Source organism: the organism of the source record quoted next, unplaced genomic scaffold (assembly GCF_019419815.1).
Source record: "Pyrus x bretschneideri cultivar Hongxiangsu unplaced genomic scaffold, Pyrus_bretschneideri_v1 Contig123, whole genome shotgun sequence".
Taxonomy (NCBI): Eukaryota; Viridiplantae; Streptophyta; class Magnoliopsida; order Rosales; family Rosaceae; genus Pyrus; species Pyrus x bretschneideri.
In genome coordinates, this window is record NW_025999417.1 from 72,702 (window position 1) to 144,790 (window position 72,089).

Sequence of the window (72,089 nt, forward strand, 5' to 3'; positions counted from 1 at the left end):
ATTAAGATTGATATAATTCTAATTATCTAACTTAAATTTATATTGCACTTGAATTGGAATTGAAAGATTGATGATTTGAGAAAGAACTTTGAAATTGTAAATGTCAATAAAAATCAAATGAGCTTAAATAAGTGACGAGAACAACAAACAAATCAAATTATAAATCAATTGCAAAGACATTAGGACATCCGATTCACCATAACAAATCCAACTCAATTCCAACAGTTAATTATTAACGAATAAACGTCCAACTTGACGGTCTAATTCCTCTAATTCATGTAGCATCTATGACATCTAGATTACTACGTATACTCATATGTGCTAATAATCTATGGCATCTAGATTACTAAACACATACAAATTCATTAATGATTTGGGAACTAATTACGGGACCGCATAAAACCTAGTGTATGGCATCTACATCAAGAAATTCATAGTACCATTTGCAGGACAATAAAACCGAATTAACATGGCATTTGCATTCATTCGCATCACATACACTCAATTCAAACCAAAGTGGTGGCCAATCACCAAGATTAAAATCAAACTCATAAGCACAGCAAAATGACCCTCAAAGTGAATGAAAATTCATAAATAATTAAATTGAGAAATTAAGAATTCATAGTTAGGCTACATCGTAACCATAGCGAAACGAAATTAGTTCCGGAACATAATCGGAAATATTACTGAATTTATAAAATTAAAAGAGAACTAAGTTTAGAAAAATCAGAAAATTCCTTGCTTTGCCGTGCCTTTTTTTTCCTTCCTTCTTGAATGATGATTAGTTTGCCTCCCTTTAATTCCTCTTCTTTTATTTCCTCAAAATGAACAAGCCATTATTGATAAATCAATGCCTAGCTGCTCATTTTTTGTTCTTTGTCTTCCCTCATCTGCTTCATCTTCAATCCCTAACCGACAAAGGTTTTAAAACATTTTTAATGGCAACATTAATAAAAGAGAGATCAATTGAATTCTTTGGAGGCCACTATGTATGATTAAACACCTTCATTGATTTCTCCATTTAAAAATGCCTTTTCTAACTCTCCACTTGATTAGAGTCAACAACTTCTCAACCATGCCCAAAATCATGCTTTCACTGAAGATCCATGATAGAATTTTTACCACCTATAAAAGTAGGGATAAAAATACTTAAAAATAGTTGGAAGAGAACAAGAAAGTTGTAGTATAAACAGCTAAAGTAAGGTCATTTCCACAGGAATTATTTAAAAGAATTTATGCAAAACCAAAATCTTAGTTAATTATTTAAAAACAAAGATTGGAAAGGGTTGTTTTTGAATTTAAATATAATAAAAATGTATTTAATAAAAGTAATCTAGGAAAAACAACTAGTAACCAATTAAGAAGAAATCAGATAAAAATGAAAAGGTTTTGAGAAATAAATTTGGAAAAACACTTGGGTTTCACCGTCCCCTTAACAATCTTATGTAGATTTACTCATTACTTATGAATTACCCATGCAACTTTGAAGGATAGGTTTTCCTAATGTATATTCTACTTGTGGCATTCAAGCTAGAACGTATATCAAACATGCAATCCGTCTGTGGCATTCAAATCAAATATGAACATGCATGACTCACTATGATTTGTGAAAACCCTTTGAAAATCCACGCAACCCTTAAGACATGGCATTCACCATAAGTGAAATTACAACTATCAATCACAAGAAGCAATACTCAATCCTCTGGTGGCATTCCAACCGAATTTCATCTGATTACTTATCTAAATATCCTAATGGTAGCTAAGCATTTAGATATAAACACATTGATTAATAATTCAAAGTATGCATGCATAATATCATAAACAATTAAATAGAAACTACATATTTATGCTAAGGCTCAAGGCACTGCCCCGGAAATTAGTTACGAACAACCATAAAACTAAAAATGATTAAGAACACGGCTAGAAAACACCTTGAAATACAAATTGTCAAAGCCTGGGTAAGTTCTCCAAATTGATGCGTACGTGCTCTCCCTAATGGCTAAAAACCTTATTTATACTACTACAAAATAAAATCCTACCTAGAAAATGTCTTCTAAAAACTAGGAAACATAATAGAATAAGATAACTAGGAAATAAAAGGTTTTCTATTTGAATTGAAATTCAGACTTCTCATAGAATTAGACTTTTGACCAACGAAATCAATACGGATTGGGTCCCAAAAGGTCTTTTTTTTGAAAGCTAAAGACATCCCCTACAAATCCTCATAAGGCATCTTCCTCAAAATATGCCATCTTGACCTCAAAAATACCCAAAACATCCAGAAACGTCAATTCGGGAAAGCTGCGTGCTTGGCCTTCTTTTATCGCCACAGTCAAACGGTTTGGTAAAAAAAATCTGAAACTTTGACACAATCATCTTGAAAGACTCACAAACATCTCCAATTGGAATCACTGCAAAATTCATCCGTTTGATCACTTTTTGCTCTAGAGGAAGTCGAATGTCCTTTATTGGAAATATAATAAAAACTATCAAAATCTCACAAAATAGCCAATAAATTAATACTAAGATTAGGGTAAAATATATGCTATAATATAGACTCATCAAATATCCCCAGACTTAGCTTTTTGCTTGCCCTCAAGCAAAACAAAACTCAAAAATAAAAACAAAAACTAACAAACTTAAAAACTTTATTAAAACACAACCAAGGCAAAATTTTCATCTTCAAGTTGCAATTAGTAGAAAATGTTAAAAATCAAAACATCTTCAAAAAGTTCCAACTAATCCCACCACAGAGTCTAAGCCATTTATAATCAATTAGAAAAGAATTCATGAACTTCCTTTGGTGTAAAGTGAATCAACATAGTTAAGGAGACTCGTCTAAAACCCCTGCCCTTTGTCGTCTTTATTTAATACTTCGTACATACAAACTTCACACACACACACACACACATATATATATATATATATTGTCCTTTTTCTTTTTTCTTTTTTCAATTTCTTTTTTCTTGTCATATGTTTTTTTTTTTTTTTTGTAATAGTAGTGGTCATGCAATGCCAGTTTACTTAAGCTTTCGATCCAATCCATGTAACGAGCTTTAGGTCAATGACTCCCAAACCACAAAGGCTTTAGGGCATTAGGCATAGAACACCCCTAAGGACTTATTAACTCGCGCTGAAAAGGTTAACCAACTAATCACCTTGCCCCTTGCCAAGACTCTACCATTTGATGCTAGAATCACTGTTGATCAGGCAGGACTAGCCCGGTTACTAAACAAAGTCTCGGATGGAACAATTATTACTTTATTTATGATAATAACTAACTTTACTTTATTTTAAACAAACATTAAAATTACTTAGATGAAAAGTAAGCACTTCAATATCAATTCCCACAAACCATTAGGGGTGGGCATAAAAACCGCCAAACCGCAAAACCGCATCGAACCGTAAGAAAAAAAACCGAAAAAAACCGTGTTGACCGGAAAAGTCAACTTTGAGTGAAAAACCGAACCGAACCGTTCAAACCGGTTCCGGTTCCGGTTTCGAATGACCAAGAACCGGCCGAACCGAACCGAACCGTTTTATTAATAATAAATAAATAAATTATATATACACACACATGTCATGGTATAATAGGTTGAAAAATTGTGTACAGAAGCTGCTGCTTCTTGCTTGCTCTCTGAAGTCTGAAAACCTGCAATTTGCTTCATCATTTTTTTGTTTGTTGACTGATTGACCAGTGCATATGTATTTTAGTTGTCTCTTTTTGTTGACTTGGTGCCACTACCAAAGACATTTGCATTAAAAAGATGTGTTGTATGCAACTTTATGTAATCAGTTTTAGAAGATGTATTTGAATGCATAATGATTTGGTGTTCAAATAATTTATTATTAGGAACCGTAAACCGGCAAGAACCGAATCGGAACCGATGTAGACCGAACCGTAAGGTTCTAGTAATAAATTTAAGTGGAACCGCACCGAATTGAACCGTTAATATATTTCGGTTTCGGTTCCAATTTAGGGGTGGAACCGCACCGAACCGCACCGTGCCCACCCCTACAAACCATGTTGAAGTAAATGTGCAAATTTTCAAAGTATAACTCATAAATTAGCGTCCAAACAACGATAAATATAAAAGACTCTACGATGGGATTAACCTTCACCATGTCCATCTGTTCTAATGTTTAAAATAATCTATGGATATTAACTTAAAAAGAAATACATTTTTGAAACTTTGACTCAAAAATTAAAAATCTAAAATTTCTCATTTCTCACCCCCAAACTTGAATCACACATTGTCCACAAGGTGTAGAAAATAAATAAAAGTAAAATAAAAACAACTAATTAAAACTATAAAAAGAAGAAGATAAAAACAGAAAGCAAATAAAAGAGCTACCTAGAAAAAATATAAATAGAAAGCATGCATAAATAAAACAGAAAAAATTAGCAACCAACGAGCAGCAAACAAAGATAAAAGACGAAGAAGAAAGGAAAAGAAGGAAGAAAGTCACCTGGAGTCGAACTCGCGACCTGGAGGAAGCAAGGAACGCTGATGCTCATGCTGAGCTCCACCCGCGTAGTGTTCACGTGGGAAGGCCTTAGTAGCTTCCGATAATAATTAAGTCAGCAGCATTGTTTCTCACTATCACAACCCCGGGCTCTGCTCTCCCCTCTCTTCATTTCCTCAGTCCTTAGCCGCTCAACCGGTACCATCCTCCAAACCCAGCAATCCATTTCTCTGTCTCTTCAAGAAGTCGATAGCCTTCCTCTCTCCTCCATTTCTGCAACGGAAACCAAAGGCCTCAAAGCTGCACCTCCTCTGTTCCAAGATGGGGAACGAGGCAGATCCACCCCCAAACTTGTTTACAGCTGCAAATACAGAGCCACTTTCCTCAGGTAAAATGCATCCACGTCTTCCTTCCTTCGAGTTCATGACCGAAGGTCAAATGAAAACGAAATTCTAACACATGCATGTATGTATTCTGTAGGTAGAGTTCGGGATCCGAGTAAGGCCAAGACTAATAGAAACTGCAAGGAGCAATGACGCCCACATGGAGCTGCTGTACACACATCAAAGGTGGTTGCAAGAACTCGGATCTACAAATGGAATGTAAATCAAATCCCTGCACTGCGTTAAAATTCAAAATGGTTTCACGTCTCTGAAAATCATACGGATTTGTGGATGTTGACTGTGAGCATGCATTCGTCTCTGTGATATTATCTGTCTAAATAACCTTTTTTCTGTTGCATAAGTCATACTCACGTAGGTGTTCTGTGAATTTGCATGTCTCCATTTGATGAATCTGGGAGCAAAAATTTGCATGAAACTTGATCTGCGATATGTGGACCCATATGCACACTTGGATCCCCGATTGTAGAACCGTGTACCTAGAAATTTGTTTAAGTGTCTGTAAATTAATTGCATGGGAGAGAGTGTGAGTGAGTGGATCCAAGTAGTGTAGAAGCTTCCCAGCATACCCAATTGTAAGCATTCCTGAATCTCAATTTTGGTTTCTGTTTCCGTACTGCCTGATCTCATGAATGCAGAGGAATGATGATGAATGTGCTGGGGTGAATGAATGCTGATTGCACGCCTTTAGTTGAGATTAGGCCGAATCAGTGCCGAATGCAGCCTGCAATCACAAATCAAAAAACTAATTAGGTAAGTAAAGAAAAATAACAGGAATTAAACATTGCAATTTTTTTTTTTTTTTTTTTGAATTTTCTGATTTTTGTAATTGAAATAAAAGCAAGAAGATAAAATAAACGAAAGTAAAAAGAAAAGAGTTCGAAAAAATTAGGTTGCCTCCAATTGGCGCTTTAGTTAATGTTTATAGTTAGATGTAGAGGAAGGAATTGATGATCACATCACTTGTTCTTTTAGAATCACCCACTCTTTAGCTGCATCATAGGACAATGGTAAGTAATGAGTGACTTGAACTGTGCATTTAAGTTCACTGGTTGAATCATTCTTGTCCACCATTCTATGAGAATGCATCTTTGTATCAAATAGGATTCCCTCCAGCGAGGTTTACGTTTCCGCCGAACTTACTTAAACCTTGTATTTAACCTCCACAATTTATGCACTGGCCGAATTTCTTGACAAAGAATTTGGTTGTCACGAAGCTTTATCTTCTTTTCCTTGTATGTCTTAGCCTTCTTATGAGACTCCACATGAATTTCCTCAAGTTTAAAGGGCTGTGCAGGTGCACAGATTGTTACAGCATTTAAAACATTTATATAAGTAGCCTGCTTTGTGTCCAGATTGATTGTGTTCAATAGCTAGCCATGTAATTGTTATGAGCTGAGGATTATGATTATCTTAATCACAAATTAAGAGTCAAGTTAGTTGTAATTGAGGGTTTTACTTGTAAGGGAAATTAGTTAGAAATGCCAGCTGGCAGTAGTCACACTTCATGTATAAGAGTACTTGCTCTTTGGTTTGTAATCAGAACATAATTTACAAGAAAGAAATTAAATACAAAAATATTTGGAGCTCCGCTCCTTTATCTCACCTTCCCTCTTCTTCCATATCTTTCTTGTGCTACTTGCAGGTTGATTAAGGGAATTGAGAATTGGGTCGTATCAATGGTATCATCCTTCTCGAATCCTGGTTTCCCTCTTGTGCACACCCACCCAACCCTTCTCCTTGCCATGGATGAGCGTCTCTCAGCTGCAATTGACTCTTTCGAAGTTTCGATGCGTGTTGCGGCCTGTGAAGCTATGGATTCTGTACGCGACGCCATTCACAAAGCTATGAATCCTGTGCTCGCAGAGATCCACTGTGAAATTGCTTGCTTTAATCCGCCGTGACTTGGCTCTTGGCGTGGAGGGAGATTCTGATCCACCCTCGATGTGTTCCGAGGAAGCTGAATCGATTGAGGTCGGTCACCAAAAACCTCAAAATGGAGACGGCAACCCACTGCGAATTCCGTCGACAATCCACGACCATTCCATTCGGCCATTGCTCTCATCTTCACCGATGTTACGAGCACTGGCAAATTCGGCCATCAAGCCACACTCAAACAACTCTGCTGCATCTACAGTTTTGCTTTCGGAATCGAAGACGATGACCTCTACTCCGCAGCTATGCCATAAGCACTCATTCTTCGATGCTACGAAAACTGGACCTGAGGTAGTTCTTAATTCAAGTTTCATTTCAGCAAATTCGGAGGCTAAATTCCTTTCTAGTTTGACTGATAACTATCGTGCATACCTAAAAGATAAATTTGGATGGGTTAATTGTTATCTTGTGGGTAAGTTTGTGATGAAGGATCTGTGTGCATCTACACTGTTTGATGAAATGTCTAAGAGACGGGTTGACGAAAATCTAGGAAAATTGTTCAATTTCATTTACTATCTCTTACATCACCTGCAAAGGCTTATTCTGTGTCATATCACCTCTAATCTCAATAGTGCTTGTGCAAACCAGTTGACTATATATGAGCCATCCCTCTACGTCTATGTTGCATCTCAGTCATTGTGGAGCAATCTGGATGCCTTGGTATATTTGAAGCTCTTGATATATGGTTAATTAGGTCTCAACTTGGCAGGGTCCTACATCAATAACAGTATTATGAATACTCTTAGTAGAGCAGTAATTGAATATAGATGTGAATCATGTCCAAGGGTTCAGGTTATCCCTGACCAGTGGGTTGCATCTGTGCAACTTTGCCGGCATGTTTATCACAGATGTTGGTTTTCCTATCTGGAGCCGCTGATCCTGAAACATGGTTTTGCTGCTAGTGCCATATGGATTAAACAAATGGTTAATGAAATTTCTTATGAAGAAAAAGCCAATGTATCCCATGTTGAGATAAAGATTATTGAAAGCAAAAGCTTAGATGAAAAATCTCCCCCTGTTGACATTATGATGTTTTGGTTAGCTAAAAGTGTGGTTGGCATAAATCAAACTCCACAATCTGTTGGTTTGGATGATATTGAGTTAGATGCACAGGGTGATTTGAGTGGGGATCCTAGCAGAAAAGTACCCATAGAAGAAAACCTTGTTAAAGTACATATTAACTTGGATTATGATGTTGGTTTATTTTACTTGGGAAACACCTGTTATATGAACTCCACCATACAATTTCTGCATTCTGTTCCAGAGTTGAAATCAGTTTTGATCAAGTATTCACATTCTGAAAGAAATAATGAGGGGGATCAAGCTTCTCATAAGCTGACTATTGCAACTTGTGCTTTAATTAGTGAATTGGATAAAGGTATCAAGGCTATGGCATCTGTGCAATTTTGGATGGTATTGCTCAACAAGTACCCTTATTTTGGTTAGCAATATAACAGTACCTTCATGCCACAGGATGCTAAAGAATGTTGGTCACAGGTTTTATACACCCTTTCTCATTCTCTACAATCGTCAGGTTCTAGTGAAAGTCCAGACTCTGTTAAAGCCCCTTTCGGCATTGAACTTGTTAGCACGGTGCACTACATAGAAAGTGGGGGAAAAGGCTCAGAGTCAGTTTAATCTTTTGAGAGCCACATATCACATGAGGTGAAACATTTACAATGTCTGCATTCTTGTGAGTTTTTGCTTGAGTCAATTATGGCTTGCAGTTTATCGAAGCTTGTTTTAAGATTGGAAAAGATTCAGCCTTCAAAGGTTGAAGTCAAAAAGGCTGAACTTATAGGAATAGATTGGACCTTCGAATTTGGTAAGAAAATCATGCCAAAAAAGGGTAGTGGTCATGTTGTGCTGATTGTTCAGAGACATCACTTTGCTTCCTACTTGGAAAGGGGATGGCAGTGCTCAACCTATGATATTTACGTAGCAAATGTGTCGATTGGAGCTTATGATAAAACAGGGACCATGACTACAAGCCAGATGGCAGTGGCAAAACTTGTAGCTATGTGTCGTAGGCCTATTATACTACCGAAGTTTAGGGTGGATGGAATTACATACAATCCACTTGATGGTGTAATTCTTAGCTGGCCAACTGATCAAATGGATGCTAGTCTTCAAATGATCGCAAGGGTAGCTGCTGTCTGCAAAAATGCCAGCATTACACAGGCAAAACAGAAGTATGATGCCCTTGGAATGCCTACTCAGGCAGCTCCAAAGTTTGTTTTCTTTTTTCAGCATCTAGGATTTGCAGATATCAACCAGGGTTTTGCAGTCCAAGTTTTGGTGCACTGCCTTGGTCAGACAATAGAAGCAGGAAGGCTTATGATGAATTCACTACGAAAAAAGTTCAAGATTTCAAGTTCTAATCCTAACCTTGAGGACAAGGTTGTTCTTCAAGGGAAGGGCAATGTTATGAACTGAGGATTGTGATTATCTTAAGCACAAATTAAGAGTCAAGTTAGTTGTAATTGAGGGTTTTACTTGTTATTAGGGAAATTAGTTAGAAATGCCAGTTGGCAGTAGTCACACTTCATGTAACGAAGAATATGATAAACACAAATAATTTCAAACAATCTCGGCAATGGCTTCAATTTCTTGATAGAATTTTTATCACCTGCAAAAAGTAGGGATAAAAACGCTTAAAAATACTTGCAAGATAACAAGATAGTTGTAGTATAAATGGCTCAAGTAAGGTCGTGTCCACAGGGAATATTTAAAACAATTTATGCAAAACCAAAATCTTAATTAATTATTTGAAAACAAAGATTGGAAAGGGTTGTTTTTGAATTTAAATATAATAAAAAAGAATTTAATAAAAGTAATCTAGGAAAAACAACTAGTAACCAATTAAGAAGAAATAGATAAAAACGAAAAGGTTTTGAGAAATAAATTTGGAAAAGCACTCGGGTTTTGGCCATTCTCTTAACAATCTTATGTAGATTTACTAATTACTTATGAATTACCCATGCAACTTTGAAGGTTAGGTTTTCCTAATGTATATTCTACTTGTGGCATTCAAGCTAAAACGTATATCAAACATGCAATCCGTCTGTGGCATTCAAATCAAATATGAACATGCGTGACTCATTATGCTTTGTGAAAACCCTTTGAAAAACTATGCAACCCTTAAGACGTGGCATTCGCCTGATGTGAAAATTAACTTGACACACACATTAAACCCTATTGTTGACAATTGTAGTATATATGTAAGTAGGGATCGTTCGAGACCGGGGATTAACTAGGGATGCTAATCAACACAAATAAAACTAAAAAACACTAAACTAGACTCTATAGACTCAAAACTAACTTAAAACACTCAAAACAACAACAAACAATAAAAAAAAGACTCAATTTTAGACCTAACAAGTGATTTTGACGAAAATAAAACTTAACTTGACTCAAAAGACAAAAAGAAAACAGATTTTGACTCAAATAACAAGACTAAATGAAAGGGGGATTGTTTTTGACGAATTTAAAACTTAAAACAGAAACTTTGCATAAAACACTTTGTAAGAACGATTTTGGGTGAATTAAATGGGTTAAAGGCTAGTTAGAGGGTCCTTCTCCACATATTATATATGCATACAAACCCATTTCCAGTTATTATTCCTTAAGACTATGAATGACAACGCCCCAAATTAGTTGCATCACACAACTAACCATCAAATTTTCCTTATTTCATTGAATTGAATGAATACGCATTACAACCAAATTATCTTTCTCAAGTTCTTTATATGAAACGCATAATAAAGAGACATATCAAAAGTCATTAAGTTTTGTGAAAATCATAAGCATTGACAAGACATTCATCACTATGAAATGCATGAGACTCATACCAAGGATTCACTTAACACGATTGTAACTAGCAACCTCCACTACTTGTGAATACAAGTGAATAACTATTACGTGAAACTCCCTTATACTCTAGCATCAAATTCATGCATACAAATTAAGTGTCGACCCTCAACCAACACGCATAAACAAGTTTTGATAACTTAGATAAGCAAATCACATTCAAGACTCAAGAAACAATAACTGGATGTAATCAATTCATATAAAACATATAATCATGGCTTCGAATTCACCTCTAACTAAAAAGAAATTAGTTCTATATGTCTCTTAAAACTGAAAACAACATTAAAACCAACATTGAAACAAATCTAAAGATAGAAAGAACCAGGTACGTCCCCAGCAACTCCAACGGCAGTTTCGAACCTCCCTTGGAATGCAAAACACGGCCAAGACTTCTTCTTCGTCTTCCTTCCTTGCAAGCACGCACAAATCTCCATGACTTCTCTAAGGGACTTGCGGCACTCACTCTCAATCTCTCTGAATATATGGTGGTGTCCTCTGAAATTGGCGCATAAGGAATATATATACAGTTTATCATGGCATAGAAAGGGAGTAGAGAAAGGATTCTACAACCACAACCCAAGTGGAATGGGTTAAAACAATCAGAAACCAAAAGGAATTAAACTAGAAAAGTGCGGCAACCAATTAGGATTAGGAATAGGCTTCTAGAAAGAATGTATTTAGACAAATTTCTGGACCTAAGTGATAATGACACACGGCATAGGTGTAGGATATGGATTACAACTCCTAAACCTCCAAAGAATGGCATATATGCGGCACATAAAGGATTAGACTTCTAGAATCTGAGTTATGTGTCTAAATATATAATTAATCCCTTCTAAATATCTGGAATTAGGACACAACCTAATTTGGATAAGATAAGATAGGATAATGTTTGATTTAGGAAAGGATAAGGTTGGTTAGGATAGGATAAGATAAGGTTGGATAATGTTCCTTATTTCTTGCTCTTTCCTTATCTTCTTTGTATTTGAACTTGTTTCTCCAGATTTGTAGCATTTCCTAGCCTCTCTTGACTTCAATTTCGTCCATCCACCTTGCTCCACTCATAAGCTATCCAGTTGATGCCCAAAACTGCTCGAAATGGCTCCAAAATGCACTTTCTTACTCCTTTTGCCATTAGGACATACAAACATACGAAAATAGCTTAAAAGACTATAATAAGTAGTAATTAACTAACTAAATGCAAGGAATCAACATAATTGAGTAGCATAAATATGCTCCTATCAAATTCCCCCACACTTAGCTTTTGCTAGTCCTTGAGCAAAACGAAACAAACAAAACACAATCTAAACCTTCCAACAATTGCCTCAGGGATGTCAATGCAACATGACATATTAAAGATCACCACTCACATAGATTTTAGTCATCCTTACCCTCGAGCACATACTTAATCATAGTTACCACTCACTAGCTCCCATTTAATCAATTAAAATGTGATTTTGAATTTAGTAACATGCCTTAGAGAATTCCCTCAATTCCTCATTGGATACACTCTATTTTCACACAGATTTTCTGACTACACTCCCTACACTAGGTATATGTGAGAGGATTGATATAAACATGTAGACTAATACTCACATATGCATAATCAAAGAAGGCAATTTTTGGAATTAGTAACATGCATACGATCTCATGAATGGAATGCCACTACTTAGATGTGAGAACCAGGGATACCATACGCCTATACCAATTTTAAACTTCACATATTGAAACACATAACAATCAAGATAGAAGTCTAAGGGTTGTAACGGGGCTAAGGCATTGGCTAACAAAGAAAGGTAAGGATAAACAAAAGTTCTTAAAGCAATAGTAAGCAAAGTAATGAAATAAACACTTAGAATTCACTTTTGAATGCAGAAATCAACTTTGAACACCAAGGGAAACTTCACACAATACTTAGGGCCAGATTCAAACTTTTGGACCCTTTCTTCAACAATCAACACTTGTGAGTTCATTCTCACTTATTTTCAACTCTTTTTCTTTCTTTTCTTCAACTTTTTCTTATTTTTCACGTTTTTTTTCTTTCTTTTTTTTCGCGCCCCTTCTTTCTTTTGGCACACTAAACACAACTTCATAGATTTCAAAACGAAAAACGCTTCCCCCACACTTGTTTTTCTACAATTTGTAGAACAAAAGGAATTCCTTCTGAGTCATGCTTCACTATCCTCTAAAAACAAGGGTATGGGTATTCCTATTCTAAGCTAGGTAAGGAAAATGTGGCTAACCAAGAAAATAGGCTAAATAAGGCTCAAATGGGTTAAACCTACAATACATATGCAAAGGGTAAGGCTTTTTGGCTTTGGTTTAACTAAACAACTTCATCTTATTGTATGTTATGCTAATCAATTTCATGCTTTGAATGAAATAGGCATGAGTTCTAGTATTTGGAACTATAGTGATAAAACGCATTCTAAGTAGCAACAAAGTAAAGAATAATGAGATCATGCAACGACTTTAGAAAACAAAAACATCAAGATTAGTAACTCTCCAAATAAAGTTTAGGCTCATGTCTCTCAGGGTTGTAGCATTAATTTTAGTTTCTTCCTTCAAGCATGTTACAAAAACTGATTTTTTTTCCCTTGGTGATTACATGTGAATTCGTAAATATCAACTATAACTAAGCATAAACCAAAGAGTAAATCAAACTTTCACACATGTTTGTAACTTTCTTTAACAGTCATGCAATTAAAAACCAAATCCTTATCATTGTGTTGGAAGGTATCCTAAGACACAAACAAACATAAAAACAAAAACGACTCTACAAACAACTCTTTTTGGGTTTTTAAAACACTATTTTTTGATTTTTTTTTTTCAAATTTTCGGATTTTCTGTTTAAGACACATAAAAACACTTCAAAACATACTAAAAACACTTAAAAACAATGAGTAACAACTTTAGAAGTGATAGGTGATAAAATCCCACGAAAATCATGCAAAAACAACCTGTTTACCCCCAAACACTTGAACCAAACATTGTCCTCAATGTTTTAAGCATAGACACACAAACAAACAAACAAATAACACAACTAACAAACATGACAATCATGGCAAAGTAAAAGCAATAAAGAGTAGGGTGTAGGAACGCAAATCTGGTTATGGAGTGTTGGAGCTTCCTAGTTCTTCTTTATTTGCGTGGGTTGCCTCATAAGAAGCGCTTGCTTTAATGTCTTCCAGCCGGACAATACTTCCTCTTAAGTTTCATTGGAGCCCACGGCATGGAAGGTTGCACCATCCATGACATGCTCCTCAAAGTTCTCATAGTATGGCTTCAAACGATGTCCATTCACTTTGAACTCTTGCCCGGTCTTTAAACTTTGAATTTGGACTGCACCATAAGGAAATACATTAGTAACAACAAATGGGCCAATCCATTTAGAACGTAACTTACCTGGAAACAAGCGAAGGCAGGAATTGAAGAGTAGAACTTTCTGCCCTGGAGCAAATGTCTTGCTACGAATCATCTTATTATGGAATGCCTTTGACTTCTCCTTGTAAATAAAAGCGTTCATGTAAGCTTCATGCCTTATCTCCTCAAGCTCATTCAATTGAAGCTTCATATGGATTCCAGCAGCATCAATGTCCATATTGAAAATTTTGACGGCCCAATGTGCTTTGTGCTCCAATTCAACGGGAAGATGACATGGTTTCCCATAGATGAGCTGAAATGGGGACATCCTAATTGGTGTTTTGTAGGCCATAGGATACGCCCACAATGCATCATTCAAGTGCAAGCTCCAATCTTTCCGGTTTGGCCTTACGGTCTTCTCCAAAATCTGCTTGATTTTCCGATTAGAAACTTCTGCTTGCCCACTTGTTTGTGGATGATAAGGTGTTGCCACCTTATGTGTGATGTTATATTTCTTAAGCAATGCCTCAATAGTTTGATTGCAAAAATGGGAACCTCTATCACTTATTAGAACTCTTGTCATTCCAAATCTAGCAAATATGTTAGTTTTGACAAAATCTGCAACCACTTTGGAATCATTAATACGGGTGGCTTTGGCTTCCACCCATTTCGACACATAATCAACCGCAAGTAAAATATAAAGGAAACCATGAGATGAGGGAAAAGGTCCCATAAAATCAATGCCCCAAACAACAAAAATTTCGACACCATAGATAGGTGTCTGTGGCATTTGGTCTTTTGGACCTATATTTCTGGTTCTTTGACAACGATCACATGTTATGCAAAAAGTTCTAGCATCCTTAAAGAGAGTAGGCCAATAAAAACCACATTCAAGTACTTTACGTGCAGTCCTTTGAGTGCCAAAGTGACCTCCACATGCATAAGTGTGACAAAAAGCTAAAATTGAATTAAACTTTGATTCATGCACACACCTACGAATGATTTGATCAGCGCAATATTTCCACAAATAAGGATCATCCCACACATAAAAACGAGCCTCTTTTTTATTTTTATCACGTTGGTGTTTATTTAGGTTGCTTAGAACTTTTTTAGACAAATAATTCACTAAATCGGCATACCATGGCTCACTTACCTGGATGGACAGCAGCTGCTTATCTGGGAATGTCTCTGGGATAGGCACGGCATCCTCTTCATGCAACATACGGCTCAAGTGGTCAACCACCACATTTTCACTTCCTTTCTTGTCCCGGATTTCGATATCGAACTCTTGAAGTAGAAGCATCCAGCTAATAAGCGTTGATTTGGCCTCCTTCTTGGTGAGTAAGTACTTCAACGCTGCATGATCAGTGCAAATTATAACTTTAGTGCCAAGTAAATAAGAACGAAACTTATCTAAAGCAAAAACAACAGTAAGAAGTTCTTTTTCTGTTATGGAGTAGTTCAATTAGGCATCATTCAAGGTTCGAGATGCATAATAGATGACATGTGGCTGCTTGTTCTTCCTTTGGCCTAAAACAACTCCTAATGCATAATCTGAGGCATCACACATAAGCTCAAAAAGAAGGCTCCAATCTGGTGGAACAATGATGGGGGCCAAAGTGAGCGTCTCTTTGAGGTGTTTGAATGCTTTCTTACATTCCTCATCGAACTTGAATGGGACATCTTTTTGGAGAAGTTGGCAAAGGGGTTTGGAAATCTTGGAAAAGTCCTTGATGAATCACCTATAGAATCCTGCATGTCCAAGAAAAGAACGAACCTCTCTAACCAAAGTAGAAGAGGGTAAGTAGAGTACAAGATCTATTTTTGATTTATCAACCTCAATACCCTTGGCCGAAATTATATGCCCTAGAACTATGCCTTGTTTTACCATGAAATGACATTTTTCCCAATTTAAAACAAGGTTAGTTTCAATGCATCATTTCAAGATTAAAGTGAGATTATGTAAACAATCATCAAACGAATCACCAAATACACTAAAATCATCCATGAAAACTTCAATAATCTTCTCCACAAAATCTAAAAATATACTTACCATGCATCTTTGAAATGTGGCAGGTGCATTGCATAAGTCAAAGGGCATGCGATGATAGGCAAAAGTACCAAAGGGACACGTGAAAGTGGTCTTTTCTTGGTCAACCGGAGCTATGATAATTTGATTATATCCCTAATAACCATCAAGAAAACAATAAAAAGAATGACCAGCCAACCTTTCAAGCATTTGATTAATTGACGGCAAGGGGAAATGATCCTTCCTTGTGGTGGCGTTGAGCTTTCTATAATCAATGCAAACTCTCCAACCTGTTTAGATACGTGTTGGCACAGGCTCATCTTCTGCATTCTTCACCACCGTCACTCCAGATTTCTTTGGCACAACTTGAACTGGTGAAAACCAACGGCTATCCGAGATAGGATAAATCACTCCACAATCAAGTAATTTGATAACCTCTTTCTTCACAACTTCCATCATTGGAGGGTTAAGTCAACGTTGAGCCTCTTGAGTTGGTTTAGCCCCCTCCTCTAGAAGTATGCGATGCATGAATGTTGTAAGGCTAATTTCCTTAATGTCGGCCAAGGTCCATCCTATGGCTGTTTTGTGCTCTTTCAACACTCGAACCAATTTCTCCTCCTCCATTGCCGTGAGTGATGAAGAAACAATGACGGGCAGCGTTTCTTTGTCTCCCAAATGAACATACTTCAAATGACTTGGCAATGGTTTAAGTTCAAGAATGGGCGCCTGAATCACTAAAGGTAACAATTTGTAAGTAGAAACGGGAATTGAAATTGGGATTGGGGGCTTACTTTGATATTGTGGCGATGACTCAAGTGCAGCCACCATCTCGCCAACTTCATCATTATGCACGACCATATTTGGTTTTAAGCCCAATCCCTCGGCAATTGTTGTTTCAAGGGGATCTTTGTCCAACGAATCAAGATAGTCCTGCGCCAATGAATCAAATATATCAATAGAAAAACAAGAATGATCATCTTTAGGATATTAAATAGTTTCAGAAAGATTGAAATCAATAACTTCCCCATCAAATTCCATCGTTAAAGTCCCTTTGAATACATCGATCTTGGTGCGGGTTGTTTTCATGAAAGGTCTCCCAAGTAGGATCGGCAATGGGGTAGAATGGGCTGAATCTTCCATGTCTAGCACGTAAAAGTCCGTTGGAAAGATCAAATTGTTAACCTGCACCAAAACATCTTCCAAAAGTCCTTTTGGATAAGCATTAGAACGATCGGCCAATTGGATAATCACACCATCGTTTTTAAGCTCTCCTAAGTTCATAGATGCATAAATTGAGTAAGGCATGACATTAATTAAAGCTCCTAAGTCTAGCATAGAATGTTCAAACTTAGTATTGCCAATAACACAAGGAATTGTAAAACTACCCGGATCTTTGCATTTAGGTGGTAGTTTTCTTTGTAACACCGCAGAAACATTCTCACTTACCTGGACCACCTCCTTGTTCGAAATCCTCTTCCTTGTTGTGCAAAGCTCTTTCAAGAATTTAGCATACTTAGGAACCTGCTTGATTGCATCAAAGAGCGGGATATTGACTTGAACTTTCCTAAAGGTTTCTAGGACGTCTTTCTCATTCTCTTCTTTCTTTGATTTCTTAAACCTGCTAGGAAAGGGCACATTTAGTGGAATAGAGCTAGAAGAATTCAAATTTGGACTTACCTTGATGGTTTGGGACGGTTTTGGTGCACTAGGGGTTGCAGCAAGGTTTGTTCCACCATTGCTGTGTGTTTTGCTCCTTGTTCTTCTTCTTGCAGCAGCTCTTCATCCTCTTTTTGACTTGCTTTGGTGGGTTTGGGGTTGGTTCCAACTTCCTTGCCACTTCTTAAGGTGATAGCCTTAGTGGTTTCAAAACCTCCATTTGGATTGACAATGGTTGAGCTAGGTAGTTTGCCTTCCTCTCGAAACTGCCCCATGAACTCCGCTATCTACCCAATTTGCTTCTTCACTTTGCCCATCTCTTTGGCTTGATTTTGTAGTGCCTGCGACAAAGTAGTTAGTAATTGAAGGACATTATCATTATTCATTAGCGAACCTGAGTTTTGTTGGGCAGTTTGTGATTGAGGTTGAGATTGTGCGAATGGCCTTTGATATATCCTAGGGGGTGGGGGACAAAATCCTCCTTGTTGTTAGGTTGTTGAGGCTCCCTCCACTTGAAATTTGGGTGATCTCTCCATCCCGGATTGTATGTATTTGAGTATGGATCATTCCTTTGTTGATTTTGGCCTTGATAACCTATGGCATTGGCGCTTTCCCATCCTCCATTCTCTATCAATTGAGGACATTGATCATTGAGGTGCCCTTGCATAGAGCACATGCCACACACACTTTTCCTTGAACTTTGCATCCTTCGGCAACCTGAGATACAAGCATAATTGGAATTGAATTTCGTCTATTGAACTTACCTCATAGACTTGCTGCCGTGGGGTGTCTCTTTGTTCAACGCCTTCGTATTGTTGTGCATTTAAGGCTTGATTTGCAATTAAGACCTTGGCAGCCACCGATGTTTTGTCAACCAAAGCACTTCCCGCTGAAGCATCTAGCATTTGTCTCTCAATTGGAAGGAGTCCTTCGTAGAAATATTGAATTAAAAGTTCTTCCTTCATTTGATGTTGAGGGCATGATGCAACTAGAGTCTTGAAACATCATAATATGCTGGAAAAGACTCCCCTTGGTTTTGTTGAATGCCATTAATTTTCTTCCTCAAAAGAATCACTCTTGAAGTTGGGAAGAATTTTTCTAAGAATGCTCGCTTTATGCTTTCCTAAGAAGTGACGGTTCTAGATGCCAATTCGTATAGCCAATCTTTAGCCTTTTCCAAAAGGCAGAATGGAAAGGCCTTCATCTTCAAAATGTTCCCATCGACATTGATGGGTGTCATGCTTGAACATACCACTTCAAACTCCTTAAGATGCTTGTTTGGATCTTCCATGGACAGTCCATGGTATTTGGGAATGTGATGCAACAAGCTAGACTTCAATTCGAACTCATCGGTCTTGTCTTGAGCTGCCATAGGATGTTGAATGCATAAAGGCACGACAATGTCTAATCCCGAGGCCGAAAGTTCTTTGATTGTTCGAATGTCCGCCGCCTTGCTTTCTTCTTCTTCAAATTCAGATTCAGACTCTGAACTTGAACTAGGTGGATTAGGTTCTGGTTGCTTCTTCTTTCTTCTCAAAGTTCATTTAAAATTGTCGTCAAAATCCAATATGTTTGCACGAATAGGTTGAGAACGACGAGTCATAAACTAGTACCTGAAACAAAGAACAAAAAAAAATTAGCAACCACTTTAAAGGGCATGGCAAACACAACAAAAAGACACAAAGAAACACACTACACACTTTGACACGACACAAACAAAAGGGATTAGCAAGTTTGCTAATCCCCGGCAACGGCGCCAAAATTTGATGTGAAAATTAACTTCACACACAAATTAAACCCTATTGTTGACAATTGTAGTATATATGTAAGTAGGGATCGTTCTAGACCGAGGATTAACTAGGGATGCTAATCAACACGAATAAGACTCAAAAACACTAAACTAGACTCTATAGACTCAAAACTAACTTAAAACACTCAAAACAGGAACAAACAATCAAAAAGACTCAATTTTAGACCTAACAAGTGATTTTGACGAAAATAAAACTTAACTTGACTCAAAAGACCAAAAGAAAACAGATTTTGACTCAAATAACAAGACTAAATGACAAGGGGATTGCTTTTGACGAATTTAAAACTTAAAACAGAAACTTTGCATAAAACACTTTGTAAAAACGATTTTGGGTGAATTAAATGGGTGAAATGCTAGTTAGAGGGTCCTTCTCCACACATGATATATGCATACAAACCAATTTCCAATTATTATTCCTTAAGACTATGAATGAGAACACCCCAAGTTAGTTGCATCGCACAACTAACCATCAGATTTTCCTTATTTCATTGAATTGAATGAATACGCATTACAACCAAATTATCTTTCTCAAGTTCTTTATATGAAACGCATAATAAAGATAAATATAAAAGTCATTAAGTTTTGTGAAAATCATAAGCGTTGACAAGGCATTCATCACTATGAAACGCATGAGACTCATACCAAGGATTCACTTAACACGATTGTGACTAGCAACCTCCACTACTTATAAATATAAGTGAATAACTATTACGCGAAACTCCCTTATACTCTAGCATCAAATTAATGCATGCAAATTAAGTGTCGACCCTCAACCAGCACACATAAACAAGTTTTGATAACTTAGACAAGCAAATCACATTCAAGACTCAAGAAACAATAACTGGATGTAATCAATTCATATAAAACATATAATCATGGCTTCGAATTCACCTCTAACTAAAAAGAAATTAGTTCCATATGTCTCTTAAAACTGAAAACAACATTAAAACCAACATTGAAACAAATCTAAAGATAGAAAGAACCAGGTACATCCCCAGCAACTCCAACGGCAGATTTCGAACCTCCCTTGGAATGAAAAACACGGCCAAGACTCCTTCTTCTTCTTCCTTCCTTGCAAGCACGCACAAATCTCCAAGACTTCTCCAAGGGACCTGTGGCACTCACTCTCAATTTCTCTAAATATATGGTGGTATCCTCTGAAATTGGCACATAAGGAATATATATACAGGTTATCACAACATAGAAAGGGAGTAGAGAAGGATTCTACAACCAAAACCCAAGTGGAATGGGTTAAAACAATTAGAAACCAAAGGGAATTAAATTAGAAAGGTGCGGCAACCAATTAGGATCAAGAATAGGCTTCTAGAAAGAATGTATTTAGACAAATTTCTGGACCTAAGTGATAATGACACACGGCATAGGTGTAGGATAGGGATTACAACTCCTAAACCTCCAAAGAATGGCATATATGCGGCACATAAAGGATTAGGCTTCTAGAATCTGAGTTATGTGTCTAAATATATAGTTAATCCCTTCTAAATAGCTGGAATAAGGGCACAACCTAATTTTGATAAAATAAGATAGGATAATGTTTGATTTAGGAAAGGATAAGGTTGGTTAGGATAGGATAAGATAAGGTTGGATAATGTTCCTTATTTCTTGCTCTTTCCTTATCTTCTTGGTATTTGAACTTGTTTCTCTAGATTTGTAGCATTTCCTAGCCTCTCTTGACTTCAATTTCATCCATCCACCTTGCTCCACTCATAAGCTATCCACTTGATGCCCAAAACTGCTCCAAATGACTCCAAAATGCACTTTCTTGCTCCTTTTGCCATTAGGACCTACAAACATATGAAAATAACTTAAAAGACTATAATAAGTAGTAATTAACTAACTAAATGCAAGGAAAAAACATAACTAAGTAGAATAAATGTGCTCCTATCAATCACATGTGTGACTCATTATGCTTTGTGAAAACCCTTTGAAAAACCATGCAACCCTTAAGACGTGGCATTTGCCCTAAGTGAAATTACAACTGTCAATCACAAAAAGCAGTACTCAATCCTTTGGTGGCATTCCGACCAAATTGCATCCGATTACTTATCTAAACATCCTAATGGTAGCTAAGCATTAAGATATAGAGAGTTTAAACACAGGAATTAATAATTCAAAGTATGCATGCATAATATCATAAACAAATAGATAAAAACTACATATTCATGCTAAGGCTCAAAGCATTGCCCTAGCAGATGGAAATTAATTATGAACAACCATAAAACAAAAAATTATTAAGAACTTGGATAGAAAACACCTTGAAATACAAATCGTCAAAGCCTAACTAAGTTCTCCAAATTGATGCGTACGTGCTCTCCCTAATGGCTAAAAAATCTTATCTATACTACTACAAAAGAAAATCCTACCTAGAAAAGGACTTCTAAAAACTAGGAAACATAATAGAATAAGATAACTAGGTAATAAAACGTTTCCTATTGAACTGAAATTCGGACATCTAAAAAAGTCAGACTTCTGACCGACCACATCAATACCGATTTGGTCCCAAAAAGTCACTTTTAAAGCTGACGTTCCCTACAAATCCCCATGAGGAATCTTCCTTAAAATATGCCATCTTGATCTCCAAAATACCCAAAACGTCCAAAAGCGTCAATTCGGGAAAGCTGCATGCTTGGCCTCTTTTATCGCCACGGTCAAACGGCTTTGTAGAAAAATTTAAAACTTTGACACAATCATCTTGAAAGACTCACGAACATCCTCCAATTGGAATCAATTCAAATTTCATCTATTTGATCACTTTTTGCTCCAGAGGAAGTTGAATGTTCTACATTCGAAATATAATACAAAACATCAAAATCTCACAAAATAACAAATAAATTAATACTAAGTGTTGAGCAAAAATTGTACACAATATGTAAACAAATAATTCACTCGACACAATTTCACTCTCGTTCATTTTTTCGAAGAGGGTTTTACTAATTTGAGTTCGACCCATTCTAGGCTACGCGCCTATTAATTACAACCCTTCTTTTGGGAAAGGAATATCCTTTGATTCTAATATGAATAAATTGTAACTTGGGGATTTGGGTGTTTATGTGATTTTGTGACTGCATCTAGGTAGAGTCCTAGATTGCTTACGTACCCTCGTTGAGGGATCAAGTCACTCGTAGTTCCTTGGTATTTGGTACTTGTTTGGATTTGAACCCTTGTGCAGTTTTAGCTCGTGCGGGCGAGAACTTTGAGTCATTTGAGCATTTGATACCTTGTATAGTTTTAGCTTGTGCAGGCGAGGACTTTAAACCATTGGAGCATAATGCGGGTTCGTGCCATTTGAATTCTGATGCAACTTTGTGCCATTGTAAATTTGATATGGCTTCGTGTAATTTGAAATTTGATACGGCTTCGTGCCAGTTGATATTTGACATGGCTCTATGCCATTTGACCATTCTGATAATTTAATGGGAATTTGACCCATTGATGTGGAGTGAAATTAGTAACATGAGATAGTGAGTCCATTGAATTTTGTATTTTGTGATGGTTCACATTCTCGGGTATTTTACATCCACGAGTTTGATATTGACATTGTCTCCACCCCTTTTATTTTAAACCGCTTGGACTCCGTGTGCCTCCCCCATGCCATTGAGCTCCTGCCCACTTTGATCTTTTCGTTTTTTTTTTTTTGTTGGGGAGGGGGGGGGGGTTGGTGACACCCTATTAATTGTTTGGAATTTTTTTAACTTTGAATCATCATGTGATTGCTCCATTTCATGCAAATGATCGAGCATGCTCTGACAACAAGATCAAAGCTTAACTTCGTGTTGGTGTCCCTTGCTTTAAAACTCATTTGTTTGCTTCACTGGACACTTTTCTTTCTCCTTTTATATTTGCGGAAACGTCTGGCAAACTCGCACTCTTGTTATAAATTGTGATGAGCGCCATCGGATTGTAATAAATCCTTAGCTTCATTTGTGCACCAAAGCTCAATATTCGACGGGATTGAGACCGCAGGCTCTCGTATCATTTTTTTTCTCTGAAGGACCTTTCTTCTTCCTCCTTTTCTTTTTGCATTACTTGAAGAATGGAGCAGCAACCAAAGATAAAGTGTCATCATGAGTTGCATATTTCTTCTTTCAACAAGTTTCGAAAAGAACTTGTCGTTATAGAAAATTAGTTTTTTCCTAATTATCTTCTTTGTGATCAACGAGGGTTGTTGCCTGTGTTTGTCTTCTTGTGAGATTACCATAATTTCCTCTTCACATACCAATGACGTGAGGCATCCTCTCTCCACATTATTTCTTTGTGAAATATTATGATATTCTTGAGTTCCTAGTGTAATAGAGCAGCACAGCAAAGAGTCTTTGAGATGGTTTCCAAAAAAAAAAGTCTTTGAGATGGCTTTTCCCTTTTGATTTTCACGTGAGTGCCTTTACCAATGAAGTTGTCAGCGAGTTTTATTCTCTCTTTCTTTTTATTTCTTTTTTTTTTTTTTTTGTGAATTAAGCTTTTCAAGTTCAAATAGGACTTTGCTTCTCCTTCTTCTTTTTCGTCAGCAACCTCTTTTCTTCTCAACTCCAAGACGACGACTGCGACGGCGGTTTTTTTTTTTTTTTTGTTTTCCCTTTGCTGGAAGCATCCTTCCTTTTGGTGTGACTTCTTTCTCTGACTTTGTGCCAAATTTTTCGAGTCGTATTCCTCCTGATTCGAAGTTTCCCAATGAGCTCCTAAAACCGAGTAGTAGTAACCGCCAAATTCTTCGAAATGAGCTCCTAAAATGGAGCAGCAGTAACCGTCGAGTTCTTCGAAATGAGCTCCTAAAACTGAGCAGTAGCAACCATTTCAACTTCGGCCTCCACTGCGGAGGACTTCGTTCATGACAACATTCTTTTATGCCGTCAGTGAGAAAATGCAGCATGCTGCGACGCTGGGCTTATGGATCAGAGGACGGTGTGGCTGATGTGGCCGACGGTGTTGTTGAAGAATTTCGAACCATCGGTCGGCACGGTGGGTAGGCATTGTTCCTCCATGCAAATCAGACTTCCAAACTTCTTTGGGCACCCATGCAACTGGTTCTTCCTTTTGAAATTGGATTGAATCCATTCAGCGTGTTTTGCTGAAATCTCCGTTGTATATCACCTCGGCGGCAGAGGGATGTGGTGGTTTTGTTGCGGTTTGTTGGGTTGCAACTCGAGAGGACGTTGGGGGATGGAAGAAGTTAACACTGGCGGTAGTGATTGCTGCAGTAGCTGTGCTTTTAGATCAGGAACGGCTCCGGGAATGGTACAAGAGGATGTGAGCAAGGAAAGGGGAGAGCTCCCTGGTGGAGGATCCAAGAGAGAAGTGGTGTAGCCTTGGAAATTCAAGGTGGAAGGAGGAAGGTTTATCGTTCTGATGGCTGTGATGGTGGAACTTTCACGTTTTTCTTTGCTTTGGTGAAACTAAGAAGAGCCAAGTCTTCTTTCTTTTCCTCTGCAAAAAAAAAAGCTGAACCAACACCAAGACAAGGAAAAAATTATAATCAATAAATTTATACATTGTACTTTTGCTCCCTTTGCCGTCTTCCTTGTTTTCCCTTTTTTCCTTTGTTCTTCTCTGTGTGCTTCAATTTCTGCAGCGTTTTATTGTCACTCCCCTTCGTTGCTATCTTTTCTCTCAATTTCTTCTCAATTTCTGCAGAGTCTCTCTTCTTCTTTTTGTGTCTTCTCCCCCCGTTTGCTTTGGTTGGATGCCTTTTTATAGGCGAACGGTGGACATGGCAGTTGAAGTTAGTGGGATGCTATTTTCCTAGGGTGTAGAGATGCTGAGAGAAAGCCATCACTTGAGTGGAGAACGTGGGAGTTTTGGAGAGTTCTAAACACACATGATCTCTATATTTGGTTGCCACGTAGTTGACAAACTCCATCAGACTTGTCATAGTCCACGTGCGTGCTGGTGTAGATTTTTTTTTTAATTGTTTTTTATCTCTAAGTCTCCCTGCTTTTAATAAGACTTGCTATTATATTTTGTTTGTCAAAATATATGGCTCAACAATTGCCCCCTCAAGTATCGTGCGTGGAAATGGCTTTGACATTTGCGAGGCTTGAAATTTTTTATCTTCTCTAGCTCCATTTATGTTTTGATATGATACTGGTTTGACATCCTAGTAGTGCTTTTGTTTTTCGTTTTCCGAGTCACTTGAGTTGGCCAGGAATTCTAAGAACATTACTATATAGCAGTTTATCCATGTGCAATACAGTTGGCCGAGGACTAGTGCAACATGTCTTCGGACTTCTTTGGCCAATATTTATGCTATCTTCAATAAACGTCCCTTTAATAAAAAGACAGTTTTTATTGTGTCAGTCTAGAGAGACATATCGCCAGGTCTGAGAAGAGAAGTTTTGCTTTCTGAAGTGGGAATTGAGAAGTCTCCTAGCTTGCGACCGGTTGGTGGGAGTCTTAGTTTGCGACAAGCTGGTCAGAGTTTTGGTCTTTCTAAAAACAAGAATGCGATAGCTGACAAGAAGTACAAGGTCACCCAGGGTCTTCTTCACCATGGTCTTCTTTGGGAGTAGCCATAATGTGAATTTTAAGCGTGCTCGTTATGAGAAGCCTGATGATCTTAGCGGTGCAGATATTGAAACTGCAGCAGCTGCTAATGCAGGTAATTTCACTCTAGAAGTGATGTCTAAAATTTTGAATACACCATCTTTGCATGCGGAGGTGATGAACCAGCCTTACGGGGAGAAGTCAGCTGCTTATGTGTCAGATGAAGTTGTCCTGTCATCTTTGCAAGAAGTGAACACATCCATCCATGCTTTGTTCGGCTCGGAAGTGAGCAATCTTAGGCTAGATATATTATTGGTGAAGTAGAGAATATTTTTGTCAAACTTTCCTCTTGCAACTCACCCACAGAAATTCTTGGCTGTCGTGAGGAAGTGAATCTGGTGCTTGATGTTTTGGTTCCTATTATTAACATTTTGGAATCTGGTCGAACGGAGCTTGAGTGGTTTGTCAAAACTGTTTGCCATATTTTTGCATGTGCTTCGCAGATTTCTGATAATGCTAGGATTATTGATCAAGGTAATCAGATTTGCGATTTGCTTCATCGACATGATGAGTTTTTGTCAACTAAGAAGACCTTCGAGTCAGAGTTATCCAATTCCATTCAGGAACTTAAAAATTGAAGCTGAAGAATTGCCTGTTAAAGAAGCAGAGGAGGTCGCTCATGTTCTTCGTCAACAATATGATTCCGGAAGGCATTCTGTTAAGCGTCGAGTGAGTGACTTTAAAGCTTCAATTTAGCGACAAAAGAAATTGGATGTAGAACTTTGTCAGTCACGGATTGATGCAAATTAAGGGCTTCTCCCGGATGTTGAGCATGCTGAAGCATTGAACAAATCTGCAGAAGAAGGAATTTTGAACTCAATTGCTTCCCTGCTCCACTTTTGCAGCAAACCATAGTAGGATTCATGTTGTTTTCCTTCTGTTTGCACTCTTGCTATTTGGGATATTTATGTTAGCTTTTCCCCTTTTTTAGCTGACTTTTTTGAGCAAACTCGATTGATAATAATGGATTCACTGAACCTAGTATGTTTAAGATTTATTTGAATTTTGATGTTATTCAAATCACATTTCTTTAACCATCTCCCTTGCCCAGTTTACGTTCCGTGTTTCAACTTCGGCATGCAGTACTTTACCTCTATATATATAGAAGCGTTCTAGTTGGCAATCTTGTAACGAAGGCATTTTTCTTCATGCTAAAAGGTTTTACACGGCATATTTCCTCAAACATAGCTGCACCATTTTTCAAACATGGTTGCTGGTTTTGACTCTTTAGTCAAGTATAGCTGCTGTCTGTGCCCATGAGCAGATACAGTTTGATATTTGGGTTGAGCTCCCCGTAAGTGAGTATGCATGATAATTAATGCATTAGACTCGTCCTCTTTGTGGCTTTTGTCTGTCTTTTCTTTTTTTCTGCATAAGTGAAAATCACCTCTGCTTTGTCATTCTTATTTAAACTCTCGTATGTGAAGAGTTCAAACAAATACTAATTCCATTGCAGGAAAAATATATAATTTTTGATGAGTTATGGTTGCATCTAATTTGGGGATTAGATTCCCTACGTAGCCTGTGAAGGGATCCAGCCAAACGTAGTTCATCCCTTGATTTTGGGAAAGTGTTTTTTATGGCTGCATCTAGTAATAAAACTAGACTACCTACGTACCATGTGAAGGGGTCAAGCCGAACGTAGTTCACCCCTTAATTTTTGGGAATTATTTTTATTTTTATTTTTTTTACAATTGCACCCAGCTTTAATGCTAGGCTGCCCATATACCCTTTTTGAAGGATCAAGTCATACTGTTGACCCTAAAAATTATAAAACCTATGTGGCACGCAGGCCGAGTAACTAATGAGCTAAATACGTCCTTCGGTTGATGCGGGGCGTGCCAACTCATCAGCCGAGCTCGGCTGAGGAGTAAAATTTGTTGATGTTGCGTTAAGCGCGCTGCTGACTTCTTGATCTTATAACTCTGATCGAGGAAGGAACACATCTCGGCCTTCGGGTTCTCGAGCCTGAAGACAAGGCTGCTAGTTCTGCGAAGTTCAATATCAAATTCGGCTCTCAGGGTGCCGAATGTAGTAACCTAGTAACACCTCACTTCACCGAGACGGCTAATGAGATGACCTCTGCCAATAAGGATTCGAAAATCCTTCTCGACCGAGACTTGGATAGGTAATCAGTCGGCCTCCATGCAGTGCTGTTTATCCAAACTGAAGGTGCTCCTCGATCAACTGATTCTACGGCAACAATGTTGTTTATCCAAACCGAAGATGTTCGTCGGTTGCCTTCACAGTGTTGTTTATCCAAACTGAAGATGTGTTGGCGGAAAAAGAAAATAAAAAATCTCAAGATGTTTGAGAGGTTTGTACAGGGCAATTTGTGTGTTGAATTGGAGAAGGCTCTTCCGTTGCACCGAGTCTTGTATTTATAGGCAAATGTTGTGTGGCGCGACCAAATGATTTTGTAGAGTCCAATTGCAATTCTATTTCGCGGAACTGAAATTGATCTGTGTCCTTTAAATTTTGTGACTTCTAAAATAAAGCCTATCTAGGTTTTACCATACCACATCAGAAACCTAGCCCACCTAGGTTTCTGATCTCATTAAAAAACCTCCAGCAGAAACTCTTATTTCCATCAACATGCAAAAACAAATAACCTAGCCTACCTAGGTTTCTTGTGTCATCATCACAACCTAGCCTACCTCTTTTGCCTAGATATAATCATCCACATCACATCACATATCATCACAATTTCACCTTTATCCCATGCATGGATTAATTGCATGAAATTAACCCATATTAGTTGCACTGCCAGATGCCGAATATCCCTAATTAATTTGAATCTGTCTTGGCTTCCTGTTATCCAAATCAGAGATATTACTTGCATCTCATCTTTTTCATTCCAATCCTTTATCCAAAGGATAATAACTGCAGGCTAGCATGCGTGATCTTAGGCCTGGTAAGATGACCTCGGCATTTGAAATGTGATTGCATTTGAACACCACAAAATTATAAAATATTAAGATAATTCCAATTATTCGAAAGATAATTAGTATGATTATCATAATCATAATAATATAAATAATTGGAAATCATCTCGACATTTTACTCATGCGACAATTTAAAACTCCGTACATTTAATAGTCTTGATTACTCGGACCGATGGTGTAAAATCGGGTCCAAACATTGCCCCCCAGTTTCCTTGAGCTTCGGCCCGTAAGCCGAATGGTTATGGAAATTAGTGTAGTCGAAGAAATATATGGTCGAGGAATCCACTCCATAGCTTGACACATCTTGAAAGAGACCTCGACGAGCTGGCCGAGAAAAACCAAATGGGGTCGAAGTCTCGAAGACTCTCACCCACCGCTTCTCATGGTACTCAATATAAAACGAACATGTGCCGAGCATTAGCTCGCCGAGCTTGGCATGTGTGATATAGGTTGAGAAGAATTGGGGGTTAGGAGGCCGAGAAAAATCTTTCTTGATAGCTAGGCATGCCTCTATATATACCTCAACATGTTGGCCAAGCTCGGCCCTAAAAAAAAAACTTTTGTCTTCCCAATTGTATTCTAACATGACATGAAAGCAAACCATGACTCCTTACTAGCCTGGTGCCTTGAAGCAAACTGATTCCTCATGCCACAACATGTCCATAGGCTAAAGTACTACCTATTTTGGGTTCAAGGACATGTAGTGCCGAGACCGAGAAGAACTGGGTTCAGCTCGGCCTGCTTATATATACATATCTATATATAAAAGTAGCATGATTGTCTAATGTGATATGTCGGCCATGCAGTTGGCATACACACACACACACACACACACACATGGTATCCTTTCTTCTTGGTAGCTGCATCCTTAAGTAAGCTAACTTTAAAACCAAGGCTAGGCTTGAAATTTCAAACAAATTGCACACTGCACCAAGCATCAGGCCTTAGTACTGCACCAAGCATTAGGTCTTCTTCGCTTAAATTTCACCGAGGAAAAGCTTATTGAAAGCAAGCCCATAATGTATGCCCCCTATTTTCTTTACATTGGCCTGCAGAGCCGTATGTTTAAGAAAATAATTTATTTATTTTATATATATATATATTTAGCATACGGAAATAAAAGTGGCCAAACCATAATGGGGAGGAGGCCAACGATGTTTTATTCCGAACCGAGATCGTTTAATATCAATACAGCCAATCAAACTATGCACTGGGCCGAAAAAATGATCGCCAAATATTTTTGACTTGGTGAAATATTTTTCATTGGCCGCCGAATGTGTTGAACAATTATTATGCCCCCCAGGCATAATAATTTCGCCAATTTTGGCTTTTAACTCGAACGACTTAGCCGAATGGGATATCTCTATATCGGCTTTATCGCCAATAATCATATCGATTGGCGTGGTTTTTTCGGCTAGGCCCATGTCTCAACCTTGTTCATCATTAGAGCACTCCTCTGACGAATCATTTTCTAAATCGACTTTTGGCTCATAAACTTGAACTCTTTCTTCTAGGTCTACCACACTTTCAGTCTCGACCAAAATAATTGGTGGCCTAGGTGTTTCTTAGGCCGTCGGCCTTGTTCATCATTAGAGCATTCCTCTGACGAATCATTTTCTAAATCGACTTTTGGCTCATAAACTTGAACTCTTTCTTCTAGGTCTACCACACTTTCAGTCTCGACCAAAATAATTGGTGGCCTAGGTGTTTCTTAGGCCATCTTGGCAATCTTCTTAGGCCAAATGTTGGTTGTGGTCGAAGCGAAAAATTGCCCCCTGGCCTTTTGATCCAACCATTCTTCAAATGGAATTGATTTGAACCCAATAGGCATTTTCTTATCGAGCCACTCATAATATCAAGCTTTATCTTCATTTAACCACTGATCTTGTAAGCTGTGATGAACCCTCACCTTTCTCATTTAAGAGAAAGATTTTTGCCTTTCTTCATTTGCTTCGATGATCCAGTTAAGGTGTTTTTGTTGCTAGACAATTTACTTGAATAGGCGCCAAATCTCACCCTCTCTGAGATCTTGATTTATCATGTGAACTCCGTAGTTTTAGCATATGTCCCACTAGGCATGCCAAAATGTTGACCCTAAAAATTACGAAGCCTACGTGGTGTGCAGGCTGAGTAACTAATGAGCTAACTACATCTTTCGGTTGATGCAGGGTGTGCCAACTCGTCGGCCGAGCTCGGCCGAGGAGTAAAATTTATTGATGTTGCATTGAGCGCTCTGCTGACTTCTTGATCTTGCAGCTACAATCGAGGAAGGAACATTTCTCGACCTTCGGGTTCTCGAGCCTGAAGACAAGGCTACTAGTTCTCTGAAGTTCAATATCAAATTCGGCACTCAGGGTGCCTAATGTAGTAACGTGGTAACACCTCACTTCGCCGAGAAGGCTAATTGAGATGACCTCTGCCAATAAGGATTTGAAAATACTTCTCGACCGAGACTTGGATAGGTAACCAGTCGGCCTCGACGCAGTGCTGTTTATTCAAACTGAAGGTGCTCCTCGGTCGGCTGATTCTATAGCAACAGTGCTGTTTATCTAAACTGAAGATGTTCGCCTGTTGCCTTCACAGTACAGTTTATCCAAACCGAAGATGTGTTGGCGGAAAAAGAAAATAAAAAATCTCAAGATGTTTGAGAGGTTTGGGCAAGGCAATTTGTGTGTTGAATTGGAGAAGGCTCTTCCATTGCACCGAGTCTTGTATTTATAGGCAAATGTTGTGTGGTGTGGCCAAATGATTTTGTAGAGTCCAATTGCAATTCTATTTCGTGGAACTGAAACTGATCCATGTCCTTCAAATTTCGTGACTTCTAAAATAAAGCCTATCTAGGTTTTACCATACCACATCAGAAACCTAGCCCACCTAGGCTTCTGATCTCATTAAAAACCCTCCAACATAAACTCTTACTTCCTGATAGGAGCATATTTATGCGACTTAGTTAGCTTGTTTTCTTATATTTATGTTGTTAGTTCCTAGTTATTTTAGTATTTTAAGCTATTTTCGTGTGTTTGTAGGTCCAATTGGCTAAAGTGGCAAGAAAGTGCAATTTGGAGCATTTTGGAGCAATTTTGGGCTGGAATGGTTAGTACATGCTTGGAGCAAGGTGGATGGACGAAATTGAAGACCAAAGGAGGCTAGGAATCTGCTAAAGAGATGGAAGAAATTAATTTAAGATTTGGAAGAAAATAAATCAACTACAAAGAAGGAAACATGAGTCAAACTTCCTTATTTTGACTTAGTCAATCCTAATCTTTTCCTACTTATGTTCCAGCTATCAAAGGGGTTCCTAATCAATTTAGGACACTTAAATATAAGTTCTAGAAGCCTTAATCCCAGCCAAAAGGTCCTTGCCGCACCAACTCTCCTTTTCCCCTTCCATTACCGTGCAAGGTATCCCTTGTCCCTTTTTAAATTCTTGCCTCAACTTTCCTATCCTTTCTCCCCTAGGATTCTGACTTTAATTACCCTTTTCCTTGAGGATTTGGGGTCTAAATCTTTCTTAAAACATTGAATTAAAGCCATGATCCTTTCCTTAAAATATATACACTTTGTTGCACCTATAGACACACACATTCAATCACATACACAATTCTACCATCCATTCATCCTTCACACACCCTTGTGCCGTAGCCTAGCAAGGACAAAAGAGAGGAGGAGCAGTCATGGACGTTTTTAGGTGTAATCTATCTTTTGTTTTCAATGTTTAATTTGGATTCTCTTTGTTTTGCTATGAACATGAGAGGCTACACTTGTTTTAGCTAGAGGAGACTTTGAAACCATGATTATATTTGCGATACGAATTGATTAATTCCAGTTGTGATTTCATAAATTGTGAATGCAATTTACTTAACAGTTTGATTAAGAACTTATTCTTGTTTGTGGATTAAGGAGGCCTACTTAGTTTGCATGCATGAATTTGATGCTAGAATATAAGGGAGTTTCACATAATCGTTACAAACTTATATATTCACAAGTAGTGAACGTTGCTGGTCACAATCATGTTAAGTTAAATTCGTGGCATGAGTATCATGATGTCATAGTTACGAATGCCTTGTCAATGCTTATGATTTTCACAAAGCTTAATGATCTTTGCTTGTGTCTCTATTATGCAGTTCATGTAGGGAACTTGGGAAGAATAATTTGGTTGCCGATGCGTTGTCCGTTCAATTCAATGACTTAAGGAAAATCTGAGGGTTAATTAGTGATGTCATGGTTAATCTGGGGTGTTGAGATTCATGGTTTATTGAAAAGGCAACTGGAAATCAATTTGTATGCAAGTGTGTCATGTGTGGAGAAGGACCCTCTAGCTAGCTTATCACCCATCCATTCACCCAATTTCATGCCAAGCTTTGTTTAAGTCTTTAAGTTACTTGTTTTTACTTTAAAGTCGTAAAAACCCAATCCCCTTTACTTTGTTGTGTGAAATTAGCTAGAATCTGTCCAATTTGTGTTTTTAAGTGTTTTGAGTCAAGTTAAAGTTAGAATTCATCCAAAGTAAATCCTAGTGTCTAGTTTGAGTCTTTTAGATTGTTTTGTGTTGTTTTGAGTCTCTTTAGTTTGTCTTGAGTCATATAAGTCTAGTTAGGTGTTTGTAAGCCTAGTTTTGTGTTTTTGAGTCAGTTTTTAGTAGACTAGCAATCCCTTCTAATCCCCAGCCTAGAACGATCCCTACTTGCATCTTTACTACAATTGTTAACAAGAAGGTTTAATTTGATTGCTATCTTTTATCTCATCAAACTTTTGGCGCGGTTGCTAGGGATTAGTAACTTTGCTAATCCCCCGTTGTTTCTTTTTGTTTCTTTTTCGTGTGTTTTTGTTTTAGTTGCTGACCTTGTTTTGTTTTCTTGTTTTTAGGTACTAGTTTATGACTCGAAGCTCTCAACCTGTTTGTGCAAATATCTTGGACTTTGACGACGATTTTGAGCGGACTTTGAGAAGGAAGAGGAAGGAGCTAGAACTTAATCCACCTAGTTCTAGCTCAGAATCTAAGTTTGAGGAGGAAAAAGAGGCCATGGCTTAGGTGGAAGAAGAAGCACAAGTCATGGCAGCGGATAATCGAACAATCAAGGAACTTTCAGCCTCGAGATTGGACAATGCTGCACCTCTATGCATTCAATATCCTAGGGCAGCTTAAGACAAGACCGATGAGTTCAAATTGAAGTCTAGCTTGCTGCATCACATTCCAAAGTACCATGGGCTGTCCATGGAGGATCTAAATAAGCACTTGAAAGAATTTGAAGTGGTATGTTCAAGCATTACCCTAATCAATGTGGATGCCAACATTTTGAAGATGAAAGCTTTCCCATTCTCTCTTTTCGAAAAAGCTAAGGATTGGTTGTATGAATTAGCACCTGGAACTGTCACATCTTGGGAAAACATGGCGAGGGAATTCTTAGAAAAAAATTTCCCCACTTCGAGAGTCATTCGCTTGAGGAACAAGATTAGTGGCATTCAACAAAATCAAGGGGAGTCTTTTAGCATATTATGAGCGTTTCAAGACTCTTGTTGCATCATGCCCTCAACATCAAATGAAAGAAGAGCTTCTAATTCAATATTTCTACGAATGACTTCTTCCAATTGAGAGACAAATGCTAGATGCATCAGCGGGAAGAGCTTTGGTTGACAAAACACCAATTGATGCCAAGACTTTAATTGCAAACCGACCCTTAAATGCATAACAATATGAAGGAGTTGGACAAAGAGACATCCCACTGCAGCAACCATAAGTGAATGAGGTAAGTACAATTTCTGAAATTCAATCTCAATTGGCTAATCTCACTCTTCTTGTGTCACAGGTTGTTGAAAGACCTAAAATGCAAGAAAACACAATCTGTGGTGTATGCTCTATACAAGGACACCAATTTGAAAAATGCCCTCAATTGATTGAGAGTGGAGGATGGGAAAGTGTCAATGCCATGGGGTATCAAGGACAAAATCAGCCAAGGCATGATCCATACTCCAACACTTATAATTCGGGATGGAGAGATCACCCAAACATGAGGTAGAGGGAGCCTCAACAACCTCAACAACAAGGAGGATTTCATCTAACACCCCCTGGGATATTTCAAAAGCCATTCACACCAATGCAACCTCAACCACCTCCGGTTCAACCAAATTCAGGTATGTATTTGGATAATGATAAAGTTATTCAATTACTCACCTCTTTGACGCAGGGAGTACAAAATCAAACCAAAGAGATGCAAACTCAAGCTAAGGAGGTGGATGAATTGAAGAAACAAATGGAGCAAATGGCAGAATTCTTAGGCCAATTCAGAGAACAAGGCAAACTGCCTAGTTCAACCATTGTGAATCCAAGGGGAGGATTTGAATTTGCCAAAGCTATCACTTTAAGAAGTGGTAAGGAAGTTGGAACAAATCTAGAACCATCCAAATCAAGCCAAAAAGAAGAGGACAAGCTGCTGCACAAAGAGAAGGAACAAGGCCAAGCCACGACAAGGGTAGAACCACCCTTGCCGTAGCCACCTAGAGATCCCAATTCATCCAATTCGTCCAACATAGGTAAGTTAGGTCCAAATTCACTTATTTCTAACCTTATTCCACCCAATGTACCTTTCCCTCGCAGATTTATGCAATCAAAGAAAAAAGAGAGTGACAGGGACATTCTTGAGATAGTTAGGAAGGTGCAAGCCAATATCTCACTCCTTGATGCAATCAAACAAGTTCCAAAGTATGCCAAATTCTTGAAAGAGCTTTGCACAACAAGGAAAAGGATTTCGAATAAGGAAGTGGTAAGGGTAAGTGAGAATGTTTCAGCGGTTTTACAAAGGAAATTGCCTCCTAAATGCAAAGATCCAGGTAGTTTCACAATCCCCTGTGTTATTGGCAATACTAAGGTTGAACATGCCATGTTAAACTTAGGTGCATCCATTAATGTCATGCCATACTCTATTTATGCATCTATGAACTTAGGAGAGCTGAAAATGATGGTGTTATTATTCAATTAGCCGATCGTTCTAATGCATATCCAAAAGGAGATTTGGAAGATGTTTTGGTGTAGGTTAATAAGTTAATCTTCCCAGCTGATTTCTATGTGCTTGATATGGAAGATTCGGCACATTCCATACCATTGCCGATTATACTTGGGAGACCATTCATGAAAACAGCCCGCACCAAGATAGATGTGTTCAAAGGGACATTAACAATGGAGTTTGATGGCGAGATTATTGATTTTAACATTTCTGAAACTATGAAATATCCTAGTGATGATCATTCATGTTTTTCTATTGATATTATTGATTCATTGGTGCAGGAACATCTTGAACAATTACATGAGGATGCACTTGAAATAGTCGTTACAAATGGAATGGGACTCAAAAACCAAGGGGTAGCATCAACCCACACCCATGACATGATGCGAGAATTATACGCACACAAATTAAACCCTTTTTTTATCAATTGTAGTAAGTATGTAAGTAGGGATCGTTCTGGACCGGGGATTAGGAGGGATTGTTAATCACTTGGATTTGACTCAAAAACGTAAAAACAAGTTTAAAACACTATACTAGACTCAAAGAATGCAAAACTCAGAATAAGATAGATTAAGACTAAGACTAAACAAAATATGGGGGGGGGGGATTGAGGTTTGGACGAATTTAAACTAAAATGGATAGATTGTAAAGAAAACAAATTGTAAATACGAATTTGACGGAAATGAATGGATGGGAAGCTAGCTAAGGGGTTCATCTCCACACATGTTATACTTGCATACAAAATGATTTCTAATTGCTTTTCAATAAACCATGAATTCTCAACACCCCGGGTTAATTAGGTCCGTTTAAATTAACCGTCAAGTTTTCCTTAAGTTAATGAATTGGATGATTGCATACGACAACCCAAAGCATTCCCCACAAGTTCCCTACATGAATTGCATAATAGAGATACAAGCAAGAATCATTAAGTTCTTTGAAAACCATAAGTGTTGACGAGGCATTCGTTACTATGATTGCATGAAACTTATGCCAAGAATTTACTTAACGCGATTGTTTATAAGCAACCTCCACTACTTGTGAATATAAGTTCATAACTATTAGGTGAAACTCACTTATATTCTAGCGTCATATTCATGCATGAAAATTAAGCGTGCACTCTCAATAAACATACATAAATAGGTTATCAATCAAATAGTTAAACAAATTGAATCCACAACTTATGAAACGTAATTAGAAGTAATCAAATCATATCGCAAGCATAAACATGTATTTCGAATCCCCCCTAGCCAAGGGGGGGTTTAGTTCCTCATACGTACAAGACAAAGAGAATTGAAATTAAACATTGAAATCGAGGAAAAGCAACACCTAAAAATTCCAACAACTCAAACTTGAATTGTATGAACGTTTAGGCACTCTTCTCCTCCTCTTCGTTGTGGCATAAGGTCTAAGGATAGGTTTGGAGGGGAATGGTTGAAATGGAGGGATAGATGCTGGAATTGGAAGGGTGCCCACGGCAAGAGATGTTTGGATGTGTTTTTGTGTTGGTTTGAGGTGTGTTGTTGTGTATGAATGCATGGGTTTTTATAGGGGGAATGGGAGAATATGTGGATGATTGTTTAAGAGTGAATGTGGCTGTTATGATTGAGAGTGCATGTGGCTGAAATAATGATGGAAAAACAGCTAGGAAAAGAGGGAATGCATGTGGAAGTGTGGCTGCAAAGAGAAGGAAAGCTGGAAATGCAATGTGAAGTCACGGCTAGGATGTGTTTGGGGTTGGAAATGCATGTGTTTGCATGTGAATGTTGTTTGTGTGAAGTGTGTGTGAATGCATGTGGATTAAAGAGTGAATGGTGGCTGCAATGATGAATACATGTGGCTGAAATGAAAGGGAAATGCAAAGGGATAAGCTGGAAATGGGAGTGAAGAGCACGGCAATGGGATTCTTTGTGCTAGAAATGCATGTGTTTGCATGTGAATTGAAGCTAGGGTGAATGATGATGAATGCATGTGGATTAAAAGAGGGAGAATGTGGTGCAATGATGAAGTGGGAAGGTGGAATTTCAAAGGGGTAATGCTGAAAATGCATGTAATGCACGGCAATGGTTGTTAATTGTGTGAAGTGTGTGTGGATGGTGGTTTTGCATGGCTTTGATGGATTGTTTGATTGGGCTAGAGGTTTTGCATGGCTCAAAGGATTGTTTGATTGGGCTAGGCCCTTTGTTTTATGTCCAAAGTGCATACAAGGCTTTCAAATTCGTCCAACACTTTGGCTCCAAGCATATGCTATCCATTCCAAGCCCAATTTTGCTCCAAAATGCTCCAAAATGCATCTTTTTGCTTCCTTAGCCATATGAACCTAAAAACACACGAAAATGGCTTAAACTACTAAAACAACTAGGAATTAACAATATAAATGCACGAAAACAAGCTAAGTAAGTCGCCTAAATATGCTTCTATCATGACACCATTGAAGAATACCATGTCGTGCCCCCTTGTGAAGAAGTAGTTGAGATGGTGGCTGCTCTAGAATCATTGCCACAACAATATGGTAAGACTCCAATCCCAATTTCAAATTCCGTTTTTGCTAATAAGTTGCTTCCTTCAATGATACAGCCACCCTCCCTTGAGCTTAAACCATTACTAAACCACTTGAAGTATGTCTTCTTAGGAGAACAAGACTTTGCCTGTCATAATTTCTTCCTCACTCATGGTACAAGAAGAAGAAAAGTTGGTGAGGGTGCTAAAGGAATACAAAACAGTCATTGCATGGACCTTGGCTGATATCTGGGAATAAGCCCTACTACATGCATGCATCATATACGTTTGGCGAAGGAGGCTAAACCATCTCGATAAGCTCAACGCCGACTCAATCCTCCAATGATGGAAGTCGTGAAAAAGGAGATTATCAAGCTACTTGATTGTGGAGTGATCTATCCCATCTCGGATAGTTGTTGGGTTTCGCCGGTCCAAGTTGTTCCAAAGAAATCCAGAGTCATTGTGGTGAAGAACGAAGAGAATGTGCTTGTGCCCACTCGTATCCAAACAAGTTGGAGAGTTTGCATCAATTATAGGAAGCTCAACGGCATCACAAGGAAAGATCACTTCCCTTTGCCATTCATTGATCAAATGCTTGAAAGGTTAGCCGGTCATTCTTTTTATTGTTTTCTTGATGGTTATTCGGGATGTAATCAAATTGTTATAGCTCCAGATGATCAAGAAAATACCACTTTTACTTGTCCATTTGGTACTTTTGCTTATCGTCGAATGCCATTTGGTTTGCGCAATGCACCAGCCACATTTCAAAGATGTATGGTAAGTATATTTTCAGATTATGTTGAAAAGATCATTGATGTAGTCATGGATGATTTCAGTGTTTTTGGTGATTCGTTTGATGATTGTTTACATAATCTCACTTTAATCTTGAAACGATGCATTGAAGCTAACCTTGTTTTAAATTGGGAAAAGTGTCATTTTATAGTAAAACAAGGCATAGTTTTGGGTCACATAATCTCTGAAAAAGTAATTTTGATAAATCAAAAATAGATCTTGTACGCCACTTACCCTCTCCCACTTCGGTGAGAGAGGTTTGTTCTTTTCTTGGGCATGCAGGATTCTATAGGCGATTCATCAAGGATGTTTCAAAAATTTCACAACCCCTTTGCCGTCTCCTTCAAAAGGAAGTGTCATTCGAGTTCAACGAGGAATATGAAAAGGCATTCAAACACCTCAAGGAATTACTTACCTCGGCCCCCATCATAGTTCCACTAGATTGGAACATACCTTTTGAGCTCATGTGTGATGCCTCAGATTATGCAATAAGGGCTGTTTTAGGCCAAAGGAAGAACAAGCAGCCACATGTCATCTATTATGCATCCCGGACCATGAATGATGCTCAATTGAACTACTCTACCACTGAAAAAGAACTTCTTGCTGTTTTGTTTGCTTTAGATAAGTTTCATTCTTATTTACTTGGCACTAAAGTTATTATTTATTTTGACCATGCAGCGTTGAAATACTTATTCACCAAGAAGGAGGTCAAACCAAGGCTAATTCGCTGGATGCTCCTCCTGCAAGAGTTCAATATTGAAATTAGAGACAAGAAAGGAAGTGAAAATGTGGTGGCTGACCACTTGAGTTGTTTGGTGCACAATGAAGAGTCCTTATCCATCCAAGAGACATTCCCAAATGAGCAATTGCTGTCCATTGAGGTAAGTGAGCCATGGTATGCAGATTTGGTGAATTATTTGGTATCTAAACAAGTTCCAAGCACCCTAAACAAACACCAACGTGATAAACTCAAAAAGGATGCACGGTTTTATGTGTGGGATGACCCATATTTATGGAAATATTGCTCTGATCCGATTCTTCGTAGTTGTGTGCATGATTTTGAGTTTAATTCAATTTTAACTTTTTGTCACACTTATGCATGTGGGGGCCATTTTGGCACACAACGCATAGCCCTTAAGGTGTTAGAATGTGGATTTTATTGGCCTGCAATCTTTAAAGATGCTAGAACTTTTTGTATGACTTGTGATCGTTGTCAAAGAATGGGCAATATAGATACAAGGGATCAAATGTCGAAGACCCCTATTTTTAATGTTGAAATTTTTGATGTTTGGGGCATTGACTTCATGGGTCATTTTCCTTCTTCCATATGGATTCACTTATATTTTGCTTGCGGTTGATGATGTCTCGAAATGGGTGGAAGTAAAAGCCACATGTACTAATGATTCTAGAGTGGTTGCGGATTTCATCAAAACTAATATCTTCTCTAGATTTGGGATTCCTAGAGTGCTCATAAGTGATGGAGGGTCTCATTTTTGTAATTGCACCATTGAGGCGCTGCTCAAGAAATATAATGTCACACATAAGGTTTCAACACCTTATCATCCTCAAACAAATGGCGAAGCCGAGGTTTCAAATAGAGAAATCAAGCAAATTTTGGAGAAGACCGTTGGGCCAACAAGAAAGGATTGGAGCTTGCGCTTGGAGGATGCACTATGGGCATATCGTACGGCCTACAAAACACCCATTGGCATGTCCCCATTTCAGCTTATCTATGGCAAACCATGCCATCTTCCCGTGGAATTAGAACACAAGACGCATTGGGCTATCAAAACATTCAACATGGACATTGATGCGGCTAGAATTCATAGGAAGCTTCAATTGAATGAACTTGAAGAGATTAGGTGTGAGGCTTATGAGAATGCTGGCATTTACAAGGAGAAGACAAAGGCATTCCATGACAAGATGATTCATAGCAATACATTCTCCATAGGGTAGAAAGTGCTACTTTTCAATTCCCACCTTCGTCTGTTTCCCGGTAAGTTACATTCTAAATGGATTGGTCCTTTTGTTATTACTAATGTTTTTCCTTATGGTGCAGTCCAAATTCAAAGCTTGAGGAATGGACAAAGAATTCAAGGTGAATGGGCATCGTTTGAAGTTAAATTATGTGAATGTTGAAGGGCAGGTTGTGAAGGATGTACCCCTTCATGCCGTGGCTCTAATGGAGCTTACAAGAGAGGTATCGTCCGGCTGGAAGACGTTAAAGCAAGCGCTTCTTGGGAGGCAACCCATGCATTTGAATAAAGAAGACCTAGGACTATCCAATGCTTCACAACCAGATTTGCGTTCCTAAACCCTACTCTTTATTACTTTTACTTTGCCATGATTAGTTATGATTGTTAGTTGTGTTATTTGTTTGTTTGAGTATGAGTCTTTCTTTGAAACATTGAGGACAATTTTTGGTTTAAGTGTGGAGGGGTAAACATGCTGTTTTTGCATGATTTTCGTGGGATTTTATCACATATCACTTCTAATGTTGTTTCTCACTGTTTTTAAGTGTTTTTAGTGTGTTTTAAAGTGTTTTTATGTATCTTAAACAAAAAATACGAAAATTTGAAAAAAAATCGAAAAAACAGTTTTGAAAAAACCTAAAAAGAGTTGTTTTAGAGTTGTTTTTGTGTTTGTTTGTGTCTTAGGGTACCTTCCAACACAATGATGAGGATTTGGTTTCTAATTGCATGACTGTTAAAGAAAGTTACAAACATGGATGGAAGTTTGATTTGCTATTTGGTTTATGTTTAGTTGTAGTTGACGTTTACGAATTCACATGTAATCACAAAGAAAAAAAATCAGTTTTTGTAACATGCTTGAAGGAAGGAGCTCAAACTAACGCTATAACCTTGAGAGACTTGAGCCTAAACTTTGTTTGCAGAGTTATAAATCTGTGGATTATTGTTTTCTAAAGTCTTTGCATGATCTCATTGTTTCTTCGCTTGGTTGCTACTTAGAATGCGTTTTCATCATTATAGTTCCAAATGCTAGAACTCATGTCCATTTCATTCAAAGCATGATATTGAGTGCATAACATACAATAAGATGAAGTTGTTTGGTAAACCAAAGCCAAAAAGCCTTACCCTTTGCATATGTATTGTAGGTTTAACCCTTTTGAGCCTTATTTAGCCTATTTTCTTTGTTAGCCACATTATCTTTACCTAGCCTAGAATAGGACTATCCATATCCTTGTTCTTAAAGAATAGTGGAGCATGACTTAGAGCGAATTCCTTTTGACTTACATTATGCAGAAAAACAAGTGTGGGGGAAGGGTTTTCATTGAAAAATAAATAAATAAGAAGAAAAACGTGAAAAAGAAAAGAAAAAGAAGAAAAAGAGTTGAGAAATAAGTAAGAATGAACTCACAAGTATTGGTTGTTGAAGAATGGGTCCAAAAGTTTCAATTTGACCCTATGTATTGTGTGAATCTTTCCCCTTGTGTTTAAATTAATTTTTGCCATCAAAAGTGAATTCTAAGCATTTATTTCATTACTTTGCTTACTATTGCTTTAAGAACCTTTGTTTTTCCTTACCTCTCTTTGTTAGCCAATACCTTAGCCCCGTTACAACCCTTAGACTTCTATCTTGATTGTTATGTTTTTCAATATGTGGAGTTTGAAATTGGTATGAGCATATGGAATCCCTGGTTCTCGCTTCTAAGTAGTAGCATTCCGTTCATGAGACCATATACATATCATATTAATAATTCTAGAAAATGCTTTCTTTGTTATAACATATGTGAGTGCTAGTCCACATGTTTACATCAATCTTCTCAATATACTTAGTATAGGGAGTGTACTCAGAAAATCTGTGTGAAAATAGAGAGAATATCTTGTGAGGAATTGAGTGAATTCTCTAAGGCATGTTACTACATTCAAAATGTTGTTTTAATTGATTAAATGTGAACGAGCAAGTGGTAACTGTGGTTAAGTGTTTGCTTAAGTGTAAAGAGAGCAAAAAAATCTATGGGAGTAGTGATCTTTAATATGTCATGTTCATTGGAAATTCCTGAGGTAATTGTTGGAAGGTCTAGATTGTGTTTTGATTGTTTTGTTTTGCTCGAGGACTAGCAAAAGCTAAATGTGGGGGAATTTGATAGGAGCAAATTTATGCAACTTCGTTAGCTTGTTTTCTTACATTTAGGTTGTTAGTTCCTAGTTATTTTAGTATTTTAAGCTATTTTCGTGTGTTTGTAGGTCCAATTAGCTAAAGTGGCAAGAAAGTGCAATTTGGAGCATTTTGGAGCAGTTTTGGGCTTGGAATGGTTAGCACATGCTTGGAGCAAGGTGGATGGACGAAATTGAAGACCAAAAGAGGCTAGGAATCTGCTAAAGAGATGGAAGAAATTAATTTAAGATTTGGAAGAAAATGAATCAACTACAAAGAAGGAAACATGAGTCAAACTTCCTTATTTTGACTTAGTCAATCCTAATCTTTTCCTACTTATGTTCCAACTATCAAAGGGGTTTCTAATCAATTTAGGACACTTAAATATGAGTTTTAGAAGCCTTAATCCCAGGCAAAGGGTCATTACCGTCCAAGGTATCCCTTTTCCCTTTTTAAATTCTTGCCTCAACTTTCCTATCCTTTCTCCCCTAGGATTTTGACTTTAATTACCCTTTTCCTTGAGGATTTGGGGTCTAAATCTTTCTTAAAACATTGAATTAAAGCCATGATCATTTCCCTAAAATATATACACTTTTCCGCACCCATAGACACACACATTAAATCACATACACAATTCAGCCATCCATTTATCCTTCACACACCCTTGTGCTGCAGCCTAGCAAGGAAGAAAGAGAGGAGGAGCAGCCTTGGACGTTTTTGCCATTCAAGTTGGATTGTTGGAACGTTTTTAGGTGTAATCTATCTTTTGTTTTCAATGTCTAATTTAAATTCTCTTTGTTTTGCTGTGAACATGAGAGGCTAAATTTGTTTTAGCTAGAGGAGACTTTGAAACCATGATTATATTTGCAATATGAATTGATTAATTCCAGTTGTGATTTCATAAATTGTGAATGCCTACTTAGTTTGCATTAAGAACTTATTCTTGTATGTTGATTAAGGAGGCCTACTTAGTTTGCATGCATGAATTTGATGCTAGAATATAAGGGAGTTTCACATAATTGTTACAAACTTATATTCACAAGTAGTGAAGGTTCCTGGTCACAATCATGTTAAGTTAAATTGCTGGCATGAGTATCATGATGTCATAGTTACGAATGCCTTGTCAATGCTTATGATTTTCACAATGCTTAATGATCTTTGCTTGTGTCTCTATTATGCAGTTCATGTAGGGAACTTGGGAGGAATAATTTGGTTGCCAATGCGTTGTCCGTCCAATTCAATGACTTAAGGAAAATCTGATGGTTAATTAGTGATGTCATGGTTAATCTAGGGTGTTGAAGTTCATGGTTTATTGAAAAAGCAACTGGAAATCAATTTGTATGCAAGTGTGTCATGTGTGGAGAAGGACCCTCTAGCTAGCTTATCACCCATCCATTCACAAAATTTGGTGCCAAACTTTGTTTAAGTCTTTAAGTTACTTGTTTTTACTTTAAATTCGTAAAAAAAACCCAATCCCCTTTACTTTGTTATGTCAAATTAGCTAGAATCTGTCCAATTTGTGTTTTTAAGTGTTTTGAGTCAAGTTAAAGTTAGAGTTCATCCAAAGTAAGTCCTAATGTCTAGTTTGAGTCCTTTAGATTGTTTTGTGCTGTTTTGAGTCTCTTTAGTTTGTTTTGAGTCATATAAGTCTAGTTAGGTATTTTTAAGCCTAGTTTTGTGTTTTTGAGTTAGTTTTTAGTAGATTAGCAATCCCTCCTAATCCCCGGCCTAGAACGATCCCTACTTGCATCTTTACTACAATTGTTAACAAGAGGGTTTAATTTGAGTGCTATCTTTTATCACATCACTTCCATCATCATGCAAAAACAAAAACCTAGCCTACCTAGGTTTCTTGTGTCATCATCACAACCTAGCCTACCTCTTTTGCCTAGATATAATCATCCACATCACATCACATATCATCACAATTTCACCTTTATGCCATGCATGGATTAATTGCATGAAATTAACCCATATTAGCTGCATTGCTAGATGCCGAATATCCCTAATTAATTTGAATCTGTTTTGGCTTCCTGTTATCCATATCAGAGATATTACTTACATCTCATCTATTTCATTCCAATCCTTTATCCAAAGGATAATAACAGCAAGCTAGCATGCATGATCTTAGGCCTGATAAGCTGACCTCGGCATCTGAAATGTGATTGCATTTGAACACCACAAAATTATAAAATATTGAGATAATTCCAATTATTCAAAAGATAATTAGTGTGATTATCATAATCATAATAATATAAATAATTGGAAATCATCTTGACATTTTACTCATGCGACGATCTATAACTCTGTACATTTAACGATCTTGATTACTCGGACCGATGGTGTAAAATCGGGTCCAAACACATACGTAGTTCAAAGGTAAGGATTTATCTTGACTTGCTTCCTCTGCACTTGCTTCCCTCCTGAAGTTCGGTTTACACTGTTTAGGCGTATAACTTCAGCTTTCCGTTGATGCATGGGTATATCCATTTCCCATTGGCGTTAAAGAGTTCGTAAGCACCTTTGGTGAAGACTTTGGTGACAACATACGGTCTTTTCCAATTGGCTTCAAATTTTCTTTGCATCTTTCTGGTGATGACAACAGGTCTTCGGACAGTTAAGACGAAATGTCCAACAGGGAATGATCTAAACTTCACCTTTTTGTTGAATGCACCTGCCATTTGAGCTTGATATACTTCAAGTCTTTGTTGCATTGCAAGTCATTTTTCATCAAGTGTTTCACGTTCCGTTAGCCTGATTTTTACATTTTCTTTGAGATTTGTCAGTTGTGTAGCTACTCTTAAGGAAGGTAGTTGAATTTCCAAAGGTAGCATAACTTCTGATACATACACCAGACTATATGGAGTACATGGTGGATGTACGGACGGTGGTTCTATAAGCCCATAATGTTTCGGGAAGGCGTTCATGCTAGTCTCTTTTGTTCTTTGCCACCATCTTTTTCAGGATTTTCACAACACCTTGTTGAAAGCCTTTACTTAACTGTTGGCAGTTGGGTTATAACTTGTGGAGATGGCTTGTTGAATGTTGTGCTTTTGCGAAGATTGACCATGGCCCTACACTTGAAGTAGAGAGCGTTGTTTGAGATTATTTTGGACGGGACTCCATAGCGAGAAATTATGTTTTTCTTTATGAAATTTGCAACATCTTCCGCTTTCACTTCTTTCAACAGTATTGCCTCAACCTACTTTGAGAAATAGTATGTACCTGCTAAGATGTACTGATGCTAGAGGGACGATTTTAGGGTTATCATGCCTATCGCATCTAAACCTCATGCATTGAATGGCCAAGACATGATGGTCGGATGAAGAGGCAATGGATTTTGGTGCTTGACGTCTCCATGTATTTGACATGCCCAACATGACTTCATATGTTTCATCACGTCTTGAACCATTGTAGGCCAGTAATATCCAAGTCTTTTCAATTGAGCTGCAAGCTTAGGTCCAGATTGATGGGCTCCGCAAATATCGGCATGAGTTTCGGAAAGAGTATGGGCTGCTTCTTCTTTTGATGAACACCTTAGTAGTATTCCATCAAAAGACCTTTTGTATAGTGTCATTTAGATACACAAATCGATTGGCTCTTCTTTGTACATCAACTCTGCCTCTGGGATCTGTTGGCAGTTTTCCATATTGAAGGTAGTCAATCAAAGATTGCCGTCAATCAAAGATTGCCGCCAATCTGAACATTCATCTATTTCTAGGACTGTAACTGCATTGACTTCATGGTTTTCTTCAATCCGCTTTAATGTTGAAGGAAGTAAATGTAATTCTCCAACTGTAATTTTAACTTTCCGTTCCTCAGGGAGAGTTAGAGATGCCGTTAGCTTTGCCAACGCATCAGCTTTATTATTTTCAGACCTTGGAATGTGAGCAATGCTGATTTCTTGGAATTATGACACCAAGTGTTTTGCTCTTTCATGATACAAGGTTAGATTTTCATTTTTCACGGCATGTTGACCATTCATTTGCTTGATGATTACTTGTGAGTCACCATAAGCTTGAAGGCAATCAACAGGTACTTCGAGTGCAATTTCAAGTCCGATGATGAGTGCCTCGTATTCCGCCACATTGTTTGAACATAATTCCATGAGCAAAAATGAATACGGGATTAGGCCTCCACATGGTGTGATGAACACAATACCTGTCCTCGCGCCTTTTTTCCTTGCCGCTCCGTCGAAGTAAAATTGCCATTGAGAAATGTATGTCAAGAATACTTCTTCATTCGGAAAATCGCTCGGTAACTCTATGTTTTCAGGAAGAGGATAAGCTACTAAGAAATCAGTTAGTGCTTGCCCCTTTATAGCTTTTTGAGAGACATACTTGATTTCAAATTCCAATAGTAGTAAAGACCATTAGCAAGACGACCGAATGGCACTGGTTTTGACATCAAGTATCTGAGCGGGTCCGCTTTAGATATCAAAGTAATGTTGTGTGACAGTAAGTAATGTCGTAGTTTTTGCACAGCAAAAACTAAGGCCAGGCAAACCTTCTCAATAGGGGTGTAATTTTGCTCTGCCCCTATAGGAGTTCGACTTAAATAGTAGAGCGCATTTTCTTTTCCTTCTTCATTTTCTTATGCAAGAATTGCCCCCAGTGAGCATTCAAGTGCTGCGATATACAAAATTAAGGGTTTCCCTTTAATTGAAGCCATCAATACTGGGGGTTTCAAAAGATACTTTTTAATGTTGGTGAGAGTGTTTTGACATGCGTCATCCCACACGAAAGGCTCGTCCTTTTTCATCAGCTTTGTGAATGGTTGACATCTCCTAGATAAGTTTGAGATGAATCTCCTGATGTATGCCAATCTTCCTTGCAGCCTTTGTAGCTCTCGCAGGTTCCAGGGATGAGGCATTTCCATGATTGCCTTGATTTTTGAAAGGTCAACTTCGATTCCTCAGTACCACACTACAAAGCCAAGAAATTTTCTAGACGTCACTCCAAATGCGCATTTTAAAGGATTCATCTTTAATTGATGCTTTCAGAGTCTGTCAATGACTTTCTTTAAGTCGTTCAAATGATGTTCCCTTTTTCTCGTTTCAATGACGAGATCATCCACATAGCATTCGACGGTGTTGTGCAACATATTGCTGAAAATAATTATCACGGCTTTTTGGTATGTGGCTTCTACATTTTTGAGTCTAAACGGCATTACAGTGTAGCAGTAGATTCCTTTTGGAGTACGGAATGCCGTAAGTTCTTCATATTTAGGTGCTATTTTAATTTGATTATACCCTGAGAATCCATCCATGAAAGATAAAGCCTCAAAACCAATTGTGACGTCTACCAATAATTTAGTAATTGGAAGTGGGAACTCGTCTTTTGACATACGTCGTTAAGATCTTTGAAATCTATGCAAATACGAATTTGTCTATTCTTCTTCTTTATCGGTATAATACTGGTGAGCCATGTAGGGTATTGAACATCTCTAATAAGCCCAATGTCTATCAGTTTGTCAAGTTCAGCCTTAATTTGTATTTCGAGCTCAGTTGAAAACGTCATGGGGCCTATTTAACATAACGCCTTTCTTTTGATATAGCCAATCAATGAACTGCTACTTTAGTGTCTAGACCAGGCATATCTTGATAGCCCCATGCAAACACATCTCGGTAATCTTGGAGAAGACATTTGTAATCTTCTAATTCTTCTGGTGTTAGTGGGGCACTTACAAATATAGGCTTGGGCTCCTTATCTGTTTCGAGATTGATTTCTCGAATTTCATCCACAGTGGCTTACGGGGCTTTTATTTGAGGTGGTGCCGGTTAAGCGTTGTCAATAAACTCAGTTAATTTGTCACTATTCTCCTCTTTTTCATCTTCAATGGTGACGCAGTTTACTTGAGCAATATTACAAACCTCTTCTTTTGTGCTTGATTCCTCATCCATTCCATAAGCTTCAATTTCTAAAAATGGCGTTGCATTGTTGAGGGTTCTAAAGCTTGCACAAATACGACTTTGCCCATTTTTCTTTTTGACAGGAAAGCAGGTGGGGAACTGTCTAACAGGCGCAATTGGCTCATTATCAGATTCCTTGCTTCTTTCTTTGCTACCAATCATGCTAACTTGAACAATGTCTTGTACATTTTCTTGTGTACCGTCGTTTTTGTCTCGGTTTATTGTCACCTTTGGCTTTTGACTCTCCACTTTTTGCTTTTATGAGATTTCTTAGGTTAAGAGTTAGTGATTTTACCAAGTCGTTGGAAGACAGAAACTTGAGGTAGCTTGTTATTTGACTCTTCTTTAGCCAACATTGCTTTCTCAAGATCAGTAAAGCCTTCCAACTCATGATTCTTGGTTTCTGAGACAAATGCTTTGAGCATGCCATTTCCTTGGTGCACCGTGACATTGATATCACTCTTTTTAGCTTTATGCCTCTTCGCTTTTGTCTTTAATGGAACTTTTGATGAGGACTCTTTTCTTTTGAACAAAATAATGGAACCATGTCAACCATTATTCCTTTGCAAATTTGTTGACACTATCAAATTGCCTCCAAGAAGTGATTGGTTGATTCTGCGCAGAGGCTTCGTGTAGTTGGTCACAAGCGCTTCAAATGCATTTTGGATTTGCTCAATTGTCTTCTTTTCAGGTTCACTTCGATCTTTTAATGAGCGATTGAGAACTACTTGTCAGGATTTTGGACTTTTAGAACTCGCGATTTTGACTAGTCTCAATGGCTTTGCCTTTTCCACAGCTGGTGGTTGTGATTCTTTCTACATCACTTATTTTGTTGGTTGTGAAAAAGTGACTTTTGACCGTTTGTAGAATTTTGCATCTGCGTAATTCACTTCCTTACCCCTAAATGGGTCGGTATCTGCTAGAACTTTCTTGACTTCGCCATTCACCAAAAACTTGAAGCACTGATGGAGTGTAGAAGGAATGACATCATATGTATGAAGCCACGGACGTCCTAATAAAACATTGTAAGATGTGTTAGCATCGATTACGTGGAAAATGGCGTCGGAGTACAACTCTCCTATTTCTATTTGTAACACTATCATTCCCATTACTTTTTGTCCAACTTGATTGAAGCTTTGAATAGTTAGCATTGATGGTGTCAGTTGACGAACATTCATCCCCAAAGCTCGAAGTGTTCGAAGAAGAAGCAAGTTTACTGCTGATCCACAATCAATCAACATTCAATTTATTGATCTATTTCCCACCAATCCACTGACATACAAGGGCCGATTGTGATACTCGTCTCCAAGTATAAGGTCATTTTCATCAAATGTGATACTTGCGAGGTAGCAAGCACAATACTTTGGTGACGTTATATTCACTTTTGCAAATTTGAAGCTTGTTTCAAAACCTCAGGACTTGTCAAATCCAGAATGAGTGTTTTTCTAAGCTCATTTGACATTTTCAGGGGCATCATACACACTGAGAAGAGATGGGATGTGTTTATGATGGTTGATGATGTCGTATTTGTTATCTTGGGACTATAGTACATCGTTTGCATGTTTCTTAGAGGTACTTGCTTTTGTGGTTGAGACTGAAATTTCTACTGCAGGCTCTACAGTGGTAGTGATTGGAACCTCTCTTGCACTTAGTTTGTCGGAATGATTGACTAAATCAACTGCTTCTTTACCTCCTTTCTTGTCCACAGACGAGATCTTTGGACTAGAGCGTAGAGTTATTTCATCTACCTCATCATCGTTATGGATTTCACATGAGGTTGGGCGACAGTTTCCAATTTCTTCCTCACTTCCCTTACTCTTGAAAAGTTTTGGAAGGAGATAGTCTCCCAGGGTTATTGGGGCTCCAAAAGCCTACTTGTACTCATCGTCTTCAAAGACTTAGGCCTTCTCTGAGTACTTTTTCTTCTCTTTCTTTCCATCCTTTGAGGGTGGTCCACTCCATAGTTTTTCTTTTGATCACCTTGTGGAAGAAAGACGTTTAGCGGTCTTTTTCATCTTCTTTTCACTGACGGTTTGCCACACGTCTTCAGATTCAAGTGATGACTTCGACGAATCTTCCCAAACATCAAAACTTGGTGCTGCTATGAGCTCGTACATAGTGGGATTTTTGAATTTCCAGAACGAGGCATATCAGGATAAGCATGGACAACTGTGGTTTCATTATCGACATGGAATCCTACAGGGATTGCCCCTTCTGGTAATGGAGCAGAGGGTGTTGATTTTCCTTCGATCATGTTGGACGTTGCCGTTTGATGTTTCGAGGATGAATCTACCTCGATCTCATGCTTGTTGATCTTCTTTTGAATTATATCCTTAAGAATATAACAATCTTCTATCGTATGGCTGATGAGTCGATGATACCGACAATACTTTGGATCATCACTCTTATTTACTTTAGTGGGACACTTTGGTTCAGGAAGCTTGATCATGTTCGCTGCAAGGAATTCGTCGAAGATAGTTCCAACATCTTCATCATCGAAACTATATTTAACTTCTTTTCTTTCCTTAAGCGAAAGCCTCCTTGTCCCTTTGGTTTCTTTTTTTCTTTTTGCATTGTCATTTTTCTTGTCTATTTTGACAAATGTTGCCATAGAATCTCCCTTCTTTGCCGTTCTTTTGCTATCTCCTTTCTTGGTGTCAGACTTCTTTTCTAAGTCTTGGATCATCTTTCCAATCACATTTTTCCAAGACATTTGCTTCTCCACATTACTTGCCTTGGATACCAACTCGTCGAAAGTTTGAGGCTCTGCAATTCCTACAAATGTTACAACCTTAGGGATGAGGTTGTTGTAACATATTTGCACTGTAGAAAATTCAGAAATCTTTTCCATGCATTGTAGGTTAAGACTCCTCCATCTTGTGATGAATTCGATCGCGCATTCTCCAAGCCTTTGTGTCGTTTAAGCCAAATCCATTAGTGTGACTTTTTTCTTTCAATTAACAAATTGAGCTAGAAAAGCTCTTTGCATATCATCCCATGTTAGAATAGATCTTGGCTCTAACTGAGTGTACCATGTGAAAGCAGACCCTTTGCGTGACTGAACAAATTGCCAAACCAATAAAGGATATGGCTGCAATGTTTTCCCACAAGTATCCTCAGGGAAATGGCACTGTGTCATAGTGAGATGGATAAGGCTTCCGGTATCTGAGACTTGGTGTCCTTAAAGACATTTGAAATTCACGAATCTTTTCTGCGAAAATTGCATCGATATCTTGATGTGTGAGTTGGCCACCAGAACTTTCTCCTTCTGTTTCTTTCCTTGCTCTATCTCCAGCATTATTGATGCTAGCTTGAGCGGCTAACTAAGCTGCTAAAGTCGCAATTTCAACTGCCAAAGCTGCCATTTATGCTTCTTTTTTTTGCTAGTTTTTGTTGCATTTCTAGCAGTTGTTCTTCTGTGCTTAATGCGCCAGTCATCAAAACTTGCATGTTCTTAGATTCGACGTCTTCATTTATGTCCAACCTTTGGAATTGAGTCATTATTCTAGGAATCTCTTCTTGGGAAAAAGATTTGTTTCTTCCAGGAGTGTCTCTAAAGGAAGATGAACTCTCGAGAAAGTAAACTGCCAATGCTCAGGCCCTTGCATGTGTGATTGGCCCCTTGAATTGAATGTTGTCACCTTCCTCGACAAGTTCGTAGTCCTTAGCCGTTTGTTGAACATTTCCTGATACTATTGGCAGGATTTCTCCATCTTCCTCAACGGGATTCATCATGACCAACTCCGTTGTAGGTAAAGTGATCGGGATTGTTCTGATCATAATTTGAGTGATGATAGGAACCTTGATAGACGGTGATGATGTCACTTTGATGATCTCGAGGAGCTCCCTTGAGATGATTTCGATATCTTCGAGTAAGTGCTCCCTAGCGATCTTCTTCCTAAGAGCTCATGCCGCTCTTTTCCTTGCGTTCCTCAAGGTGTTCTTGGACGGCCATTTCTTCGGTCCAATTTTGATGACTTTGACACCCACATTGCATGTCTTTGTTGCTACCTTAGCCTTCGCCATGTTGCAGATAGTTGGTGCTTCATTGATGGTGAAGGAGATTCGATGACTAGCATGCCTTCCACATCTAAGTTTGGATTCAGCAGTAGGGAGTCCATGGAAGTAAACAGTAACTTGTGGCGCCATGCTTCCTTCTACAAAATAAAAAATAAAAAATAAAATAAAATAAAATAAAATAAAGGGTCCCATTGGGCGTGCCAAAAATCACGTTGAGCAAAAATTGTATACAATATGTAAACAAATAATTCACTCGACACAATTTCACCCTCGTTCATTTTTTTTCGAATAGGGTTTTACTAATTTGAGTTCGACCCATTTTAGGCTACGCGCCCATTAATTACAACCCTTCTTTTGGGAAAGGAATACCCTTTGATTCTAATATGAAGAAATTGTAACTTGGGGATTTGGGTGTTTATTTGATTTTGTGACTGCATCTAGGTAGAACCCTAGATTGCCTACGTACCCTCGTTGAGGGATCAAGTCACTCATAGTTCCTTGGTATTTGGTACTTATTTGGATTTGATGCCTAGTGCAGTTTTAGCTCGTGCGGGCAAGAACTTTAAGCCATTGGAGCATTTGATGTCTTGTGCAGTTTTAGCTCGTGTAGGCGAGAACTTTAAACCATTGGAGCATAATGCGGCTTTGTGCCATTTGAATTCTGATGCAACTTTGTGCCATTGCAAATTTGATATGGCTTCGTGTCATTTGAAATCTGATACGGCTTCATGCCAGTTGATATTTGACATGGCTTCGTGCCATTTGACCATTCCGATAATTTAATGGGAATTCGACCCATTGATGTGGAGTGAACTTAGTAACATGAGATAGTGAGTCCATTGAGTTTTGAATTTTCAGATGGTTCACATTCACGGGTATTTTACATCCACGAGTTTGATATTGACATTGTCTCCACCCCTTTTATTTTAAACCGCTTGAACTCTGTGTGCCTCCCCCCATGCCATTGAGCTCCTGATCTTTTGAATTTGTTTTTTTTTTGGGAGGGGGGAGGGTGAGGAGGCAGGTGACACCCTATTAATTGTTTGGATTTTTTTTACTTTGAATCATCATGTGATTGCTCCATTTCATGCAAATGATCGAGCATGCTTTGACAACAAGATCAAAGCTTAACTTCATGTTGGTGTCCCTTGCTTTAAAACTCATTTGTTTGCTTCACCACACACTTTTCTTTCTCCTTTTATATTTGCGGAAACGTCTGGAAAACTCGCACTCTTGTTTAGAGATAAATTGTGATAAGCGCCATCGGATTGTAATAAATCCATAGCTTCATTTGTGCACCAAAGCTCAATATTCGACGGGATTGAGACCGCAGGCTCTCATGTCATTTTTTTTCTTTGAAAGACCTTTCTTCTTCCTCCTTTTCTTTTAGCATTACTTGAAGAATGGAGCAGCAACCAAAGATAAAGTGTCATCATGAGTTGCATATTTCTTCTTTCAACAAGTTTGGAAAAGAACTTGTCGTTATAAAAAATTAGTTCCCTCCTAATTATTCTTCTTTGTGGTCAATGAGGGCTGTTGACTGTGTTTGTCTTCTTGTGAGATTACCATAATTTCCTCTTCACATACCAATGACGTGAGGCATCCTCCCTCCACATTATTTCTTTGTGAAAATAATATGATAATCTTGAGTTCCTAGTGTAATAGAGCAGCACAGCAAAAAGAGTCTTTGAGATGGCTTTTCCCTTTCGATTTTCACGTCAGTGCCTTTACCAATGAAGTTGTTCGAGTTTTACTCACTTTCTTTTCTTTTTTGTGAATTAAGCTTTTTCAAGTTCAAATAGGACTTTGCTTCTCCTTCTTTTTCGTCAGCAACCTCTTTTCTTCTTAACTCCAAGATGACGACTGCGACGGGGTTTTTTTTTCTTTTTTCTTTTCCCTTTGCAGGAAGCATCCTTCTTTTTAGTGTGACTTCTTTCTCCGACTTTGTGCCAAATTCTTCAAGTCGTATTCCTCTTGATTCGAAGTTTCCCAATGAGATCCTAAAATGGAGCAGCAGTAACCGCCAAGTTCTTCGAAATGAGCTCCTAAAACGGAGCAGCAGCAACCATTTCAACTTCGGTGGCCACTGCGGAGGACTTCGTTCATGACCACCTTCTTTTATGCCGTCGGTGAGAAAATGGAGCATGCTGCGACGCTGTGCTTACGGATCGGAGGACGGCGTGGCTGCTGTGGCCGTCGGTGTTGTTGAAGAATTTCGAAACCATCGCTGGGCACGGTTGGTAGGCGTTGTTCCTCCATGCAAATCAGACTTCCAAACTTCTTTGAGCCACCGATGCAACCGGTTCTTCCTTTTGAAATTGGATTGAATCCAATCAGCGTGTTTTGCTGAAATCTCTATTGTATATCGCCGCGGCGGCAGAGGGATGTGGTGGTTTTGTTGCGGTTTGTTGGGCTGCAACTTGAGAGGACGCTGGGGGATGGAAGAGGTTAACACTGGCGGTAGTGATTGCTGCAGTAGCCGTGCTCTTAGATCGGGAAGCGGCTCCGGGAATGGTGCAGGAGGATGTGAGCAAGGAAAGGGTAGAGCTCCCTGGTGGAGGATCGGAGAGAGAAGTGGTGTTGCCTTGGAAATTCAAGGTCGAAGGAGGAAGGTTTATCCTTCTAATGGCTGCGATGGTGGAACTTTCACCTTTTTCTTTGCTTTGGTGAAAATAAGAAGAGCCAAGTCTTCTTTCTTTTCCTCTGCAAAAAAAGCTGAACCAATACCAAGACAAAGAACAAATTATAATCAATAAATTTATACCTTGTACTTTTGCTCCCTTTGCCGTGTCTTCCTTGCTTTCCCTTTTTTCCTTTGTTCTTCTCTGTCTGCTTCAATTGCTGCAGCGTTTTATTGTCACTCCTCTTCGTTGCTATCTTTTCTCTCAATTTCTCTCTCAATTTCTGCAGAGTCTCTCTTCTTCTTTCTGTGTCTTCTCCCCCCGTTTGCTTTGGTTTGATGCCTTTTTATAGGCGAACGGTGGACATGGCAGTTAAAGTTAGTGGGATGCTATTTTCCTGGGGTGTGGAGATGCTGAGAGAAAGCCATCACTTGAGTAGAGAACGTGGAAGCTTTGGAGAGTTCTAGACACACATGATCTCCATATTTGGTTGCCACATAGATGACAAACTTCATCGGACTTGTCATAGTCCACGTGGTGTAGAGTTTATTTTTATTTTTATTTTTATTTTTTTATTTTTATTATTTTTTTTATCTCTAAGTCTCCCTGTTTTGAATAAGACTTGCTAATATATTTAGCTCAACACTAAGATTAGGATAAAATATATGGTATAATATGGACTCATCAATCCACAAACTAAAAATGGATTTGGGGAGATGATTTTCCATTCCTCTTTGATTTTGCTAAGTTGGACTCCCTCTATTCTTGAGATAGTGTATCGACAGCCCCTGGAAAATGGAAGAAGGAAGGGCAATCCTTTTTTTTCTGTCGGTGCAAGGGAGAGACCCTTTGTGAAATTTGGAAATGTAACGTGCTGGAGACTTGATCAACCAATTCAAATAATTTACAATAAATGGGCTGCAAAGAAATCAAACTAAGATGAATACTAAGTCATATGTATATTATGACGCCCAAAGTCTATACTTCAATCAAAGGCCATAGGAAATTAAACATATCACCTGGTTATACTAAAACTAAGAAATCAACGTGATTTTTGACAAACTCATTAGTCTAACTATAAAAACACAAAATCATGCAATTCTTTCATTTCAATCCAACATATCACAAGAAATTATAATTTGAAAGATAAAATAAGTAGTAAAATATACACTCAACATCGGTCAAGGGTACTATGGGTCCATCAGTCTTAGTTAACATTGGGATTATCATGGTGCATGTTCTTTCATCTGACTGGAAGTCAGATGTCCATTAGCCAAGTTCACTCGATGGGAATATGGAAGTTGAAGACATGACTCATGCGAACTTTGTGACCACTAATTCGGTTGAGGCACTCAACCAGGAGGAACGGCTGATGGGGTACGTTCTTCCCATTCCATGGACAAAATTTTTTCTTGTGTATGTAATACAAGTGGTACACCACGTGTTATTAAGTAAGTACTAGAAAATTTTATTTTGTATGTTATTAATTTTTTAACATAAGAATCTCACCGCTTGCATAGAGACACGTGATGTACCATCTTGTGTTCCTGACACATTGAAAAATCTATCCATTCCATAGCTCTGGAGGCAAAGACAAGGCAATGGGGTACGGTCTTCGAGGACAGACTAGGAACTCCTCTTTAAAGAGACCGGTGATGGTGAAGAAGTATTGAAAAACATCCTCCACCAAATGCTCAGGCACAGGAGCGATGCTAACTTGAAGCCCATCACTTCATCCTCTTTAAATGGTGGGCAATCTGGTAGAAGGGCTAGTGACACGCCCCGATCCCGATATTCCTCGAATATCAGGATAGGCACGTACTGGCCAACACCCGAGAGTGACGAAAGCCATTTATTAAGTGCAAATGCTGAAAACAAGGGATAAGTAAGACTTACAAATATAAAAGAATAATGAATATGTATTTAAGGAACGTGTTCAGAGCATACAACTAACTAGAACACTGAAAAAAAAAATATAAAAATGAATGAAACAAAGGATGGATCCTACACCGAGAGAACTCGAAGATGCCAATGCGGAAGTGCCTTGATGCTAGGATTGTATGCCTCGATTTTAAATCCTGAAGGGGGCGCAAAACAAGCATGAGTGGACCAAGTTGATATATATATATATATATATATATATATATATATATATAATAAAACAACTATCATCGTACTAACCCCCAGGTTTTATGAAAACACATATATATCATGATAAAAATAGGTTTTCTGAAACCTAGCATGCCATGCAATGTCTCAAATCATAACTTGTATATATAATAATCACTTGTGAATGTCCAATAACCCCCAAGCCCCATGCTGGCTCCCCGTCTCTGAGCAGACAGTCAGAGGAAAATACACTCCAGGCCCCATGCCGGCTCCCTATCCCTGTGCTAATAGCCAGAGGAAACACACTCCAGGCCTTATGCCAACACTAAACTATCGCCCGGGACGGACCAAAATCTATCCCTACGTCTCGTAGCAAAATAAGGACCACTAGGTAAGTACAAAACCATTGAACATACATATATTGAACAGAACCTTAATAGTATAAAGTCATCCACCATCTATACTATAAAGAGGTGTTCTAAATATCATATCGTCATCCATCAGATATTCTATAAGAACACGGGTTATAGGAAAAACAGTAATAATTCAAACTAGCCTTAATAAGCATGTTATCTCATAAAATGTTTCATAAAACAGAGTCATCAAATCATGCTTTTCATGTATGCATTTCTACTATCAAAACATGCATTTTTAGAAGAGGTCCACTCAGAGTACTTAGCTGCCGAAGAGCCACACAACTAGTGAAGACGGAAACGCCATAATTAATTGCCCCTAAGCACATAAAGGGTACAATTAATCAAACTCTACTCAAACGATTGAATTTGGGAAAATGGACATCGGAAACAGGTTCAGGACGTGGAAATTAGCCTAGGAGAGGTCTTGCATGAAAACCCAAAAAATTAATGGTCAAAGTCAACTTGTTAACGGTCAGATCGGGTCAAATCAACGGGTCATAGGTCTGGGTCGGACCTGGTCAATTGGGTTTGAGCTTGGATCCGGGTTGGCCTGAGTTTTGGGCTTAGGGGTTTTGGGTTTGAAAATAAAAATAAACAAAAATTAAATAAAAAGAAACTGGGTTGGGTCTTAAAAGGTTTGGGCATAGTGATCTGGCCTAAAGGCCTGGTTTTGGATTTTAGACTTGGGTTTGGTTAATTGGGTTGGACCTTGGGTTAATGGGTCGGGTTGACCCATTTTCAAGCCAAGGTTTTGGCCGGTTTCTAGGCAAACTTTAAATGCCCATAACTTCTTCAATACTTAACGAAATTGGGTGAAACAAAAAGGAAAGTTGTAGCACTCGGTGAAGAGATTGATACCTTGCATGCCAGCCAACTCGCCGTGGTTTGGCCGGAAATTGCCTCAAAAGGGGCGGTGCTCGCGGGAAAATTTGGAAAAGCTACTCCAAGCTATTTTCTGCGATTCAAACGTATACACAACTTAAAACAAGTTTTGATCTAACCCTAGAACACATCTCGAGGGTAGGGATAACTAAAATCTAAGTGAGTGGTGATCTTTAATATGTCATGTTGCATTGGAAATCCTTGAGGTAAATGTTGGAAGGTTTAGATTGTGTTTTGTTTGTTTTGTTTATTTTGTTTTGCTCGAGGACTAGCAAAAGCTAAGTGTGGGGGAATTTGATAAGAGCATATTTATGATACTTAGTTATGTTGTTTCCTTGCATTTAGTTAGTTAATTACTACTTATTATAGTCTTTTAAGCTATTTTCGTATGTTTGTAGGTCCTAATGGCAAAAGGAGCTAAAAAGTGCATTTTGGAGCCATTTGAAGCAGTTTTGGGCATCAATTGGAGAGCTTATGAGTGGAGCAAGGTGGATGGACGAAATTGAAGTCAAGAGAGGCTAGGAAATGCTACAAATCTGGAGAAACAAGTTCAAATACAAAGAAGATAAGGAAAGAGCAAGAAATAAGGAACATTATCCAATCTTATCTTATCCTATCCTAACCAACCTTATCCTTCCCTAAATCTAGCATTATCATATCTTATCTTATCCAAATCAGTTTGTGCCTTAATTCTAGCTATTTAAAAGGGATTAGTTATACATTTAAACACATAACTCAGATTCTAGAAGTCTAATCCCTTATGTGCCGCATATATGCCATTCCTTGGAGGTTTAGGAGTTGTAATCCCTATCCTACACCTATGTCGTGTGTCCTTGTCCCTTTAGGTCCAGAAATCTATTCTAAAACATTCTTTCTAGAAGCCCTATCTTCCTCCTAAAAAGGTGCCGCACCTATTCCCTCTAGAAATCCCAATTCCAGCCGTGTATTCCCTATCCCTTTCCCCCTTGGTTTCTGCCAAACCATAACCTTTTTCCCTTAGGATTGTGCAATCCTTTTCCTTAAGAAATTGTGCAAAACCTAGCTTATAAATACAAGCCTTTGCTGCAGGTTTTAATCATCCATTCACTCATTCATTCATTCATACATTCAGCCATCAAACACCATAATTCACACCACACCACCCACTACCACAATTTCACACCACACCATCCACCGCACCTAGAGCCATGCTTTCCATTCGAAACGTTGGATTGTTGGAATGTTTCTAGGTGTATTCTATTCTTTGTTTTCAATGTTTAAATTTAATTGTCTTTGTTTTGCGAACATGAGGAACTAAATTCGTTTTAGTTAGAGGTGAATTCAAAGCCATGAACATATATGTGATATGAATTGATTTCATCCAATTATTGATTCATAAATCATGAATGCGATTTACTTATCTGTTTGATTGATAACTTATTCTTGTACATTGATTAAGGAGGCCTACTTAGTTTGCATGCATGAATTTGATGCTAGAATATAAGGGAGTTTCACGTAATAGTTATTCACTTATATTCACAAGTAGTGGAAGTCACTAGTCATGATTGTATTAAGTGAATCCTTGGCAGGAGTTTCATGCATTTCATAGTGATGAATGCCTTGTCAATGCTTATATTTTCATAGAACTTAATGACATTTGATATGTATCTCTATCATGCGTTTCATATAGGGAACTTGAGAAAGATAATTTGGTTGTAATGCGTATTCATTCAATTCAATGAAATAAGGAAAATCTGATGGTTGGTTATGCGATGCTATTAACTTGGGGCATTGTCATTCATGGTTTAAAGGAATAATAACTGAAAATCGATTTGTATGCATTTGTGTCATGTGTGGAGAAGGACCCTCTAGCTAGCCATTCACCCATATTTCACCCAATTTCGTCCAAGTTGTTTAAGAGTCTTTAATCTGCTTGTGTTTACTTTAATTTCGTCCAAAATCCAATCCCCCTTTACTTGGTTGTGTCTTTTAGTTAGAATCTGTCCAAATTTATGCTTTTAAGTGTTTTGAGTCAAAGTTAAGTTAGAATTCGTTCAAATCACCCTTTAGAGTCTAGTTTGAGTCTATTTGATTGTTTTGTGCTGTTTTGAGTCTTTTTAGTTTGTTTTGAGTCATATAAGTCTAGTTAAGTGTTTTTAAGTCAGTTTAGAGTAGATTAGCATCCCTTCTAATTCCCAGCCTAAAACAATCCCTACTTTCATATACTACAATCATAGGGTTTCAATTTGAGTGTTAAAATAATTCACATCAGATACAACGATCGCAATCGAAGGAAATTGTATCGAGAAGGGTAGTGATGTCAAGAATAGTAGGGCTCATGCGACCAAAGGGATGTTAGTGGAAGAACACCGCAAATTTATGGCGAGTGATCATGTTGACCATCATGTTGAAGAGCTGCCATCACAAGTAACGCATCCACTTCAAGAACCAAGGCTTGTAATTGCTTCTCCTTGACCAACCAAGCAGCATCCTTAGCTGCCATAGTCTCGGCCAGCAGAGGGGAAGGAATAACATCATGCCTTTTTGCCAAGGCCACCACAAAATCACCTTTATCGTTCCAAATCACCACCCCAAGGCCACCAATACCTTTATTTTCATCCCAAGCCACATCAAAATTTCACTTGTACCATCCTTCTCCCGGCTTCATCCATTTTTGAGAAACTTTACAGCTACGTTTTTCAATTTTTCCATGTCAGTGTTGGAATTCTTGCATCCAACTAATTGCCCAACAAATTAGTTCTGTCCGTTCGAGTGCCTTTCCTTTGCCACAAAAAGGAGTTCCTTTCTTTCCACATATTCCAAAGAAGAATAAGGAATAAATCAAAACTATCTCTTGACAACTCACCTACAAGTTTACATATCCAATTCATCATATTCTCCATTGTGTTCGTCCGGCTCCGTAGCCCTAACAGACAAGATAAGCACACCGATGTCGCTCTCAAACAATTTCGAATCAAATGCACTAAAGTTTCATTTTCTCCATTACAAAACATGCACATATCGTCCATGGTGATTTTCTTTTTTCTCAGGTTATCACAGGTTGGTAAAGCATTCCAACAAATTCGCTAAACACAAATCTTGACTTTCTCAGGTACTCGAGCCCTCCATAAGGCCTTCCATAGAAAATTAATTTCTACGGTAATTGAGGATCCACTTGTTACTTGACCATGCACCTCACCCACGAATCTTGAAAGATAATAGGCACTCTTCATTGTAAATTTCCCATTTGGCTACGCTTTTCAAATCAACAGGTCCGATGGTTTCCTTGTACTAAGGGGAATACTTTGAATCAAGTGAGCTTCCTCTTCCCAAAATAACTCATTTATAATGTTTAGATTCCAATTAATGCCCTCCTCTTGTGAGATCAACTTAGATACCGTGTCCGACCGATCCATCACCACCGGTATAAGACTGAGCACTTTGAAGAAACTTTCCTCGGTAGCCAACTATCCCCCATATTTTAATAGATGTTTCATCCCCCACTCTCCATTGAGCTCCAGCCCTAATTAATATGCGGGATTCCCCTATACTTCTGCAACTGCTTAAGGGAAAATATAAATTACTGCTCGCACATAATAATCCAGGTGTTACTTTGAGCTTTAATTGCTAGCATGTTACGGCCATGTGCTAATCCCGGTTTTCATGACTGTATTTGAGAACAAGCCCAATTCTCATAGAAAGCGATCCCACTCTTACACTCAAATAGGTAAAATCTGTCAAAGATGCTCCTATAATTATAACATCCCACTCGAAACGAGCTATATATTTTATTAAGAGTTTAAGTAAATTAAACCTCCAAAAAATTACAAGATAAATGCACTTACACCATAGGGATGAGTAAAAATAATAGTGCATTTCTTACTGCCATCATATAATTCATTTTTCCCATTGAACCTAGTTCTTAGGGCCTCTATTTACTGGGTTGGGTATCCTCATACATGGCTCATGATTTTACAGACTTTAATCACATCCCCCTTGATGTACTCTAGACCCTTTCTCTTGCCAAGGCCTTGGCTAATGGATTTTCAAGAATATCACATATTTAATATAATTCACAATAATGGTACCATTGCTCAAATGAGACCTCATAACATTATGTTTTCTTCTTAGAGGTTTGGATTTACCATTGCTCAAATGAGACCTCATAACACTATTTTTTTTCTTTTCATAGCAGCAGTGCTACCTCAATGAATTACAATAGGTGGTATTGATTTTTTCCAAAATGGGCTGTCATATAAGTGATAGGAGCATATTCATGCGACTTAAATGGCTTGTTCTCGTGCATTTACGTTATGTTTCATTAGTTATTTTAGTCCTTTATGCTTCTTTTGTGTGTTTTCAGGTTCTAAGGGCAAAGTATGCAAAATGGTGCATTTTGGTGCATTTTGGAGTAGTTTGGGGCGTTAAATGGATTGGATATACTTGAAGCCAAGTAGATGGACGAAATTGAAGACCAAAGGAGGCCCTTTGTACCAGAAATTCACACCAACACATCCCATTTCAGATTGCATTCCAATCATTCCAGCCAAGCCACATGCACTCCCTTTAATTTATTCAACCTAGCTGTCAAAGCACATGCACATTCACCCTAATCATTCACATACACAATCTGCCATCATTCACACATTCATTCCACATGCATTCCCTTCACAAATCAGCCACATGCACTTTGCCTTTCATCATTGCACCATAAATCAGCCACATGCACCCATAATCATTCATCCAACTTTGCACATGCATTCATCATCATAACCTAGCTGTCATTACCCTTTAATCACATGCATAAATCAGCCACATGCATCTCCCATCACCATTTCAGATTTCCACCAAGTTCCTAGCTGTCATATTCCCTCCTTTTCACCTATAAATAAGCATCCATTGCAGCCACAATTCATTCATTCCCATTCATACACAATTCATTCACCATTCACGCCAGAAATTCATCCCCTCTCTATAACACATCCATACTTCACCATTCTTCATATTTTCTGCCCAAAAAGAAGCCTTGAGGTCCCCTACATCCATCCCTATCCTAAACACATCATTCTACACCATCCATAACTCCCCATCCCTCCAAACCTATCCTTAGACCTTGTGCTACAACGAAGAGGAGGAGAAGAGTGCCTAAACGTTCATACAATTCAAGTTTGAGTTGTTGGAATGTTTAGGTGTTTCTTTTCCTCGATTCCAATGTTTAATTTCAATTCTCTTTGTTTTGTACGTATGAGGAACTAAACCCCCCCCTTGGCTAGGGGGGGATTCAAAATATATGTTTATGCTTGCATTTTGATTTGATTACTTCTAATTGCGTTTCATAAGTTGTGGATTCAATTTGTTTAACTGTTTGATTGATAACTTATTTATGTATGTTTATTGAGAGTATACGCTTAATTTTCATGCATGAATATGACGCTAGAATATAAGTGAGTTTCACCTAATAGTTACGAACTTATATTCACAAGTAGTGGAGGTTGCTTATAAACAATCGCGTTAAACGAATTCTTGGCATAAGTTTCATGCAATCATAGTAACGAATGCCTCGTCAACACTTATAATTTTCATAGAGCGTAATGATTCTTGCTTGTATCTCTATTATGCAATCATGTAGGGGACTTGTGGGGAATGTTTTGGGTTGTCGTATGCAATCATCCAATTCAATAACGTTAGGAAGATTTGAAGGTTAATTAGTGCATCACGGTTAACTTGGGGTGTTGAGAATTCATGGTTTATTGAAATGCAATTGGAAATCTTTTTATTATGCAAGTGTAACATGTGTGGAGATGAACCCCTTAGCTAGCCATCCCATCCATTCAATTCCATTACATTCATACTTACAATCTGTTTTAATTAGAATCTGTGCAATTAGTTTAATTTCGTCCAAAACTCAATCCCCCCTTGCTTTAGTGTCCAACTTAGTTAGAAAGTGTCTTAGTTTGTGTTTATAAGTGTTTTGATTCAATTTATTACACACATTCGTCCAAATTCACCAAAGTGCTCAAAACTGCCCAGATTGTGTTTTTAAGGCAGTTTTGAGTGTTTTGGGGCTGTTTTGAGTCCTTTGGTTTGTTTTAGTGTTTTAAATGTTTAGTTTTGCATTCTTTGAGTCTAGTTTAGTGTTTTAAACTTTATTTTACGTTTTTGAGTCAGTTTCCAAGTGATTTTGCAATCCCTCCTAATCCCCGGTTAAGAACGATCCCTACTTATACTTATACTACAATTGATAAAAAGAGGGTTTAATTTGTGTGCGTATAATTCTCGCATCAAATTTTGGCGCCGTTGCCGGGGATTAGCAACTTTGCTAATCTCTTGGATTGTTTTATTATCGTTTGTGTGTATATATTTTTAGTTTTATTTTGTTGATTTTAGAAGCAAGACATGGCACTTGATAGTGTTTCTCTTTTGTCACAGCTTATGGAAGAGTACCAAACGCAAAGAGTTGGTACATTTGATCATAATCAATCAAGGAACGACGTGTTTTCCAATACTTACAATTCGGATTGGAGTGATCATTCAAACTCTATGTGGTGGGAACCTCAACATATTCAACAAGAAGGATATTGGCAACCATATGAGGAGTTCTATACAACACCTATGCAGCCACCACAACCTGTCCAAACAAATTCAAGTGAGTCTTTGTATAATGATACGGTTAGTAAGTTACTCACCAATTTGTCTCAGGGGCAAGAAGATCTAAACAAAGCAAGGCAAAATCAAGACAAAAGGTTGGACTACTTGGAAAAGCAAATTGGGCAGATCGCGGAGTTCGTAGGACAATTTCAAGACCAAGGCAAACTCCTTATTTCAACCATTGCAAATCCGAAGGAAGGATTTGAAACTGCCTTGAGAAGTAGCAAGGAGGTTGGAACGGACCCTCAACCATCAAAATCAAATCACAAGGAAGAGGAATACACCCAACCCACGGCAAGAGTGGAAACACCTTTGCCGGAGGCACCTATTGCTCCTACGCCATCTAATTCAAGTAAGGTTGTTCCAAATTTAATTAGTTCTAACCCCATTCCACCTAATATCCCTATTCCTTGCAGGTTCATGAATTCCAAGGAAGAAGAAAGTGAAAAAGACACCTTGGAAGCCCTTCCAAAGGTGAAAAGTAGGGAATATCATGAATTCATTAAAGAGGACGTTCTTGAGATAAACAACCCCAAAGAAGTTGAATTTTATGACACAAGACAAGGACCAATCCTCACATCAAATCTAACCAAGTGCAAAGTCCCTGAAACGTTCAAAGAAGGGGTGTTTATTCTTGAGTTCTTATTGGATCACATAAGTAAGCCACCTCCTCCAATTTCAATTTTCTTTTATACTAACATGTTGTTAATGATTCAGGCATCCAATCTTGAATTTAAACCATTACCGGATCATTTCAAGTATCACCTTCCATTCAAAGATCAATTCCATGCCGTTTGATTCAAATAGAAAAAAAAAAAAAAAAAAAAAAAAAAAAAAAAAAAAAAAAAAATTCATATATTAAATAAAATAAAAGAACATGGCAGAATGATGGAGCCTTCACAAAGGATGTTTACGTGAAGCCCCACTACGAGGCATCGGAGCGGAAGGCATCGGAGCAGAAGGCATCAGAGCAGGAGGCATCGGAGCGGAAGGCATCGGAGCGGAAGGCATCGGAGCAGAAGGTATCGGAGCGGAAGGCATCAGAGCAGGAGGCATCAGAGATAGAGCGTTCCAGGCCTCAATACTTGGCGGAATGCTGGATGACCCAGGAAAAAGGTGCCTCTGGAAGAAAGACGCAAGTCTTTGACGGTCACTTTGCATTCGACCTTGAGATTCTTGCATCTCATCAAGCTTCCTCTTCATGCCTGACGAATAGTTATTTGCAAGCACATGCAAACTTCTATTCTCGTACTTAAGCTGTTTGATCTCCTGCTTAAGACTCTCCACCTCCGCCATCAAGGATTCAACCTGACGGGAGCGAGCAAGTAGGCGTTGGCCCATGTTGGACACAGAGCCAGCACACTGAACGCTAAGAGCCAAGGACTCTTGAACGGCCAACTCATCGGACCGTCCTGAAAGCAGCTGACTATCTCTGGGAGTGAGGAGGTTCCGAGCTACTATCGTAGCTGTTGTGGCGTCCTGCATCACGGAGTCTTCACCTGTAAGAGGACCGTTAGAAGATAAGAAAGAAGGGCGCCATACGTTACCTTGACGCGGCACGCCCGTATCACTGCGGAGACTCAATTCTAAGCTAAGGTTCGATGGGTTTGCCATTTTTCAAAAGTGTTCAAAGAGAAGGGGTGGACGGAATAAATTTTCAAAAGGGCCGGAGACGAGTATCAAGAATGGGAAATCTTCAGAGTGTGTAAGTTGGCAGTGATCGATAGCTCTATAAAAAGCCAAGGCAACGCGTCCACCGATTCAAAAAGCCGGAATTTGAGGCGTAAAGTTCGGCGACGCTCCCTTGGCTTTTTCAGAAAACGCGTTCGACACGTGGAGGCCACCATCACAACTACACGTCTTTAGCCGACAAGCGCAAAGTTCGGCGACGCTTTCTCTGCTTTTCAGAAAGCGCCTGCTCAGAAATCGAAGAGGCGTCTTCAAAGATCGAAGAGTCGTCACTATTTCAAAAAGCTGGATTTGCGGGATCAAAACGTTTGTCGACAAGGGTAAAAGAACAGTACCACCACTTGCTATTGGGAAATCCCTATATTTGTCGACTTTCATCTTTTATGGCAAGGCAAACCTGAAGAAAATGCCCGACTCTTCCTCACCTCTGAGGGCGCACTCCCAGCAAAGCCTTTCGAAACACTCAATTCTTTCTTCTTCCCCAAAGATGATACCAGATGCCTGGAGTACAGATGACCCAGGAGGAAGCAGCACAACAAATACATGTGCTGATTCATTCACCGCTTCTTCAAAAGCAAAGGTATCTCATATCATCAAGGTCAAAAGCAAAGGTATCTCATATCATGCTCTTTCCCTGTCTTTTCCTTTGTCTTTGTTATTACTTGCATGGCAAAGTGAAAGAAGCAATCAGCCGGCACTTGGAGTCTATCTAGACTCTATTCCCTGGTTGCTTACCTAGCTTTGCTGAGCTATCCTCTAACCCTCTTCAATACGAATTGGAGAGATTGAACAAAGAAACAGATAAGAGAATGAAGCTCAGACCTTCGGGGGAGACCAAAGGAAGCCTGCTGCCCAGTTCAAGAGTAGCACAAAGGAAAATCAACGATGGGAGCAGCGCAGTTCAAGAGTAAGCCTGTGGAATCACAAAGATCCAAGCCTCAATGCAATTACCAAGGAGAAGATGGAATTTACACTATATAACCAGATTTGCGTCTCTAAACTCTTCTCTTTGTTAACTACATTCTGCCATGTTTAGTATGTTTAGTTGCTTTTTGTGTGTTTACTTATGTTTTGTGTGAATCTATGCTTAAAACATTGAGGACAATGTTTGATTTAAGTGTGGGGGGGTAACTAAGTATATTTGATGCAAATTCGTGGGATTTTATCACCCATAACTTCAAATGTTGTTCCTTGCTGTTTTAAGGTGTTTTTAAGATGTTTTAGAGTGTTTTAGTATGTTTTGTTTTATAACTCCGAAAATCACATAAAAATTTGAAAAACATGTTTTGAAAAGCCTAAAAAGAGTGTTTTAAGTCGTTTTTGTGTGTTTGTGTCTTAGGATACCTTCCAACACAATGATAAGGATTTGGTTTGTAATTGCATGACTGTTAAAAAGAGTTATAAACATAGAGAAAAGTTTGATTTACTCTTGGTATATGCTTGGTTATGGTTATAATGTATGACTTCACATGCAATCATAAAAGAAAAATTCGTTTTTGTAACATGCTTGAAGGAAGGAACTCAAACAAACGCTACAACCCTGTGAGACTCGAGCCATTACCTTCTTTGGAGAGTTATAATCTGTGATTCTTTGTTTTCTAAAGTTGTTGCATGATCTCATTATTCCTTGCTTGGTTGCTACTTAGAATGCAATTATATCATGATAGAACTAAATGCTAGAACTTATATCCGTTTCATTCAAAGCATGACATTGAATTGCATAACACATATCAAGATGAAGTTGTGTAACCACCACCATAGCCAAATAGCCTTACTTCCCATATTTCATATATGTTGTAAGTTTTAACCCCGTTGAGCCTTGTTTAGCCTTTATTCTTTGTTTACCCACATTTTCCTCACCTAGCCTAGAGTAGGACTTTCCTATACCCTTGTTCTTAAAGTATAGTGAGCATGACTTAAATGAATTCCTTTTGAGTTACATTATGCAAGAAAATGAGTGTGGGGGAGTAAAAGTTTGTTCTTACGTTTATATGTATGTTTTGAGATTCAAAAAAAAAAAAAAAAAGAAAAGAAGAAGAAAAAAAAAAAAAAAAAAAAAAAAAAAAAAGAGTGAAAATAAGTTAGAATGAACTCACGAGCGTTGATGGTTGAAGAAAGGGTCCAAAAAGTTGAATATGGCCCTAAGTTTTGTGTGATTTTCCCTTGGGTGTTCAAAGTTGACTTCTGCGTTCTTAAGGGAATTCTAAGTGCCTAATTCAATACTTTGCTCACTATTGCTTTAAGAATGTTTGTTTATCCTTCACCTTTCATTGTTAGCCAATACCCTAGCCCCGTTACAACCCTTTGACTTCTATCTTGAGTGTTATGTGTTTCAAAATGTGGAGTTTGGAATTGATATGAGCTTATGGAGTCACTGGTTCTCGCGTCTAAGTAGTAGCATTCCATTCATGAGATCATATCTAAACATGCTTATTAACTCCAGAAATTGCTCTCTTTGTGATATATATATGTGAGTGTTCGTTTTCATTAATCTTCTCACAAATGACTAGATTAGGGTGTGTAGTTAGAAAATCTGAGTGAAAATCGAGTGCATATCTTGTAAGGAATTGAGCAAATTCTCTAAGGCATGTTACTACATTCAAAACATGGTTTTAAATGCTTAATTGTGAAATAGTATGTGGTGACTATGATTAAGAATGTACTTAAGTGTGAAGATGACTAAAATCTGTGAGAATGATGATTTTTAACATGTCATGTGCATTGGAAATCCCTGAGACGATTGTTGGAAGGTTTAGGTTGTGTTTTACTTGTTTTGTTTCGTTTCGTTTTGTTTTGTTTTTCTTTCTGTTTTGCTCGAGGACTAGCAAAAGATAAGTGTGGGGGTATTTGATAGGAGCATATTCATGCGACTTAAATGGCTTGTTCTCGTGCATTTACGTTATGTTTCATTAGTTATTTTAGTCCTTTATGCTTCTTTTGTGTGTTTTCAGGTTCTAAGGGCAAAGTATGCAAAATGGTGCATTTTGGTGCATTTTGGAGTAGTTTGGGGCGTTAAATGGATTGGATATACTTGAAGCCAAGTAGATGGACGAAATTGAAGACCAAAGGAGGCCCTTTGTACCAGAAATTCACACCAACACATCCCATTTCAGATTGCATTCCAATCATTCCAGCCAAGCCACATGCACTCCCTTTAATTTATTCAACCTAGCTGTCAAAGCACATGCACATTCACCCTAATCATTCACATACACAATCTGCCATCATTCACACATTCATTCCACATGCATTCCCTTCACAAATCAGCCACATGCACTTTGCCTTTCATCATTGCACCATAAATCAGCCACATGCACCCATAATCATTCATCCAACTTTGCACATGCATTCATCATCATAACCTAGCTGTCATTACCCTTTAATCACATGCATAAATCAGCCACATGCATCTCCCATCACCATTTCAGATTTCCACCAAGTTCCTAGCTGTCATATTCCCTCCTTTTCACCTATAAATAAGCATCCATTGCAGCCACAATTCATTCATTCCCATTCATACACAATTCATTCACCATTCACGCCAGAAATTCATCCCCTCTCTATAACACATCCATACTTCACCATTCTTCATATTTTCTGCCCAAAAAGAAGCCTTGAGGTCCCCTACATCCATCCCTATCCTAAACACATCATTCTACACCATCCATAACTCCCCATCCCTCCAAACCTATCCTTAGACCTTGTGCTACAACGAAGAGGAGGAGAAGAGTGCCTAAACGTTCATACAATTCAAGTTTGAGTTGTTGGAATGTTTAGGTGTTTCTTTTCCTCGATTCCAATGTTTAATTTCAATTCTCTTTGTTTTGTACGTATGAGGAACTAAACCCCCCCCTTGGCTAGGGGGGGATTCAAAATATATGTTTATGCTTGCATTTTGATTTGATTACTTCTAATTGCGTTTCATAAGTTGTGGATTCAATTTGTTTAACTGTTTGATTGATAACTTATTTATGTATGTTTATTGAGAGTATACGCTTAATTTTCATGCATGAATATGACGCTAGAATATAAGTGAGTTTCACCTAATAGTTACGAACTTATATTCACAAGTAGTGGAGGTTGCTTATAAACAATCGCGTTAAACGAATTCTTGGCATAAGTTTCATGCAATCATAGTAACGAATGCCTCGTCAACACTTATAATTTTCATAGAGCGTAATGATTCTTGCTTGTATCTCTATTATGCAATCATGTAGGGGACTTGTGGGGAATGTTTTGGGTTGTCGTATGCAATCATCCAATTCAATAACGTTAGGAAGATTTGAAGGTTAATTAGTGCATCACGGTTAACTTGGGGTGTTGAGAATTCATGGTTTATTGAAATGCAATTGGAAATCTTTTTATTATGCAAGTG

General features: G+C 38.2%; 2 long non-coding RNA genes across 2 annotated transcripts; one reads left to right on the forward strand and one right to left on the reverse strand.

Annotated features, from left to right (window-relative positions):
• Positions 1–4,646: 4,646 nt before the first annotated feature.
• On the forward strand, positions 4,647–5,336 carry LOC125474634. The gene is made up of 3 exons (XR_007256100.1): positions 4,647–4,855; positions 4,948–5,150; positions 5,227–5,336. It is a non-coding gene; the product is annotated as an uncharacterized LOC125474634 (long non-coding RNA).
• Positions 5,337–23,597: 18,261 nt separating this feature from the next.
• Positions 23,598–26,172, reverse strand: LOC125474635. Its single transcript, XR_007256101.1, has 2 exons — positions 25,035–26,172; positions 23,598–24,970 (listed from the first exon to the last, which is right to left on the reverse strand). It is a non-coding gene; the product is annotated as an uncharacterized LOC125474635 (long non-coding RNA).
• Positions 26,173–72,089: the final 45,917 nt, after the last annotated feature.